Below are 72,089 nucleotides of genomic sequence, written 5' to 3' on the forward strand. Positions count from 1 at the left end.
TACGAAGCACTGATCTCATTATTAATCATCAGAAGTGCCCAATTTGATTTCATTTGATCACAGATGTCTTTAGTAGATTTCAGGGTATATTTGTAACAAAGAGATCAATTGGCTGACAATTAATTATATTCAACAGTGAAATGTGGCCAATGGAAGACTTGAATAAAGGACAACAGTACAGCTCTCATGCCAGTGTGACTGTGATGATGAACCAAATCTTCATCTCCCTGAGGAAAAATATCAGAAACATAACAGTGGTGCAGAGACACTTCACTGAATTTTTCCAGCAGGTCACTAAATAAGAAAAGAGGCAAAAAGCTAGCAGTGGGGGGAAGACTGGCAGTATCTGGATTTGCTATAATACATTATCCAGACTATCTGTTTTCCATTGATAAATATAAGTATACTCATATACTGGAAAAATGCATGAAACAAATTGCTTACAGGATATGTTATATGTCATATTTAAGAGCTGAATATTTCAAAGTAGTTGTTATAATCGTTTCCACAAATCTTAAGGAAAACTTGATTTAAAAAGCAAGAAAGGGAGAATTTCAAGAAGACAGCAGAATACAATAGATCAAGTTCACCTCTGCTTCAAGGAACCACTAGAAAAGTAACAGGAAAACAACCAGAACAGCGATTCCAGAGTATACGTGACCTGGGAGGGTCTTCTACACCACATAGGGAGACCCTGGTTAAAAAAGCTGAAGAATTGATATGCAGAGAACCAGAGGCCATCCAGCTAGTGCAAACAGCTAATGTACCCCTTTCCAAACAGAGGCCTGGAGCCCTCAGGAGTGAACGGATAGGGAGATGGGGACTAGGAAGTAAGTCAAGCTGCATTCCTTGAAAGTGCAACCCTCACATGCGACACCCCACCCCAGATCCATGACTCCCCCCACACCCCACGCACCTGAACCCCATCATCTGTCCCCCACCACACTCCAAGCAACCCCCTTGCACACCATCACCCCCACTTGCCCATCCAGTGCATGCATGCAAGGCTGTCCCGGCCCCACTGACCTTTCCTGTGCAAGCACGCAGTCTCGCCCCACCCCTCCAGAGACTCCTGTACCACACCCAACTCCTTCACCCCACTTCCTCCTCCCTGCCCCCACAGGAGCTCACCTTCATACCCAGGGCACACCCGCACAAAGCCCATACAGTCACCCAACCCTGCCCCACCACCCAGGAGCTCTGCACACGTGCATATCAGCATTTGGGCACGTCCCCTCCCTGATTCGGGAATAAGCATGCACTCACACATGCCACAGCACCTCAGTTCAGGGTAAACACTGACCTGTTCTTCTCACCCACACCCGCCAATGCAGGCATAATCCGCCCCTTTGTCCCTGGACTTTGTGCACGTGCACGCCAAGGCCCTGGCCCCATACACTCACCCTGCTATCACACCCATTCCCCTTGCACACCAGGGCCCTACACTCCAGACCCATGCACATGCACAGCCACATTTTCCACACCAGGCACCCATGTATCCATGCACTGATCTCTTGATTCCTGAATCCCACCTCCCCTGCCACACACATGGTCATACCCTTTCTCCTGGCACAACTGCCCTTCTCCCAAACCTGGCAGGTACTCTCGTGCACATCTGTGCCACATAGCCACGCCTTGCACATGTGTGCAACCCAGCCACACCACAACATCACACCTGCACACCTGTGCCAGGGCCCCGCCCAACACTGACACACATCCTGCAACCTCTGAGACCTGTGCCCCACCCCTATACACTTGCTCATCTGCATCCACATCACTTGGACCTCTCCCCTTGCTCAAGACCCACACCCTGCCTCCATGTGTCCCAAATTGTGTCCTGTACCCTACACCCTGATACCCATGGCCCACATGCTCCACGCACCCACCCACATCCTGCCCATGTACCAGCCTCAGCAGATCTGCTCAGCACCCCCACCCTCCTCTCACCATACTGCACACTGCTCTTGCACTCCAAGACCTGTTCGAGCTGCACCTTGACCCCACAGCTCCTGCACCATACCTCCACAACCCTGCTACCTACATCCCAAGCTCACAAGCACCAATATAGCATCCTTTGCCTGTGCATATGCCTGCACCATGCATATACATGTGCTGCAACCTGTCACCACACTGTTGTGCCCCTCCCCATGCCCCACATCCTGTTCCACACTCATTCCACAAATACAAAGCTTTAGACTAATGAAGGAAGTCAACTTCCAAAGTAACTCTATCAAGATATTTTCATGCCATGAAGACAAAAGATCACTAACCATATGAAGATGTGGATAGATATAGCCCAGCCTAATGACCAAATTAAAACAGCAGAGGAGACACAGACTTTGGAACAACTAATCAAAGATGCTAAAATAACTCTACTAAATAAAATAACAGGGATGTTTTGGTTGTGTGTACCTTCCTGCAAGATCATTAATAACTTGTTTTCTTCTCCCAAACAAAAGAAACTGGGATGGCTAATGACATAAAGTAGATTAAGAAGACACTACAAAAGCATAGAGAGGAATTTGAAAGAATAAATTTAAAAATAGCAGATACCACAGAGATTATGGATGCTGTAGACCAAATAAAATTAGTAGAGACACACAACAGCAGATTTGAAAAGGCAGAAATAAGAATAGGTGAACTAGAGGACAGAACAACTGATTTTGAACACTCAAAACACCAAACGGCAAAAAAGATGGAAAATTTTGAATTGGATCTCAGGGAGGGAAATAATGGACAAAACAAAACACGCAAATATGAGAATCATCGGTGTCCGAGAAGGAGGAGAGAGGAGTAAAGGGTTAGGAAGATTAGTGGAGGATATAATGTGGGAAAACTCCCCAACCTTTATATGACATAAATATGCAAATCAGAGAAGCCCAAATGAACTCCAAATAGAATAAATTCAAATAGGCCCACTCCAAGACACATACTATTCAGTCTGTCAAATGTTGAAGAGAAGCAGAAAATCCTGAAAGGGGCAAGAGAAAAACAATCTATTAGGTACAAGAGAAACCACATAAGACTGAGTCAGGCTATTAAACTAGCACTATGAAAATGAGAAGGCAGTGGTATGATATATTTAAGATCCTGAAAGAGAAAGACGTATAGTCAAGAATTCTGCACCCAGGCAAATTGTCCTTCAAAACTGACGGAGAGATTAAAATTTTCACAAACAAAGGCTGAGAGAATTTGTCAACAAGAGACTGACTCTACACAAAATACTAAAGTGAGTTCTGTCAGCTGAAAAAAAAAGAGACAGGGAAAGGGAGGTCTGGAGGATGGCACAGAATTGAAGCATACCAGTAAGGGTAACGTGCCTAATGTCTGAAAGGATTATGTTTCCTAGAAAAGCCATGTTTTAATCCTGATCCATCTTGTGGAGGAAGCCATTTCTTTTAATCCCTATTCAGCACTATAGGCTGGAAACCTGATTAGATTATCTCCAGGGAGCTGTCGTTCTAGACATTCCAGATGAGTCTTGATTAGTTTACTGGAATCCTTTAAAAGAGGAAACATTTTGGAAAAAGCTTCAGTGCCATGAGAGCTGAGAGCCCACGCAGCAAGACAGCTTTGGAGATGTAGAAGGAACACATCCCCAGGGGAAAGTCATGAAACAAGAAGCCTAGAGAGAATGCTAGCAGATATTGCTGTCAGACACAGATGAGACAGAGGTCACATGTTCACTGCAGAGATATAGCAAAGTTTTCTCTGTGGGAAAAGGTACCTGATGTCCTGAAAAGGCTAAAGTGTTGCAAGCTGCTTGAGTCTGGGGCAGAAGGAGGCCTTGGGAAACGTGTAACTTTTTGACCCATCCAGTCACAAGGAAGCAGATGATTCACCTCGTGCTTCCTCCTCCCCTGTTCTTTAATTACATTTTTGACTTTCTTTACCTCACCCTATAAAATAAACCATGCTGAACCTTTAGGGGTCTTTGAGTCTCCATCTAAGCTCAGATTCCCACCTGGTCCAAGCTTTAACTGTATCTCTGTCTGTTGTGTTTCTTTCTCAGTTTCCCATCACCTCACTTCAGCCCTGACACTGAGCTGCACTGTTACAGGAGGTTGCACCCGAACAGGGACCTGAATATGGAGGACTCTACCCTGAGATGAGGGAATGCTCCTGTGGTGTCACATGATTTGGAACTAAGGTAAGGGGGAGCACATAAAAGTATAGCCAGGTGTAATAATCATGGGACATTCTGGTTCAAAGGAACAAGAATTATATGTGAGTATTTAAAGACTATGCTTAAGGCTAGGGGAGGAGATGTTAGGGAAAGCCAGCTTAATACCTTTTTAGAATTTGTTCAAGAAACTTGCCCTTGGTTTCCCAAGGAAGGAACAGTCAATCTGGAGACTGGGTCAAGGTGGGAAAATGGCTAAGAGACCACTACACAGCAGAGGGTCCAGAAAAAATACCCATTTATACCTTTTCTATGTTGTCCTTAATTCAGGAAGGTATTGATTCTGACACACATAGTGGCCAGCTCCTGAAAACTGGGACAGCAGAGTCAAGTTGTGAGAAAAATTTAAAGGAAGTTATACAGGGATATGACAGTCTTAAATTATCCTCAAAGAGCTCTACTTCCATAAAACCTACCACCACCACCCCAACCACCACCCCTAGTTCTGAGAAACCAACCCTGCATAAATCATCAGATGGGGGTAATGAAATAAAATTACAGGAAGGAGCAAGAACAGAAATATATAATTCTGACCCTGAAGAGAAGGAAGAGAACTATCTAAATTCAGTTTTACAAGACATTCATTTGAGTACTGCTGCTGGTGAGGCTCCTAGTAGTAGGAAAGTGACCTCTGAGTCTAAAACCCCTTCCTATGCATCACTTTCTTCCCTATAAAAGGATTCTTGGGGCTCAAGCTGTGGGTGAAGATACCATTGAGTTTTGGGTTTCTCCTGTCGTGGAGAGACTAGACCTTAACAATCCCACTAATTCTTTGCTTTATCATGAGCTAGTCCTTTTTAAAACTTTGAGAAACTTGTATGGTGTCACTTCCCCTTTTGTGCTTGGTCTGTTGGAAACCCTCAGAACTTCTCCCATGGCTCCACATGACTGGCTGACCATAGCTAAAACCTATCTTAATTCTGGGGATTATTTGCTGTGGAAAACTAGTTTTCATAAGCTTTGTGTGGAGCAAGCTGCGCATAATCAATGGCATCAAGTTCCCATAAGGGCAGGAATGCTTACGGGAACAGGTCCATTTCAACATGTACAATAGCTTTGTTTCACCTTGCAGGCTTATCAACAGATTGCTGTAGCTGCCAGGAGGGCTTGATGTGAATTACCCAATAAGGGAGAAAAGATTTTAGACATCACTGCAGTCAGGCAGGGTCCCGATGAGCCATTTTAGGACTTTGTAGCTTGATTGTTTACTGCGGTTGGGCACATAGTGGGGGATGTTGAAACAGGAAAATTAAGGGTAAAGCAATTGGTCTTTGAAAATGCTAATAAGTCCTGTAAGGAGGCTTTAAAACCCTATAGAAAAAAGGCCAATACTCAAGAAATGATTCACATTTGTGCAGACATCGGGCCAGCCTATATTCAGGGATTAGCCATGGCTGCTGCCCTCAGAGAAGTGTTTCAAAGCTGAAAAAAGAAGGGTGGAAACTGTTTCAAATGTGGTAAAGCAGGACACTTTGCAAAACACTATAAAACTGTCAGCAAAAACCTGTCAAAAATGTCGCAGTGACCTCAAGACCCTAGAGTGCCAGGCACATGTCCCTGATGCCATTGTGGTAAACACTGGGCCAATGAGTGTCAGTCTCAAATTGATATCAATGGTGAGACTTTAGGACACCATCAGGGAAACTATCTTGGAGGCCAGCCCTGGCCCTGCCAAGTAAAAGGGATTACTGCTCTCAGTCTAACCACACCCCAAATCAGCAATTCATTCAGAACCTCTTCCTAGCAACCCCAAGGAGTGCAGGATTGGACCTCAGTCCCACCTCCAGATATATACTAACTCCAGAAATGGGACTGCAAGCCATCCCTACAGGAGTATATGGGCCTCTCCCCAGAGGGACAGTGGGTCTAATACTAGGGAGAAGTAGCATGTCTCTTAAAGGGTTTCAAATTTTACCCGGGGTTATAGATGAAGATTATACAGGGGAAATAAAGGTTATAGCCCTCACAACTCATACTATTGTTCAAATTTTGCCAGAAAACAAAATAGCACAACTTCTTATTTTCTCTAACATCAAGGTTGGAAAAGTGTTAATGTCTGAGCTTTGAGGAAATAAAGGGTTTGGGTCATCCAATGTGGCTTACTGTTCAGAAGGGTAAGCAAGAGTTGGACTTACAAATCAATGGAAAATCATTTAAGGGTATTATTGATACCAGAGCTGAGGTATCTCTCATCACCTCTCAACTCTGGCCAAATGTCTGGCTTTGCCAAAATTCAAGCTCAGAGCTTCAGGGTATTGGGGGTGCTACAGCCTCTGCAAAGTGCTCAAGCCCTTCAATGGGAAGATAAAGAAGGAAACATAGGCTATTTCACCCCCTATATTCTTTCAAATATCCCTGTTAATTTGTGGGGAAGAGATATTCTGGAGCACATGGAAACAATTTTAGTTAGTCCTAGCAATTTTGTCACTCATTAAGTGTTTCACAAAATTTTACACCTAATAAATGACTAGGGAAACACCAGCAAGGGTGATCAGGCATCAAGGTAGAAATGGCTTAGGTTACCAGTCTCAGGATTTATAATGAGGGTGTTGGTCAAACCTCCCACCCAGTTGTGTGCATCTCCAATTACTTGGCTATCAGATGACCCTGTCTGGGTGGACCAATGACCCCTAACAGGAGAAGAATTGTTTGCAGCCAATTAGTCAAACAGCAGCCGAATGCTATGCATATTGAGCCTACTAATAGTCCATGGAATACACCTATTTTTGTTATATAGTGTATAACAAAAATATAAAAAACTTTTATAAAAAAACAAATCAGGAAAACGGCATCTATAATCAGACTTTAGAGCCATTCATAAAACTGTGGAACTTATGTGTCCTTTGCAACCAGGTTTGCCGTCTTCGACAGCTATCTCTTTAACTCATCATTTATTTGTCATGGATTTGAAGGACTGTTTTTTCACTATTCCTTTACATCTTAGTGATTGTAAAAGATTAGCATTTAGTCCTCCCTCCCTAAATAAGGCTTCTGTAGAAAAGTATTGCTGGAAAATTTTACCTCAAAGCATGGCAAATAGCCTGACACTCTGTCAAGAGTTCATGGCCAAAGCTGTACAACCTTTCCATCAACATCTTCCTGATGCATATATCATTCATTATATGGATGACATCTTAACCAGCCATGCTGATAAATGCAAATTAATTGACGTTTCAAGTGAGCTAAAAATTTCTCTCACCATTCACAGACTTCAAATAATGCCCAAGAAAATCCAGAAAGTCTCTCCTTTTTCATATCTAAGACATATTAAAGAAAACAGAAAATTCCATCCCCAAAAACTGGAAATTAGAATAGACTGTTTAACAACCTTAAATGATTTCCAAAAATTATTAAGTGACATTAATTGGCTCATACAGAGCCTACAATTAGCCACAGGAGACCTTGCCCCTTTGTTTAAAACCTTACAAGGCGATCCTTCACCTACCTCTCCCTGACAGCTGTCGGGGGAAGGATGCCAAGCTCTTCACAAGGTTGAAACCACTATGCAGGAAGCACAACTTACTCATTTTAATCCTGACCAAAACCTCCATCTTATCATACTAGCCACAGCCTATACACTGATTGGTGTGCTGTAGCAGGAAAATGGAATCTTGGAATGGATACACTTGCCACATTCTCCCTTCAAGGTGCTTACTCCATGTATCATGACCTAGTGCTCAGATAATTAGCAAGGATAGGACATGGTTATTACAACTTGTAGGCCTTGAACCTCAGGATATCATAGTTCCCTTTACCATTAAACAACAAAATTGGCTATGGCAATTTTCTAGTTCTTGGCAGTTAGCATTAGCCAACTTTACTGGTCAACTCAATACCCATTACCCAGGTAAAAAAATTTTGCACTTTGCCATGCAAATGGCATTTGTTTTCCCTCAAGTCATTTGTGGTAGTTAGATTCAGTTGTCAACTTGGCCAGGTGAAAGCACCTAGTTCTGTTGCTGTGGACATGAGCCAATGGTAGGTGAATCTCATCTGTTGCTAATTACATCTGCAGTTGGCTAGGAGGCGTGTCTGCTGCAATGAGTGACATTTAACTTAATTGGCTTGTGCTTAAATGAGAGAACGCAATGTAGCACAGTCTAGCAGCTCAGCATTCCTCATCTCAGTACTTGCAGCTCAGCCCAGGCCTTTGGAGAAGTCACCCCGGGGAAAGTTGTTGGAACCCAGGGGCCTGGAGAGAAGACCAGCAGAGAACATCCTGTGCCTTCCACGTAAGAAAAGAGCCTCAGTGGAAAGTTAGCTGCCTTTCCTCTGAAGAACCAACAAAATAAATCCCCTTTTATTAAAAGCCAATCCGTCCCTGGTGTGTTGCATTCCAGCAGCTAGCAAACCAGAACAGAGTTGGTACCAGAGAGTGGGGTGCTGCTGCGGTTTGCAAATGCCAGATCTGTTGGAACTGTGTTTTGGATGGCTAAGGGGAAGACTATGGAGGAACTGTGAAGAGATTGATGGAGAAGTCCTGGAGGGCTTGAAGAGACTGTTGGTGTAAATGGAACCACCGCCAATCTTGACAAAGGAGGACACAAAAGGGAGGGATTGGAGTTTGCAGAGTGAGAACCGTGGAAGTTCGGGTCTGAAGCCAAGAAACCTCGGCCAGGAGAGTGGACCCACCTGTATGTGTGGAGAGGGTGAGTTTACCCTGAAGGGCGAGGATGAGTCTTCCCTCTCATTGCAGTGGAATAGTTGTGCAGCCTCAGGCCTTGGAAAAGGCGTAGCACGCTCCTTGGGGGACTGGGAGAGCCTGGCTGCCACCATGTGGAGGGGTTGAGCGTGTGCCCCAGAAATGGCAGAGAGCCCAGGGGTGGCCCTGATGCCTGGAGAGAGTGGAGCCCAGAGGTGGTCTCCTCGATGTTCCCCGAGGTTGATTTGGAAAGAGGCCGGCCACTGCATAGGCCCTTGGAAGGTGTGGGACTGCTGCTTTCTACAGCCGAAGGATAAATGACTTTCAGACTTGGAAATCCAATGGTGTTTGCCTGCAGATCTTCCTTCCAATTTCTCCCTATGGAAATGACAATCTATATCCTGTGAATATCCTCCTTTGCATTTTGGCACTAGACAACTTATTTTGAGATTCACAGGTCCACAGCCAGAAGAGAATATTTTGCACCTGTTTAAGGTGATGTGCGTAGTTGCCAAGTTGACAAGGGGTGGACATGTGGTAGTTAGATTCAGTTGTCAACTTGGCCAGGTGAAAGCACCTAGTTCTGTTGCTGTGGACATGAGCCAATGGTAGGTGAATCTCATCTGTTGCTAATTACATCTGCAGTTGGCTAGGAGGCGTGTCTGCTGCAATGAGTGACATTTAACTTAATTGGCTTGTGCTTAAATGAGAGAACGCAATGTAGCACAGTCTAGCAGCTCAGCATTCCTCATCTCAGCACTTGCAGCTCAGCCCAGGCCTTTGGAGAAGTCACCCCGGGGAAAGTTGTTGGAACCCAGGGGCCTGGAGAGAAGACCAGCAGAGAACATCCTGTGCCTTCCACGTAAGAAAAGAGCCTCAGTGGAAAGTTAGCTGCCTTTCCTCTGAAGAACCAACAAAATAAATCCCCTTTTATTAAAAGCCAATCCGTCTCTGGTGTGTTACATTCCAGCAGCTAGCAAACCAGAACATCATTGTTCATACTTTGCCCAAGGTCTGTACCTTGTTTACTGATGGTTCAGGTGCAGGAAGGATAGGATATTATTCCTCCACCATGTCAAAGGTAATTCAAACGTCATTTCAGTCAGCACAATGAGCAGAAATTCAAGCCATTATTTTAACTCTTACTAACTTTGCCAATGAAAACCTAAATATTTACAGTGACAGCAATTATATTGCTGGTATGATGAAAATTATAGTAACTGCTGTCATTGGACACAGCAGTAATGAAGAATTATTTCATCTATTCTTTAAACTTCAGTCACTAATTAGGGCCCATAAGCATCATTGCTTTATCGGTCACATATGTGCCCATTCTAACTTTTCTAACTTACCCACTCCTTTAGCTTTTGGCAATGTGATGGCTTATCACTTGGTAGCAGTTGTCACATTTTCTACTCCCTACTTAGAGGCTGTTGTAGATCATAGCCTCCATCATCAAAATGTCAAGGCACTAAGAAAACAGTTTAAACTTACTAGCGAACAAGCCAGACAAATTGTTAAGCAATGTGGTCAGTGCAGCATTCATCACCCAGTTCTTAATATAGGTGTCAATCCAAGAGGCTTAACTGCTAATCACCTGTGGCAGATGGATGTTACATCCTGGCTTTTGGACATCTGCATTGGGTCCATGTTTCTATTGATACTTTCTTGGGTTTCATTTTTGCCTCGGCACAAACTGGAGAAAGTGCCAAGCATAAAATCATCATTGCCTCACTGCTTTTGCTGCCATAGGGAAACCTAAAAAAATTAAAATCAATAATGAGCCTGGTTATGTATCAGCAAAATTTTGAGCATTTGCTCATCAATTACATATTGAACTTAAAAAGGTATTCCCTATAACCCCCAAGGTCAGGCAATCATTGAACAAGCATATTCAACACTCAAAACACAAATTTTAAAACTTAAAAGGGGGAATAGACTATGCTCCTACACCATATAATCTACTGAATCATTCCTTATTTACTTAAAATTTTTGAACTGTGATGAGGAGGGTACTACTGCCATAGAAAGGCATTTTCAGAACTGATCTTCTGGTCCTAAAGGACATGCCTTGTGGAAGGATTCAGTTACTGGACAATGGAAGGGCCCTGATCCTATTCTAATTTGGGGTAGAGGTCATGCTTGTGTTTTTCCAGAGAATTCATCTAAGCTGGTGAGGGTCCCCAATAGATTTGTGAGGCAACATGAACCCAGAGGAGCATCTCATCCTATTATTCAAGAAATTGAGGATCATCCCCAAAATAATCATGACTAACAAGGTGGGACCCCTGAAACCAACCATCTCCATTCCAGCAGAACAGAGCTTTGCCAAGACTCGACACCCGATGACTAAAACAAAGAGGGGCACAGCATAGCCTACTTGGGGTCAGTTGAAGAAATTAACATCAGATTCTCAGGAAGTCACGTGTAGAGAAAGCGTGGGGAAAAAAGTTGGATGTCTCCTTCTCGCCATGATGGCCCTGGTAACTACTCAGGTAAGTATGGTAAGTGGCCACCCAGAGCAAAACCAAACTTATTAGACTTATTTTCCTAATGCTCTCATAGCACACATAGTTACCTGGGAAGGAGAATCAGTACCAATATTTACTAATGATACCTGCCTTGTTGGGGGATATACTGATGATCATATTACTCCTGAGTATAAGATATTCAGGTTTTAGTTTCCAAATACCTATCTGTATTTCCATAAATACAAATAAAGCTAATTGTTTTGAATCACAACCTCAATTTTAAACTATAATTTTATCCAATGTGTCTTCTTGGATAGATGAAATGTTAAAATTTCAAGGATTTAATGACATTGGCCTTGAGCCCCTTAATTCCAGCCAACCTAGGCCATCTTTTCTGGTATGCCATCCTCATAAGCTCAGTTGGGTTCCAGGGATCTATCCACCTTGGAGACAGTGTATATATCCATGACCCATGAGATATGGGATAACAAGTAACAGAAGTATTTTTGATTGGTCCCATAATATCAGTGACACCAGTAACAAAGAGGAAATGGACGATTTATTACAACCATCCTCACAAGTGAAGGACATTATCAAAAGGAAATTTGGAAGCTTGTTATGGCCACATCTTTCATTAACCGAACTAGCCATAGTCTTGCAGACTTAGGAGATGTGGGGGCTGAAAGTACTGGACTCGAGCATGTGTTCAACACCCTTATATGCTACTCGTTGGGAATATTAACATCAACAAAGCTGAAAATCATTATTCTACCAAATGTACCAAATGTGATCTTACCAATTGTATAAATTGAACAATTCAAGCGTCTGGGTCCCAAATTGTTGTACTTCACCAGTCCTCCTTTGTTATGATCCCCACCAATATCTCCAAACCTTGGTTTAGTGATAGAGGTTTTCAGGTATTAAAGGAAATCCATAACCAGCTTGCTTGAGGTCATCAAGCATTGGGATTAATTATTTTTGGAGTAGTTACTCTTATCACATTAGCCACCTTAACCACTTCTGCAGTTGCTCTTTCTCAAAGTGTACAAAATGCCCATTTTGTTAATAACCTAGCTCAAAACCCTTCTGTTGTCTTGCAAGAGCAAGAAAGAATAATCTTAAATTAGAAGTCAAGCTTAATGCTTTAGAGGTAACAGAAGGGTTTTGTTTAGCAATAGGCATTGGCAATGAAGTAGAAAGTTTAAAATCCAGACAAAAGTTGCTATGCCATGCTAATTATCAGTACATATACATGGTATCGGCTCTGTATTATCAGTCATTATGGAACTGTCCTCAAGTTCAAAAGCATTTGCAGGGGGCTTAGAGCTGCCATAATATCAGTTTAGATTTAAAACAATTACATGAAGAAATTCTAAGCATGCAAAGAAGTCACCGATGAAGTTGTTGATCCCACTATGGTGGCACGGGATATCTTGAGTGAATTACAAGCCTTTAATCCTCTAAATATTTTAAAATACTAAGTTTGATATTTAATGGCCATAATCCTTCTGCTACTACTCCTGTTTCTTACCATTTCAGTCAGAATCTGGATCTTCTGAAACCAAATCTGAACCCTCCAATTAAACACGTTTAAGCTGCATTTAAAAATAAAAAAGGGGGAGATGTCAGGCATGGATGAGACAGAGGTCACATGCTTGCTGCATAGATATAGCAAAGCTGTCACTGTGGAAAAAGGCACCTGATGTCCTGAAAAGACTAAAGTGTTGCAAAGCTGCTTGAGTCTGGGACAGAAAGAGGCCTTGGGTATTGTGCAACTTTTTGACTCATCCAGTCACAAGGAAGCAGATGGGTCAGCTTGTGCTTCCTCCTCCCCCATTCTTTAGTTACATTTTTTACTTTCTTTACCTCACAGCCATATAAGTAAACATCTGAACCTCTTAGGGTTTTTGAGCCTACATCCAAGCTCAGAGTCCCACCTGGTCCCAGCTTTAACTATATCTCTGACTCTTGTGTTTCTTTCTCAATTCCCCATTGCCTCCCTTCAGTCCAGACACTGAGCTACACTGGTCATGGCATATTACCATATTCGCGCTGTGCCTTTCCAGTTGACACAGAAACCCTGAATTTCATCAGCCTTCTTGAACCAAGATATCTTTCCCTGGATGCCTTAGATTGGACAGCTCTGTAGCTGTGCTTTAATTTGGACATTTTCACAGCCTTAGAACTGTAAACTTGCAACATAATCAATTCCCCCTTGTACTTGCAAGAGTTCTTTGCCTTGAAGCTGTACAACCTGACCCTGGCCGACTGTGACCAGAGCAAGAAGCTGGTCATCAAACAGGCAGGAAAGATTGAGTTACTCAAGTATGAGTATAAACACAGGAAAAGGATGATCTCCACTCAGCAGCTGATGATTGAGGCAAAGCCAGGAATTATCAGTGCCATTTTTATGACAAAGCTTTTATGAACCAAGCTTTTCTAGAAAGTCATATTCAATATCACCATTCTGAAAATTCTCACTTCGAGTATAAGAAAAAGGTGCAAACTGATACACTCCAGAATGAGATCAGCATGTTGAAGAAATAACTGCAGCTCACCAAGTCTCATTTAGAGGGCACACAGCATGCACACACAATCACATTCTCTAAGGAGTATGAAATGCAAAAAAGAAAAGAGGAAGAATATCTGAGGTTGTTTGATAGATGAAAAGGAGAAACTAGTTGATGAGATGGAAAAAGTCAAGGAGACGTTTATGAAGAAGTTTAAAGAATTAACTTCCAAGAATTCAGCATTAGAATATCAATTGTCAAAAATATAGAAGTCCAATTTGAGATCAAGTCGAACATGGGCACATTAAAAGATACACATGAGTTTAAAGACCATCCTCAGTATGCCTGTGATTTCCAAAATGTGATGCAAGTTTTAAATAGTCAGGAAAGAAGTGGATGGCTCAAGTTCAAGCCCTTCATCAAGAGCACAAGAATGAAAAGGGTCAGCTCCTTTCACATATAGAGAATCTTTGAGTCTCAATGATAGACAATCTAAATACAAATAATGTTTTCTACAAGAAAAAAGAATAGAAGAATGTTCTAGTTTGCTAGTTGTCAGAAACAGAATGGCTTTTAAAAAATTTATTAAGTTGCTGGTTTACAGTTATAAGGCTGTGAAAATGTCCCAATTAAAGCAAGTCTATAGAAATGTCCAAAGTAAGGCACCAACAAGAGGTTACTTTCACTCAGAAGGGCTGATGAAGTCCAGGGTTTCTCTCTCAATTGGAAAGGCAAATGTGGTGACATCTATCTCTCCAGGCTCCTTGTTTCATTAAGCTCCCCCAAGGGCATATTCCTTCTTCATATCCAAGGTCTCTGGCTGCATGGGCTCTGTGGTTCTCACGACTCTCTCATGGCTCTCAAAAAGGGACTCTCTCCAAAATGTTTCCTCTTTTAAAAGATTCCAGTAAACTAATCAAGACCTACCTGCAATGGGTGGAGTCATATCTCCCTCTAATCAAAAGTTAATATCCAAAGTCAGATGAGTCACATCTCCTTGGGAACAATAAAAAGCTCCCAGCCAGCAATATTGAATGAGGATTAAAGGACATGGCTTTTCTGGGGTCCACCACAGATTCAAACTGGCACGAAAAGCTAGGACAGAGACTCCAGGAATACAATGAGCTAATTATTACTCAGAGGCAGCAGATTAAAGAATTTACCAGTAAACTACTGAACAGTATCAGTGACCCCAAAGGAAATTCTTTAACTGGCAAGCTTTTGAACCTAAGTCAGCTGCCCCAGCTGTACCTATGAGTGCTCCAGCACCACAGACTTTGGGTGCTAAATAAAATCTATCAATAACACATGAACAAGCATTCATGTCACACATAGTGAAACTAATAGAAGAACATTCAGAGGAAGAAAAACTAAGGGAAAATGAACAGAAATTAATCATCAAGATACATTTAAGAAAAACTCTAAAGAATGATCTTTCCCTCACTAAGAAGTAAGAACTGCCTTGGAGCAGAGTGTGGTGGAAAAACTGTAAACCTTGGGGATTAATGCAGATATATGTTGTATCACAAGTGATCACTTCAATAGAATGCTAAGAAATGTGGAATTAGCAAGACATGAGGGAGAAAGACAAATACCTAATATTCAGCAAATTTGAGAATTCCTTGAACATCAGGCATGCTGTAAAATTGAGAAGAGAACATTATGTCTTCATGTAAGTATCATGTTTCTCAAATGGATACCCTTTCAACTGGAGAAATACCCCAAATTATACAACATTATTCCAAAAGCAGACATTTGATTAGACACAGAGACCTGTTTTTACTGATAGAACATCTGTTCAAAAAATTAGGAAAAATATCCTAGGAGATCATATTCACAGAAAGCCTTCCACTTGTATGACCCCTCCCTTTAATTCAGAGGAGGAATTAGATGATGATGACTTCATATAGGCATATATATCCCCAGACTTACTTCTTCTACAATAATCTAAAAGCAACAAGGGTAGCTTTGAGACGAATACTTCCAAAAGTGACACTGACTAGACTAAGGGCAGTGAAACTGAGGAGTCTAGTATTTCTCCCAAGTCTGCAGGAACTTCTGTTAAAATACTAACCAAAAAAGTTTTAAAAACAGTTTCAAATCACTGAAAAATTAATAAACCAGTTGGTGGTATTAATGTTGCTGAGGTATTCATCAAAAAAGAAGAAATGCCAGAAGAACTAAGGTGTGCAGATGTGAATGAGTATGATTGTGACATATCATCCTTAGAGGATGAAAAATCTTTGAGGAAAAAAACTGGGAAAGAATAGAAGGAAACTCCATTAGTAAATCAAATTCTACTCACATTCCAAGTGTCTGGGTTGCATCTAATCCTAGAGGGCCAAAGAGAGAAGGGCTTCAAGAAAATGAATCAAGCACATTAAAAAGAAGCCTAGTAACTGTGACTGATTGGAGTGACTCATCAGATGTATAATTGCAAATGTCAGATGATTCTTCCAGAAGCCAACTGTATTTCAATGTCAGTGCATTTTAGTAACCTGCCTACATGATTCTAATGTTCATGCCTTATTAATTATCTCCCACAGTAACAAGGAAGCTGATTCAAAGAACAAAGTTATCTTTAATGGCATCTAATGCAGTATTAAAAAAAACAATTGGCAATAGTATTTTGGAGCATATAAAGGTGTTTGAGTCTTCTACTGATTAAAAATAACATGTCATCAAAAGTCATATTTTTTCTTCAAAATGGTACTCTTGTATTAAGTGTATTTTTTAATAGTTTTTAAGTGAGAGTTTGTTTTTTTAGCTTACAGCAGGTTTTGGTTTGAATTATTAAAAATATTTACTTATGTAAATTATCACATATTGAAGTTTGTAAAATTCTGTTAGTATTTTAAAGATGGAATTAGTGGATTCAGTGAAACCTTAAGAGTAGAATGGCTATTTTTCATATGTAAGAAAGTTTGTAATTATAATATAGCTAGGCCCATTGTAAGTACATTTTCCTGAAGTAACTCATTATATGCAACACTGAGTCATTGTAAACATGTTGCTATTAAAACAATTATTTTAGAACATAAACACTATTGCTGCAGTATAACTTTTTACTTTGGATATTTTATGAATTCAGTAGAGCTATTTTAAATGCCAATTTATCAGAAAATTAATAGAAAAGATTGAGTCATTATTGGATTCAAATGTTTGTGTAGATCTTTCTTCTTCTTCTTCTTCTTCTTCTTCTTCTTCTTCTTCTTCTTCTTCTTCTTCTCCTCCTCCTCCTCCTCCTCCTCCTCCTCCTCCCCCTCCTCCTCCTCCCCTCCTCCTCCTCCTCCTCCTCCTCCTCCTCCCCTCCTCCTCCTCCTCCTCCTCCTCCTCCTCCCCCTCCTCCTCCTCCTCCTCCTCCTCCTCCTCCTCCTCCTCCTCCTCCTCCTTCTCCTTCTTCTTCTCCTTCTTCTTCTTCTTTTTTGGCTTGTGCAGGCACCGGAATTGGACCTGGGTCTCCGGCATGCAGGCAAGAACTCTGCCTGCTGAGCCACCATGGCCTGCCCTATGTAGAGCTTTTTTAAAAAAATTTTAAATACCAAACCCATGATTACAAAATACCTCAAAGGTAATTTAATTATATTCTTTAACAATGACATTGTAAAAGTTCAGAAAATTCACATGAACTCTTGAATTGTTTTTGTTTTTGTTTCTTGCATTTTTTATACTTTGTTGTACTATCTATAGTCTGTTTCCAGAAAAGTAATGATTTAACTAAATGTTTTGTTGGGTTTTGGACTTCTATCAACCTCTCAAGTAAAGCCCTTCATTACATCCAAAAAAAAAAATCAGTGGTGTTTCTATACAGAAGTAATGAGCAATCTGAGGAGGAAATCGAGAAAAAAAATCCATTTACAATAGCAACCAAAACCATCAAATATTTAGGAATAAATTTAACTAAGGATACAAAGACTTATACAAAGAAAACTATAAGAAATTGCTAAAAGAAATCATGGAAGACCTAAGTAAATGGAAGGGCATATGAAGGTGTGGATTGGAAGACTAAATGCAGTTAAGATGTCAATTGCACCCAGATAGATTTCTAGATTCAATGTGATATCAATTAAAATGCCAACAACTTACTTTGCAGAAATAGAAAAACCAATAACCAAATTTATTTGGAAGGGCAGTGTGCCCCAAATTGCTAAAAATATATTGAGAAAGAAAAATGAAGTTGAAGATCTCACAGTACCTGACCTTAAAGCATTTTACAAAGCTATAGTGGTCAAAACAACTTGATACTGGTTTAAAGTTAGATATACTGACCAATGGAATCAAATTGAGTATTCAGAAACAGACCCTTTCATCTATGAACAAGTGATCTTTAATAAGGCAGTCAAGCCAACCCACCTGGGACAGAGCAGCCTCTTCAATAAATGGTTTTTAGAGAACTGGATATCCATATGTAAAATAATGAATGAGGTACCGTATCTCACATCCTCTACAAATATCAACTCAAAATGGATCAAAGGCCTAAACATTAGTGTTAAAACCATAAAACTTGTAGAAGAACATCTAGGGAAATATCTTATAAATCTTGTGATAAGAAGTGGTTTCCTAGACCTTATAACAGCTGTAACTGTTATTTCTAAATTCTGAGGAATCGAACTATTTGTATATAACCTGGTCATTCCCTGAAAATTCGGGTATTTTTGTGACATCTGAGAGTCAGAGCGCTGGAGCTATGAAAGTCAGAATTACCCCTTTTAACATCTATTTAAAAAGCTGAAAAAGTTATCAGACTTTTTCATTCATTCATATGAATGAAGCTGTTCTGGATAGGACTGAGGTAAATCAGAATTTTGGGTAAAGAATATATGGCCCATATTTCCACACTTCAGCTTCTGTGGGAGACCAAAGGGAGAGATGTTTATTTGGTGCAAAATTTATATTTTAGGTAGCACATCATCTAATTTAACTTGTATGGTCAGTTTACTTGATAATTACATGGACCTTTTAATAGAGCATGAGATCTTTTGGGTTTGTACAGGTTAGTGTGATGCCCCGATATACCCCAGAGTTATTTGGGCAGACAATAAAAAAAGTATTTGTGAAGTCCCCTTGTGGGACTTGGGGGAAAGGAGGAAATATTCAACTTCCCCACCTGGGGAATTCCTGATTTTCTTGCAAACAGAATGAGTTCATTCTGACTTCAATATGTCAAATTTTATTTACAATATTTCATAGCAAACAATTCTTTGTCAACATTCTGTGATTCTAGAGAACTGTTTATACAATTCCAGTTAATGAGACATTGACTAAGAGAGCCATTTTAATAAGCATAATTACTTTGAAAGATTAACCATACATATAGGAAGTGAGAAAGATTACGATTTGAAATAGATCTAGATTTAAAATACAACAGTTTGGGAGTGAACACTGATAATAAAAAAAATGCATGTGAAATTGTGTGTGTGTGTGTGTGCATGTGTGTGCTTTGAACTCTTGAGTGAACTGAATAATGGAGAAAAAAGATCACAGAATACCCAAACAAGCATAGTAGGGTACAAAATGAATTAAAGTAATTTATGCATAATTTTTTTGAGGTTTCAATACTTTATTCACATTTTATTTTGAGATGTTAATTACAGCATTTGAAAGGGATGATCTAATGCCACACAAAATGGAAGACTATCAAATGTATCCATTAAACTGCTGGAAAATTGGGTGGTGAGAATACAACAGAAGTCCAATTTAGATTCCAAGTGCTGTCACCATTATGATTGAGTCACAGAGACTCTTCCCAGCTTGCAGTCAGACCTTCTGGAAGCTATTTAGTAGTGATGCAAGAGCACAAAACCACAACATGAGAGGGAATTAAGTCCTAAAATTATTGGCTTTATCACATCTACCCTCTCCACCCCAAAATAGCACAAAAGAAACAGCTACCATGCCCTGCAGACTACTTTTTGTGTAAAAGAGGTGGTGAACTGGGGTGGAAACAGGTCATAAAGATCTCTCTGAAAAAGTCCTTGGAGATGATTTTGTATATACCATTAAGCAATGAGCCTCTCCACAACTGGGGTTAGGAAACCTAAGTTCAATTTTCAGGAAATCATAAGTTCATTTATTCAATAGGAATTTAGAAAGTGCCTACACATTATAGCTTCCACTTGCAGCCATTTCTAGATTAAAAAGAAACCTGACATCTTTAGAGGGACCACTAAATTCCGCCCAAAGTCATGATATTTAGCAATACTTGCATTTCCAATAAACAACATTAAAGTGGTACACTAAATTCTGAAGGTAGTGATGCTGCAAATAGCTTAAATTAAATGATTGTACAGTATTCATATATACTTTAAATTCCAGTTCTAGACTAAGCTTGTGGCCACCAGCATTGATGTTCCTGCCATCCAGCAGAGCTTACAGTGTCAGTTTGATATCTGGCTTTACCTGAGTGTATCCTAGACCTATCAGGCTGGAGTTGTTCACTTCAGCTGAGAAGCATGTGTTAAAGCTCCTCTGATACTTGGCTGCTATTCCAAAATGAGTGTTTTTATTTCCTGCCACCCATGTGAGATTTATTGCAATCTCCAAATTCGCGTTCACGTTCAGCTAAATGGAGCCACCAAACTCTGTTCCATCATTCACCTTAGTGTGAAGCTGGAATTTATCAGTCTTATAGCTAACTGCAAAATTGCTCTGTGTCACTCGGGACTTTGCAGACTCAGAGTTCATCTGGTAGTCAGCCAGCCAGCCCTCATAACCCAGCACCAGAGCACCATGGATTGAAGGCTCGGATTGAAGGCTTGATTTTAGCATTTTTCCCCAGTATTAGGGGAGATGGATGAATCAAAGGTCAGCTTCAGTCCACCTGAAAATCCCTTCCCAGGGGCTCAATGGAAAAACATGATTATTCTGAATTTTTCAGAGCTCTGAAGGAAGAGGACTTTACAGGTGCTGAATTGAAGAAAGAAATAATATCAGGTAGGAAACCTGCATACTGCAATGAATGGTCCTTTCCCCTTCCCCTCAGTCTCATACACAGTATGGGTGGGGCACAGAAACAGCAGCTGTGATTCACTGGGGACACAATATAAATTATCTCACAGCTGTGAGACAGACCCCCACTGTTTGGAAACCCTGAGAACAGAAGGATGCTTCAAGACCCAGGTAAGCAAGGAACTAAAGAGTCTGAAAAAACGTTGAGGGAGACTATTTCCAACCCTGGGTCAAAAGCCCTCTCCCCATCCTTGAAAAAAGCCATCTTGCTGTCTAACTCCTGCCTGGTGGTTGGCCAAGTTCTGGGACATCTGAGAGTTTACCCCACATTGAGCCAGATTTTTCCAGCAAAGCAAGGTTATTGGAAATCTGCAATTCCAGCCCTTCACAGTGTTAGGAAGCCTCTGAGTATGATTAAATTATCGGATAAGAGCTATCTACTGGACAGAACATAAAGTGCAATGGAATTGATGAGTTTTGCAGATACTCTCCAGAATATATACTATCGGTAAAGGTATAGAATCATATGGGACTCTGCCTCTGTGTTGGCTGAGAAAAGCAAACAACCCAACTGTTAAAACAGTAACTTAAAGCAAAACCAGTCTTGCATACCAGCAAAAGACAGGTAATCATGGGAACCCAGCAGAAGCATTTGTCCCACAAAGACCTCACTGTGCTGAACTGCAAACACTCCATCCCTAAGGCAGACTGTGGGGAACATCCATTATTTGATGGTGACTGGGGACAAAGCCAACAAGAACCAGAAAAACAAGAGCTGAAAAAATCTGACCTGTTAAATGGAAGCTATGCTAGAGGATTAGAATAAGTAAAACTGAATGCCAAAGACCAGATAGAAAACAAAGCCAACCAATGAGAAAACCTTAGGTAAAAGAGTGGAAACAACCTCCAGAGTAAACTAATAAAAAAAAAAATCAGATGCCTGGGCAGTATAAAAAAATTGTGTCCCACACTAGGAAAACAAAGTTTTTCCCCAGTCAATAGAACAAGCACTTCAAATGTGATACAGGAGTTGAAGCAACTAATTTCAAACAAACACGCTAAATTTAAAAATCAAATCAATGAGTTGAGGGAAGATGTAGCAAAAGATAATGAAGTATAGAAAGAAGTCATTGGATGACCATAAAGAACAACTTGAAAGCTTGAAAAAAAATGGCAGAATTTATGGGAAAGAAAGGCACAATAGCAGTGATGAAAAACACAAAAGAAACAATAGCAGTGTTGATCAGGCAGAAGATAGGATTAGTGAACTAGAGGACAGGACATCTGAAATCCTACACACAAAAGAACAGATAGGGAAAAGAAGGTAAATATATGAGCAGGGTCACAGGGAGTTAAATGGCAACATGAAGCAGATGAATATTCATTTTATGGGTGTCCCAGAAGGGAAAGGGGGCAGAGAGAATAATGGGGAAATGATGATTGAAAATTTCCCATCTCTTATGAAAGACATAAAATTATAGACCCAAGAAGTGCAGTGTACCCCAAACAGAATAGCTCCAAATAGACCTACTCCAGGACAGTTACTAATCAGACTGTCAAGGGTCAATGAAAGTCTTTTTGTCTTTGTCTAATGACAAAGAGAATTCTGAAAGCAGCAAGAAAAAAGGGATCCATTACACACAAGGGAACCTCAATAAGACTGTGCTGATTTCTCAGCAGAAACCATTGAGGCAAGGAGGCAGTGGTATGATATATTTAAGATTGAAAGAGAATAACTCCCAACAAAGAATTCTATATCCAACTGCCCTTCATAAATGAGAGAGAGTTCAAAATATTTTCAGACCCCAAGACACTGAAAGAATATGTGAACTAGAGACCTGCTGAACAAGAAATGCTAGCAGAAACACTGCATGTGAATGGGGAAAGAAATGAGAGAGAGGTCCAGATAAGAATGTAGAAATGAAGACTATCAGTATGGGTGGAAAGAAAAAAGTTATATCAGAATAAAGCCATAATGCATGCAACAACATGGATGAACCCTGAGGACATTATACTAAAGGAAATTAACTAGAAACAAAAGGACAAGTACTATATGGTCTCACTATTATGAACTAGCATTAATGAACAAATATTGAGAGTTAAAGGTGAGAACACAGGTTATTAGGGTTATAAAGAGGGTAGAGATGGGGCATTTCATGCTGAAGGAGTACAGAATGTTCAAAAGATTGATTGTAAACATCCAAAATCAATACACAGTACTAGCTGATGGTAGCTCAGTATTCTAAACACACTGAAACAAAGCTGAGTGTGAAGACAGTTGAAAAATGAAGTCTAGGGTCATGTATGATATGAAAAGGAATGATAGAAGACAAAGCCTGGGACTGTGTAATTTAGCAAAATTATGATGAGTAAATGTACAAATATAATAAAAACGTTTGTGCATGAGTGTGCTGGTTTGAAATGATGTATGTACCCTAGAAAAGCCATGTTTTAATCCTAATCCCATTTTGTAAAGGCAGCCATTTCTTCTAATCCTTATTCAGTACCATATGTTTGAAGTTGTAATTAGATCATTTCCCTGGAGATGTGATTAAATCAAGAGTGGTTGCCAAACTGAATTAGGTAGAGGCATGTCTCCACCCATTTGGGTGGGTCTTGATTTGTTTCTGAAGTTCTATAAAAGAGGAAACATTTTGGAGAATGAGAGATTCAGAGAGAGCAGAGAATGCTGTAGCACCACGAAGCAGAGTCCACCAAGCAGCAACCTTTGGAGATGAAGAAGAAAAATGATTCCCAAGGAGCTTCATGAAACAGGAAGCCAGGAGAGGAAGCTAGCAGATGATGCTGTGTTTGCCACGTGCCCTTCCAGTGCTTGATTGGGTTACATGTCCAGGGAGATTATCTAATTACAAATTCAAACATACAGTATTGAATAGAGATTATTCTGCCTTTATGAAATGGGATTTTGATTAAAACATGGCTTTTCTAGGGGACACACATACTTTCAAACTTGCACAACAACAAAGCAATAAATTTCCAAGTTCATTTTAACAAGTAGTTATAGAACAGATTTTAACATTTGGTGTGGGTTACAGTTCCACAATTTTTTCATTTTTTTCTTCTAGCTCTTCCAAGACACTAGAGACTAATAGAAATATCAATATAATGATTCAGTAGTCATACTCATTTATCAAATCCTGTCTTCTCTGTTATACTCCTCCTTCTCTTTAAATAGCATGTATACATAAACACAATAAATTTAAAAGTACATCACAACAATATGGTGTAGAACAGATTTCAGAGTTTGGTGTGGGTCACAGTTCCATAATTTTAGATTTTTATTTCTGGCTTTTCTAAGGCACTGGAGACTAAAAGAACTCATATAATGATTGAGCAATCATAATTATTTGTTAAACCTGACCTCTGTACAACTCCACTATCTCCTTTTATCTTTCTCCTACACCTCAGGGATATTTGGGCTATGCCTGTTCTAAATTTTTCGTGTTAGAAGGGGCTGTCAATATTATGGGATAGCGGAATGGAACTAGCTGATGTTCTGGAAAGGCTGGCTCCTCTTCATTTCAGGACTTAACTGGTCTGGGGACCCATTTGGAAGTTGCAGGTTTTGGAGAATTACCCTAGTGCATGGAACCTTTGTAGAATCTTATATAGTGCCTTAGGTATTCTTTAGGATTGGCAGGAATGATTTTGGTTGGGGTTTGGCAAGTTATGATAGGTAGCAATGTCGAAATACAGCATGCATAAGAGTGACCTCTAGTGTAACCTCAATTCTATTTGAACTCTCTCACCCACTGATACCTTATTTGTTACACTTCTTTTCCCCCTTTTGGTCAAGAAGATATTGTTGATTCTACAGTGCCAGGGTCAGGCTCATCCTGGGGGTCATCTCTCATGCCACCAGGGCGACTTTCATCCCTGGATGTTATGTCCCATGTAGTGGGAGGGCAATGGTTTCACTTGCAGAGTTGGGCTTAGAGAGAGAAAGGCCACATCTGAGCAAAAAAAAGAGGTTCTCTGGAGGTGATTACCTAGAGGTAGGCTAAGCTTTTCTGTGACATACACAAGCTTCACAAGAGTAAGCCTCAAGATCAAGGGCTTGGCCTATTGATTTGGGTGTCCCTAAAGCTTGGCATGGTATCTAAGGTTTCTCTTGTAGTAAAGCTTAACAGTTCCATAAGTGTTCTCCCATCCCTCAAGGGACTTTGCTCTCCTTTTAATTTTATTTCCTCCTCTTCTTTGCAGAAGAAATGGAAATATCCTCATATAGCTTGTGGTGGTGAATGCCTGGCACGCTGCTTTTTAAATTTCTCCTCCACCACCCTGGGCAGAGGGACCAGGAGGACATTGCAGAGGCGGCATTAGCTCGAGAGGGCAGAGCCTCGTGTAGTGTGCTGGACCTCAGCTGCACGTTCTTAACGTTGGTTCAAGCAGAGTGGATCAGAGATGGTCCAAACCTCATGACTCTCTACCTCAGAAAGATGCCCAGACTGAGGAACCTAGAGGGAACATCATCAAGATGGTTCCCCCAGCTGCTGGAGCTGGATTGTCAAGAATCCCCAGCAGTCATCTCCATAGTCAACACGCACATTTTTCAAGACACTTTTTGACTGCGAGACCTTCTATTCCAGAACTACAACTTTAATTGCTTCCCTCCTTGAACACCAAATTCCTCCCAGGTCCTATCCATCAGCTTCTATGGCAATCCCCTCACTTGTAGCTGTGAGTTGTCCTGGCTCTTCTTGGATGGAAAAAGAACTGTCTTAAACAGAGCCTCTGATAATGTGCACTCCAGCCACAGGGCTCCACTACCTTCTCAGTCGTTCTTGCTCTCCTCCAGCTTCCAGGGTGTGTGCTAGTCAGGCCAAAGCACCACGGGCCTTGCCTCCCACCCAGCCTCCTCCTACCACTCCACTCACACACCACCAGCACAACCACCTCTCCCAGAGGCCCTTCCATCCTGCCCAGCACAGCTCCATCCACTCAGCCTGCAGGAGGCTGACACAGCATCACTAAGGTCTCCTCCCTTGCTGTGGATTCCTCACACAAGCTGTACGGCCACATGGCAGTAGCACGGAGGGGGCCGCATACCCTATCACTAACTCTACAGCAGGGTCTGACCTCTCCGCAGTCCACCCAAAGCACAGCCACAGTTGGAACAAAGTGTGGGGAAGGACATGCTGCCTCCACCCCACTCGCCAGCTAACCACTTGGTCTCTTCCTGCCCTCAGATAAGACAATGAGCAACCTTGGTCCATCCGGAGGACACAGTCACCCCCAGAGGATTCCCAGCCCAGTTCTTCCGATCCTCCTGTTAGACCACTAAGGTGAGGAAGAGGGGAAGAAGGAGGGGGAGGGGGGGAGGGGGAGAGGAGGGGAAGGGAGGAGGAGGAGGAGCGCTTCTCCAGGAGGTCCCTTGTGATTACCATCCGTGTAAGCACCTCCAGACTCCGAGTCTAGAGCTATCGCCTGGCACCATATACCGCATGTGCGTCCTGGCAAGCCAATCTTGTGGGCTTGAGTTCACCATGTACCGGCTAGAGGAGCGCTTGCACCATGTTCACCTCCAAGGCCGGCTTAGGACTCATACCAGTGAGGATGGGCACGTTCAGTGGCCTGCTGCTCGCTGGCACCCTGGTGCTGTCTGCTGTCTCCACAGGAGACTCTTGAAATTGGAATTTATCTGAGGAACTGGATGCCTGTGTGCAGAAAGAAAGATTGGAGTGGTCAAAAATGTCTCCATCAGCTGCGAAGACCTCTAATTCCAGTGAAGCCAGCACTGCCCAGGCACGCAGAACATGCGCTAAGTCTGTCTGTCCAAGGAATAAGGACTGCTTTCCCTTGTCTAATTTCCCAGAGACGTGACAGTCAATGCCAGCCCATTTCCATCTTCCATGAAGTCGGGACATTCTTATGTGTTGTTAAGCTTTCTCTTTTCTTTTCTTTTTTGAAGAAAAGAGTTAGTGCTTCTCAGTATCCCTTAGAATTGCATGTGGAAGTAGAAGGGATAAACCATAGAAAAATCACATAATCCAGCCTTTTAGGCCATACTAGAAATGACTGAAGATCATATCTTTTCAAGGAAGTTCCTTCAACATTGAAGGCAACTCTAAGGTACCAGGAGCCATCTGTGACCCAAGGAAACTACTACAGAGAATTTTTACGCTCAAAATTGGGCACTAAGATGGGGAATAGTATGTAGTTATGTTTCCTGAGACCTTCTGAAATTCTTAACTGCATCTTAGCATATGACCAAAAAAAAAAAAGTGGAACTTCCAGCTTTCCAATTTAAACCACAGTCTTCTGTGGTTTAAAAACAGGAAAAGTCTGCTTTTTCAAAAATCAGTTTAAACTCACATTGCAACCCTTGCCCAGAGTGCACAGCCATTCAAATGGCTTGGAAGCTACCCACCACCCTTCAGAATGGCCAACAGAGGACCTGCTTATGGTCTGAGCCAGGAGGTACAGTAGAAGATGGAGAAACATGTGATATGGACCTGGAGCAGATCCTGATCCAGTGGATCACCACCCCATGCCAAAAGGATGTGAGCCAGCCCCAGCCTGGATATGAGAACTTCCAGAATTGGCCCAAGTATGGCATGGTACTGTGCAAGCTTATTAATGGACTGCATCCCAGAGGCCAATCCTCCACCATGGCCTTCAAGCAGATGGAGCAGATTTCTCAGTTCCTGCAAGCAGCCAAGCATAACAGCATCAACACTACCGACATCTTCCAAACTGTGGACCTCTGGAAAGGGAAGAACACTGGTACAGCAAAAATTGCTGAGCCTGGGTGGGCTAGTTGTAGCCTAGGATGATGAGCTCTTCTCTGGAGATCCCAACTAGTTTTCAAAGAAAACGAAGAACCCCCAGAACTTCTTGGACAACAAGTTGCAAGAGGACAGGAAGATGATTGAGTTACACATGGGCACCAACTATGGTGGGTCTCAGGTGGGCATGATCATCTATGGTGTGCCACACCAGATCCTCTGATTCTGCCACCATACTGCTCTTGCCTCCCTGTGAATGGCTAATGTGTGTGTGTGTGTCTTCATGTGTCTGTGTATTTTAGCAGGCATATTCTCTGACATCCCTGGAGTCCTCAAATTCCGCTCTGCTGGGGGTGGGAGGCCTGACTCATCCTATAATCTCTAGGGGTCCCTACTGGTGGCCTCTCTCCTATGCTTACTAAGACATTCCCTTCTCCAAACCCACCCAAACTGGACCAACTGGCCTCTTCTTTTTCACTGAGACCAAAGTTTCAAGGCCTCACCTACTACACAATTTCTCTTCTCTTTCTCACCAGCCTTTCTTCCCTGGCCTCTGTGCCCTTAATCCATTCCTTGGCTGGGTTTAGGGATGCTGCCTTCAGGACTTCTGATTCCAATGGCCTTCCTTCCACCTCCCACCCCCCCCCCAAAGCTGTAGCTGCAAGGACTTAATTTGTAAGGAGGGGCCTGTGGCAGGTGCCACCCAGCCACAGCTGGACTGTACTCACCTTACATCTGGAGCAGGCTTCCCCAGTGGAGGTCCTCTTGGCTTCTTATTTTCCATTCCCCTTGCTGTGGCTAAGTGGGATAGTGATGAGGGGACATTGAAGAGAGGGCTGCTCTCCAGGGTCTGGAGCTTGAGGAATGGAAGCTTCGCTGGTTTAAATAAAGAAGCCCAGTCTTAAAAAAAAAAAGTTTACTGTATTTCAGATAAGACTAAGTGGAGCAATGAATTATGAATCTCTTTGTTAAGAAGCATAATGAGTCCACTTTGAAGAATCCTTTTTTTTCCTAATTAGAGAAAAGATATGGGCAAAAGAGAATCTCAGAGCTCTAAGTAGAGGCCAAAGCATTTCTCTGCTTCCAATTGTATCAGATGACCTTATTGATTTGAGCTTGAGCATCGGGTGTGTCTTACTATACTTTTTTTCACTTTTATAAACAAATTTTGGGAAGGGGGTGGTGATGATTGTTTGGCATCATCACTAGGTTCTTACTTCTAGATTTTCATTTTCTATGTTAGCATTTATTTCCACTGCAACAAAAATTATTTGATACCCATATTCCTTTCTTTACATGTTAAACTGCACAAAAACCATGTTGCAGAAATTGAGTATATCTAAATTTGACCTGAATAATTAATTGTACTATATTTTTCTAGGTTTTTGAAGTTTTAAAAAGCCATCTCCAAATTCTAAGGTGGATCTCTAGTTTCATCACTTAAGTAACCAAGAGGATTGGACTGAGAGATTTAAAAGATCTCTCCTAGTTCCCAATTTAAGATTTCTGCTTAAAAATGCAAAGCAATACTCAAAAATGTGACTAACTAGTGTAAAGTCTTCAGACATGTAACTAAACTACCCCAGTGCATTTTTTTTTACCAACTGCTATTAGTATTTATTGAGTCTATTATGTGAAGCACGGAAATACATTTTCATCATGTATTGAGTGTTTATGAATGAATATATACTCAAACATGTATAATTTAATACAATTTCAATAAGCTTATAAAGAAAGAATTTGTGTTTTAATACAGTCCAGTATCCAAAACCTAAGGAGATTTGGACCATCTTTCCAAGGATTGAGATAAAAAAAAGTGTACTTTCCAGGGCCAGATTAAGACTTGATTACTAAGGAGTTTTTAGACCCAACCCATAAGTCACTCCCAAAAGCATCAACATTAAACCATAAATTACTGTTTCAAAGCTGACAGTTCTAATTCTTGCCATAACTACTCTACTGTTTTTTAAAGTTCTCCCTTTTTTACATATCATGTTTACATGCTCACACCTTGCTTGTACCCCAAGGCATGTTCAGTGTACCTCTTGGGAGGTCTAGCAGTGAGACATCTACCTCCTGCCTTACTGCCTCCCAAACTTTGAGATTGTATAGGTGGTTCCAGGATGGGGAGAACAGCCAGTCAAATGCACTCCTCTCTTCCCCTCTCCTCCCTCACATGTCTCAGTGGCAGGATCCTGGCAGTGTCCTGGCAGTGTCCTGGCTATAGGCTTCAGTAATGTTCCAAGCCAAGGTCCACACAGTTGCTAGTCTTCTAATAAGACAGCGGGGATTGTTGGGCAACAGAGGGACCTACTCATCCAAGAATGTCACTGCAAAGAGGTATGAGTTTTGCTTTTAACTTCCCTTTTTAACATAGCTCAATAGGTTGTGTTTGGCTCATCTCACCATACATTTGCCTATTACATTTAGGCTAAACCTGGAACAATGGGACAATGAGTAGCAGTGGGATTTCACTGTTAAAAGGAAGTGTCCAGAACTGGCTTTCTCTTCCTCTTTCCCATCCTGCACTCTGTGTATCCCCTACTTCGGAAATAAGATGCTAGAGTGAGAACAAGCGTTTTTAAGTCACAAGGTCCCGAGCCAATTATTTTTTCAAACACATTGAATGGACTTTGTGAATCAGAAAATTTTGTCAGCAACTGAGGATCATAGTATACCACAGGGAACGATCTAAGTTGAATATACTCTTTACTTAAACCTTTATTTTTCTTTACTGAATCACTGTCTCATAAAAATATTTTACATTAATCCCCAAATATACAAATATGTTCCTCTAAACCGATGCAAATGTACTAAGAAACGATGATCATGCATCTATGTGATGATGTTAAGAATTACTGAGTGCATATGTAGAACGGTATGATTTCTAAATGTTGTGTTAATTTCTTTTTTTTTCTTTCCGTTAATAAAAAAATAAAAAATTAAAATATATATATATACAAATATGCTGTAATAATTTACCATCCAAAGAAGCAGAACATAATTAGAGAAGCCATATCTGGCAGTGATTCTGAGCCCTAGGTTTGTAACCAGATATGGACTCATGTTCTAAGTCTGCCAAGAATTAGCTGGGTGATCTTGGCAAGCTATTTAATTTCTCTAAGCCTCACTTTCCTGTTTGCCAAATGGGAATAATATTTATAACGCCACTATGGGAATTAAGTGAGCTCAAGTTTGAGAGAAGAGGACCTCACAGTCACAGGCATGCTGCTGATGTTAAAAAAAAAAAACGGAAAAGAAAAAGCTTTTAGTACTCCTGATAGGGATGCAAAGACAAGAAAGATCATGCTGCTGCCTTACATACTATGGAAAGATGAAGGTGGCACTATAACATTTTCTTTTAGTTATTTTGTTGAACTTTTGGGAATTGTGCTGGTTTGAAAGGATGTATGTCCCCTAGAAAAGCCATGTTTAAATCCTAAACCCATTTTGTAAAGGCAGCCATTTCTTCTAATCCCTATTCAGGATGATATGTTTGAAACTGTAATTAGATCATTTCTCTGGAGATGTGATTTAGTCAAGAGTGGTTGTAAAACTGGATTAGCTGAAGGCGTGTTTCCACCCATTTGGGTGGGTCTTGATTAGTTTCTGAAGTCCTATAAAAGAGGAAACATTTCAGAGAATGAGAGAGATTCAGAAAGAGCAGAGAAGAACAACATAGCCACAAGAAGTAGAGAGAACTACCCAGCGACCTTTGGAGATAAAGAAGGAAAATGCCTCTTGGGGAGCTTCATGAAACAGGAAGCCAGGAGAGAAAGTTAGTAGATGATGCCATGATCCCCATGTGCCCTTCCAGAGAGAGAGAAACCCTGACTGTGTTTGCCATGTGCCTCTCACTTGAGAGAGAAACCCTGAACTTCATCGGCCTTCTTGAACCAAGGTATCTTTCCCTGGATGCCTTTAATTGGACATCTCTATAGACTTGTTTTAAGTGGGACATTTTCTCGGCCTTAGAACTGTAAACTAGCAACTTAATAAATTCTCCTTTTTAAAAGCCACTTTGATTCTGGTATATTGCATTCTGGCAGCTAGCAAACTAGAACAGGGATGATCTCCTTTTCTAATACAAATATATCCAAAGACACTTCAGAGTCTCTTTTTGGAGTGAAGATTGAATACATACAGATACACATGTATATATGAATATGTCCCAAAGAGATTAAATCTCTTTTAAAGATCTCTAAAACCATTTTTTAAATTTAACTTCCTAAAATGTCATAAGTCAGATTTATTTAGAGCACAATAGAGAGGTCAGGCTTTTCCAGACAGGAAAATCAATGGGAATTGTTGAACAAATTCCTTGCTCTCACGGTCTCTACTCCCAATGTGATTGAGTACCAAGAACAATCAGCTTCTTTGACACAGCATCACCTTTGGATACTTCAACATTAACAGGTCAGAAGAGCATAAGGTGATTTCTTTTAATTTTATATCTCTAAATATATTTTATTAAAATACATGTTTTACAAGTAAATATTTCAGACAGCCCAAATCGATGGTAGTAGCAAGATGACAAAGTGTTGCTGCCTTCTGCAGAGAAGACACGTCATCAGCTCATACAGAAAACCCCAAAACCCCTTCCCAATGTCAACTAGGTGCCTTAAGATCCCGGAGACGCCAAGGACTCTGCAGGGTCAGTCTTCAGAGCAGCCGCGGAAGCACACGTGATCCTTAACACTTAACAAAGCCATCGCCAAACCAGCGAGTGACGTGAGCTACGTCTACGGTAAAATAGAACAGGCGGTCGTGGGAGGGCTTCCAGCCACACAGCGACCGAGGATCAGCTGACAGCACGGTTTCGATGGCACGCTTTGCTTCCTCGGCTGATTAGAAATTAAGTCCGACAGAGGTCTAGTGCACCCTCTGAAGTGAGGCACAAGACGCCCATCTCTGCGAGAGGAGTGAACCGAGCAGCTAATGTGGCGACGGGGGCCGCCCTTGCCCAGGTAGACCCCTCTCTACGTCGCCAGCCGCGGGGGTTTGGGGAGCCTGCGGCCACAGGCTGTCTATGCGCCGCTTATTCCCAGCTCTTCATCTCTACGCCAGCCCCTTCCTCCGAAACGCTTTCCTCCGGGAGGTCTGGTCCGTGCGGCCTTTCTGCCACCCTGGGATTCTCATGGCTTCCAGAATCTAAACCAATGTCGTAGGCCCTCTACCCGTGCTGCGGCGAGTAGCGCCCATCGGGCTCCATGTACTTTCCCTCTAGAGTTCTGTCTTCAGGACACTTAGGTTTCTCCTTTGGCTGCTGCAAGTCTGTGGCCGGTCACAGTTCCCAGGTAGGCCATTAGACCCAGTACAGGTGTCAGTTTACGCTGGTCATCCTGCGAATGAGTCTCCAGGGGCTCTCTCGGAATCTGTGGAGAGTCGTAATCCACTATGTAGGGCTTTATGTCAAGTACCATCTCAAATCCAAAGAGGTGCACAGTGGCCCCTTTTTTAACCAGGGTCAGTCCTATTGCACTGGGGCAATGAGGGCTCCTGTGGAAAAGAAAAACAAAAACAGACAAGACAGTCTTTGTACCATTCAGCCTAGGAGGTTGCACTTTCACCTTATGGCTCAAACAACCATTTTTTGTGTGTGTGAAAAACAACCAAAATCTAGACCTGAGAAAACTGTTCTAAGACCATTAAGGAATGCTCAGGATTGTTAAAGATGCTCTTTCTAATTCTCAAACAAGCCTGTCAATGTCTACAGATGGACAGTTGCCTTGGGGTACCATTTTTGGCCAAAACATCATTCCAAGTAGCCAATTGGGTCGGTTAAAAGATTCCCTACAAGCCAGGTGTTGACGTTTAGTTCAGGTCCTTTCATCTCTTGTCCAGACTATTAAATTACTCTTGTTCTTTCTCATTGGTCTCCCCACTGCAGGCCTCTCCAGTTTCTAAAACTACTCCACTCCTCCACACTCCTAGAGTTCCTTGGAATATGCTACTCTATAGCTTTAAACTTCCCATATCTCCCCAGTTAATAGAGTACATATTTCTTGGCCAGGAATTCAATGTTCTCCACAATCAGTTAAATCAATGGGTTCCCACCTCCCTGTTCTACCAACACTTCAGACTTATTGCTCACCAAATCCATGCTCTTGTAGACCTTCCAGCCCTAACTTCTGGTCTTTCCTGTTGGAAAGACTAATATACCTGTAAATCTACAATGTGCAACAATTTTTTTTAATGAGCAAACTGTTGACCAGCTATTACACTTCTAGAATACTTAACCTAAATTAAATATTTGAAACTTAATCAAAGATTTTAGTTTGAGGTACTTTCATTTACAACAAGGAAAAATGCCAGTAACTCAAAAGCACATCAATACGGAAGTGGTTAAATAAATTAAAACAATTTATAAAACAAAACAGCAGGCAACCACTTGAAATGAAAATTCCTCATTGCCACTGATTTTTATGAAATATAAGCTTTCAAAAAGTTTATAAAACAGTGTGTCACATATTGCCTCATTTTTCTAGTGTGTATGCACTGAAACAACTTTGGAAAATGGACACCAATATATTGTGGTTTTGTCTGGATGACAGCAGGCTGTTTTAATTTTCTTACTCTTGCATCATCTAATTTCTAAGATTAATATATTCTCCGTATTAAAAAAAGGTGTAAATAAAGAGAAACTCAAGGTGGTCTTTCTAGGTCCGGTTTAAAAATATTTCTTCCCCCAGCACATTTCCCCTGCTCCCTCATTCCTTCAGCACAAAATGCCTTTCATGCGAAATTTACTAATTCCTAGTGGGTGCAACACAATCTGTACATATTCCATCTCCCTGCCTGTGGCTGCTTCAGCCAAAAGCCCAAACTCAGAAAAGCCCCACACGGGATTTTACAGTCTTTTTTAACCTTAGGTTTCTCAGTTGGGTTCAGGTGTGGAGTTGGGAGATACTACCCATGAAATAGAGCCAGTGGCTGGAGGATCCTTAGGGCTGCAGTTTCACAGAAACCAGGGGAATTGGCTTACATAAGGAGCCATGGCCTTAATCCTGAATTTCATTTTAAACTGAAGTAGTAGTCTCAGGCTTCAACTGTGATTTAAAATAAGATTAGATATTTACACAAAAACTATGTTTATACAACTTTCTCTAAGACTTGTAATGCACATCACCCAAAAAAGATGCTCCACCAAATGCTGAATGTCTATCATTGTGAAAATGTACTGTTCCCATATCACCTCTGCTGCCACCGTACCATTTCTACACATTGCTGTTCTGGGACCTGACTCACATTTTAATTTTCTAGGACAAAAGAACTTGGGAACCTATTAAGTACTCTTAATTCAGCTCTTTGAATAGATTTCATATGAACATGTGGTTGCTTATCTATTTCTCACTTTTGAAATCACTCTTTACTCAACTTGAAATTTGTTGCCTTCATGACTTTGTTTAAGTACTTTCCACTATAGGAGTATGAGCCAATTTTCCAGTGTCCTAATTCACCTTTTACGAAGAATACTGTTCTAGTGTGTAAGCTGCTGGAATGTGATATTCCAGAAATGGAACAGCTTTTAAAAAGGAGAATCTATTAAGTTGCAAGTTTACCATTCTAAGGCTGTGAAAATGTCCAGATGAAGGCACCAACAAGAGGCTACCTTCACTCAAGAAAGGCCAATGAAGTTCAGGGTTTTTCTCTCAGCTAGGAGGGCACATGATGACATCTACTAGCTTTCTCTCCTGGCTTCTTGTTTCATGAAGCTCCCCCAGAGGCATTTTCCTTCTTCATCTCTGAAAGTATCTGGCTGTGTGTACTCTATTGGTTCTGGTTGCTCTCTCTGCTCTGGTGGCTCTTTCCAAAATGGTTCCCTCTTAAAGGGCCCCAATAAGCAATGCTAACTTAAATGGGTGTAGACACATCTCCACTGAAACCATCTAATCAAAAGTAACCACCCACAATTTGGTGGGTCATATCTCCATAGAAACAGTTAAAAATATCCCATCCAGCAATATCGAATGAGAATTAAAGGACATGGCCTTTCTAAGGTACACAACAGATTCAAACTGGCACAAATATCTATCCTTCTTAAACCCTCACTGGGTTCTAAGTCTACCTCATTTGCCCATCCCTTGCTGTAAGGCTCTGATTTATGCAATTTATCCCCTCTTGCTGGCGGAGATAAAGCCCTGAGAAATGATAATGACATCTTACTAACCTGTTTTACAAAATATCTAAGCCCAAGAAATTTGCGGATTATATTAGATGAACATTAAGAAATTGATATATAGAGAGATAGATTTTGTAAAATACATGCTCACTATTCCTTGAAAAAACACAATCACAAATGTGATCAATGAAGTCACCCCCAGACATTAATAATGAGAAATTTATTTTCCTTCATAATTTTTTAGACTTTTTGAAAGTTCATAAATGCTTATGCCTTTAGTGCTAGATTTTCTTTCTTCACTAAAGATTTTTTTAAAAATCCATCATATTCATTGGTAGAAACATCTTTTAAGCAAATGAATATGAGTGTATTGTTTTACATACTATACAAATAAATGCTTAAATAAAACAACTAAAGCTAAACATATTTGAGTTGTATTAAGCTGCTAAATTAATAGTAATTTGTTTCAATGTCAATGGAAAACTAACACATGGAACAACATCTCTATAAACTAAAGTTGTCTGTTCCAGTAAGACACTTCCATCATAATTGCTTAAGACAATATGTTGTTTACATAAATTTGTTGAAAATAAAGTGATCAAAATTCAAGTTTATAAATACAGAAAATTTTCCCATTCTCCAAAATCACTGATTTACAAAAAACTTATTTTGTCAAATTTAAACACAATTTATTCATTTACTTAAAGATAAGTTGTAGGTTTACAGAAAAATCATGAAGAAAACATGGAATTACTATATACCTATCTCACACATGGCAATTTTTCCTATTCTTATCAGTATGCATTGGCTTGGTATCTTTGTAAAAATCAATGAAACAATATTATTGTAATTATGCTATTAACTACAGGATGTGTTGTACAATTCTGTTCTTTTTTTTTTGATTTTATCTACTAGCATATTGTAATGGTTAAGTTCTGGTGTCAGCTTGGCCAAGTGATAAGGCCTGTTGTCTGGTAGGCCTGACCACTGTGGCAAAGATATTCCATGACTGGTTGATAAACTGGAAGGCTGATGTATTAAATCATCAGTCAGCTGATTGCATCTGTGGCCGATAACAGCTGTGATCAACTAAGGCATGTCTCCAACCAATGGGATCATCCAATCAGTTGAAGGCTTTTAAGGAAGAAGAGAAAGTTTTTCACTGCTTCTTCAGCCAGTGAGTCTCTTCTGTGGCATTTGTCCAGACTCTTCATTAGAGCAGCCAGCTACACAGCCTGCCCTATGGATTTTGGATTCTTCCATTCCCATGGCTGTATGAGACACCTTTATAAATCTTATATTTACAGATATTTCCTGTTGGTAGTTTCTCTAGGGAACACTGACTAATACAGCTTGGTACCAGGAGTGGTTCTTGAGAAGCAGAATCTTAAAAATGGGTTTTTACACTTGCTTTTCTACAATGATTATACTCAAAGACACTAATGACTCTATTTCCAATAATCAATTTGGCAATGACAGTACATGGAGTGAGTTGGCAAGAGAAGCTCAAAATATCACCATTAGATTCTTCTAATTGTATGCTTATACAAGGCAAGGCTATGTGTGGGAATGTTTTTGACACCTTTACAGAGCTTTGTGGAATTAAGAGGTATAATGACATTGGATGGTTGTTAGATATACTGCATACAGTGATAAGGGAAAGGAATGAGCTGAAGGCTTCTAATTTGCATCTTAAGGGCCATATGAATGATGCAAAAATTTCCATGTGTGCCCTGAAGGGAAGTCTTATTTCTTGTGGTCACAGACTTGAGATCTCTGAAAACCAGAGATCCTCATTGTACGAGGATTTACAATATAACTAAAAGCTCAATGTTGCAGAGTGTCTGCTGTTAAAGTAAGGGCTTTGGTTGGAAAAGAATGGGACCCTGAAACATGGGGTGGTGATATGTCTTGATAATGATGGCAATGGGGGGACAGGATCCCTGAAATCTGCTGAGCCTTTGCTAGATAGACCTATAATGGACAGTCTTGAGGAAAGAGCTTCCTGACCTCAAGCCTGGCCTCCAGCCTCCAGTCTCCCAAGAGGAATCTGCCATCCAACCTCCACATAACAAGATTAACCCTCAATGTTGCTAACCCTGTAACTACCTTCTCTGGGGAAACAGCCCTCAATTCTCTGTCTGGAGTGACTAATCCTGTTTTACCAGATGAATTTACAATGGAATGATCTCAGGAAGTTGGCTTACCATCCTCTGCAGATAGCTATTGTATTTTTGAGAAACAACTTTTAGCCTGGTACTGGGTCTTAGAGAGTGAATGTTTAACCATGGGCCACCAAGTTACCATGAGACCTGAGTTGCCTATCATGAGCTGGGTGTTGTCTGATCCACCAAGGCATAAAGGTGGGTGTGCTCAGCAGCACTCTATCATAAAATGGAAATATTATATAAGAGACAGGGCTTGAGCAAATTCTGAAGGCACAAGGAAGTTACATGAGGAAGTAGACCAAATGCCTAGGGCCCCCACTCCTGCCACATTACCTTCTCTTTCCAAGTCTAGAGCTGTGGCCTCTTGGGGAGTTCCTTGCAGTTAGTTAACTGAGGAAGAGAAAGGTCAGGCCTCATTTACAGATGATTCTGCAAGATATGCTGGGACCCCTGGAAATGAACAGCTGCAGCACTACAACCCCTTTTCGGAATGTCCTTAAAGGATAGTGGTGAGGGGAAATCCTCCCAGTGGGTGGAACTTTGAGCAGTAGACCTGGTTGTTCATTTTGCTTGGAAAAAGAAATAGAGGTACATTTGCATACTGACTTATGGGCTGTTGCTAATTGTTTGGCTAGATGGTCAGGGACTTGGAAAGAACAGGGTTGGAAAATTGGTGACAATGAGGTCTGAGGAAGAGGTATGTGGATAGACCTTTCTAAGTGGGCAAAGAACTTGAAGGTATTTGTGTCCAATGTGAATGGTCCCAGATGGTGACTTCAGCAGAGGAAGGTTTTAATAATCAAGTGGATAAGATGACCTGTTCTGTGGAAACCAGCATCTTCTTTCCTCAGCCACTTCTGCCAATGGCCTATGAGCTCATGAACAAAATGTCCATGGTGGTAGGGATGGAAGCTATAGATGGGCTTAGTGACATGGACTTCCACTCACCAAGGCCAATGGCCACTGATGAGTGCCCAATCTTCCAGCAGCAGAGACCCATGTGGCACCATTCTCTGAGGTGATCAGCCTGCTACCTGGTGGCAGGTTGATTACATTGGACCACTTCCATCATGGAAGGGGCAGTGATTTGTTCTAACTGGTATAGATGCATACTCCAGATATGAGCTTGCCTTCCTTTCACACAATGCTTCTTCCAAAACTACCATCCATGGAATTGCAGAATGCCTTATGCACCATAATGATATTCCACACAGCATTGATTCTGATCAAGAAACCCACTTCATGGCAAATGAAGTATGGGAATGGGCACCTGCTTTTAGAATTTTCTGGCCTTATCATGTTTCCCATCTTCCAGATGCAGCTGAGTTGACAGAATGGTGGAATGGTCTTTTGAAGACTCAATTACAGTGCCACCTAGGTGGCAATACCTGGCAGGGCTGGTGAAATGTTCTCCAGGAGACTGTGTATGTTCTGAATCAGCGTCCACTCTATGGTGCTGTTTCTTCCATAACCAGGATACATGGGTCCAGGAATCAAGGGGTGGAAATTGGAGTGGCCCCACTCATTATCACCCCAGTGAGCCACTAGAAAATCTTTGCTGCTTGCCCCTGCAACCTTGAGCTCTTCTGGTCTATAGATCTTAGTTCAAACAGAAGGAGTGCTCCTACCAGGAGACACACAATGAGTGCATTGAACTGGAAATTAAGACTGCCACTTGTCCAATTTGGGCTTCTCATGCCTGTGAATTAACAGGCACAAACAGGGATCACTGTTCTTTCTGGGGTGACTGATCCTGACTATCAAGGGGAGATAGGACTGCAACTACACAATGGAGATAAAGAAGAGTTTTCCTGGAATACAGGAAATCCCATAGGACATCTCTTAGTACTACCATGCCCTATGATTAAAGTCAATGGCAACCTGCCACACCCAATCCAGGTAGGACTACTAATGGCCCAGAATCTTCACTAATAAAAGTTTAGGTCACTCCACCAAGTAAAGAACCACAACCAGCTGAAGTGTTTGCTGAGGGTAAAGGGAATGTGGAATGTGTAATAGAAGAATGTAGAGATAAATAAGAACTATACCCACATGACCAGTTACAGAAATGAAGACTGTAATTGTATAAACATTTCCTCCCTGTTTTGTCATGAGTATGTTTGCATTTTTACATAAGCAAATATCTTGTTTCTTCTTATCATGTGACATAAGCTGTATTGTTCCCATTAGAGTATTTAAGTCATAGGATATGAAGTTCTTTTATTTAAAAAAATCTTTTTTTGGATATGAAGTTTAAGAGAGAATGTTATGTAAGGACTTGCACCCCATTCTGAAGTGTGCATTTCTGGTTGTATGCCTTACAGTTGAGTATTGTTAGGTGAAACATATGTCTTTATTGTGTTCTTTTTGGAAATTAAACATATTTCAAGGTAGTGTGCATAGCTGCCAATTTGACAATGGGTGGACTCTGATGCTTAGGGTTCAGTGTCAACTTGGCCTAGAGATTATGCCCAGCTGTCTGGTCAGGCAAGTACTAGCTTAAATGCTAATGCAAGGACATTTTGTGGCTGCTTAATAAACAGGAAGTCTGTTTTATTAAATCATCCATTAGTTTATTGCATCTCTGGATGATTACATCTATGAAAACTAAGGCTATGTCTTCCACAAAGAGAGAATCTAATCAGCTGGATTTAATCCAATCATTTGAAGACTTTTAAAGGCAGAAGAGAGAATGTTCATTTCTGCTTCAACCAGCCAGCCTCTCCTGGGAAGTTCATCAAGAACCTTCATCAGAGCTGCAAGGTCACAGCCTGCCATATGGATTTTGGACCCTTGCATTCCCATTGTTGCATGAGATATTTTATAAATCTCATATTTACAGATATCTCCTGTTGTTTCTGTTTCTCTAGAGAACCCTGATTAGCTTAGTGCCATGAGTGGTTCTTGAGAAACAGAATATTAAAAATGGGTTTTACAATTTGTTTCTACTTAGATTAGATTCAAAGGCACTAATAACATTATTTCCAGTAATGAAGATGGCACTGATAGTCCATGGTATGGGTTGGCAATGGAGATAAGCAAAATATCACCATTTGATTCTCCAAATTATACTCTTATATGAGGCAATGCTCTGGGTGACTGTGTTTTCGGCACATTAACAGGATTTTGTAGCGTTAAAAGATATAATGATGTTGCCTGTTCTTAGATATGCTGGATACAGTTATAAGAGAAATGGATGAGTTGAAGGCCTCAAATTTGCAACTTAAGTGCTGTTTGAAAAATATAAAAGTTTCTGTGTGTTCCCTGAAAGAAAATCTTACTTCCTCTGGTTGCAGGCTTGAGGTCGCTGAAAACCAGACCCAGAGTATCATTGTATGAGTGGCAGATTTGCATGTAAATTAAATTCTCAACTTTGTAGCATATCTGCTATTAAATAAGGGCTTTAGTTGGAAAAGAATGGGATACTGAAACTTAGGATGGGGACATATGAGTTAATGATGAAGGCAGTGGGGGCATGGAAACCCTTGATTCTGCTGAGTCTTTTCTAGATAAATAGTTAATGGTCAGTCCTGAGGAAACAGCAACCCCACATCTTGCCTGCCCTAAGAAAACAGCTACCCAATGTTCAGGCAGCTCTGAGAAAACAGCTTCTGGATTTCCAGCCTGCCCTAAGGAAACAAGTTTCCGGCCTCCAGTCTACCCTGAGGAGCCTGTCCACCAACTCTGCCTAAAGGAATTAATCCTTCAGTGCCTGCTAAACCTTCCCTGGGGAGATAGCTCTCGCTCCTCTATTTCTTTTCATGACCCACCTCTACCACTCCTCTTCCCTTCAAGACCTATAACTAGATTAAAGTCCCAACAGGCACTGAAAGGTGAGGAACAAATTGTCACCCATTAGGAAGTATACCATACTCCAAAAGAACTCCATGAGTTTTCAAATTTATATAAACAGAAATCAGTAATTTTTGGGAATGGATATTAAGGGTGTGTGGTAATAGTGGAAAGGATATAAATTGGATCAGGCTGAATTTATTGATATGGGCCCACTAAGCAGGGATACTACAATTAATGTTGTAGCTCAAGAGGTTAGAAGGGGCATTAACAGTTTGTTTGGGTGATTGGCTGAAACATGGATCAAAAGGTGGCTGACATTACCTAAGGTTGAAATGCCAGAACTGCCCTGTTATAGTGTAGATGAGGGGATCCAAAGGCTTAGAGATACTGGGATGTTAGAGTGAATTGATTATGAAAGACCTGCTCACATACCCCAGGAATGTATAGAGGACACTTCTTTTTACAGGACTTTGAAGAATAAATTTGTGAGATTAGCTCCATTGTCCCTCAAGACCTTTATAGTTGCCTTTCTGTGTATGATAGATACTACTATGTGAATTGCTGTCACTGAGCTGGAATCTTTAACACAATGAGGATGACTGGATACCAAGTTGGCAGAAAGCACGTGGCAACAGTTAATTGATATAGACAAGGTGGGCATCACTACCATAATGGACAGCAGACTTAAAGCAGCAGTCAAAATAATCTGAATCACAGAGACTTATGACGTTTGCTAGTAGATCATGGGGCACCTAGAAGTAAAATAGATGAGCAGTCTACTAAATTCTTATCTGAGTTGCATAAACAGAAGAATTTTAGGTCAAATGAACAAAAGTCTAACTTGAATTATAAAAACTGAGAGCCATGGCCCCTTATTCAATCCCAAGACTTGAGACAGTTTACAGACAAAAGTCCCTTGAATGAGGGGAAGGCAAGGTACCCTTGGTGAAAGACCCCATTACACTGACAAAAATTTATACTTTCAACCTTCTTCTCAGCCTTCTCCATGGGGACCTATGTTCTTTTTCTAGGGTAACTCCATTGAGGAAAAGGAAATGATCAGATGTTTTGCAGATTACTACATAGTAGCTGAGAAGTGATGCTAATTCCGGGACACCCAAAACATCACTCTTATCCACCAGTCAGAGAAGGGGCTAATGGAAGTCAGGTGATTGGTGGAATTTTAGCTCAGGTCCATCTCGCAGTGGGTCCAGTGGGTCCATGGACCCATTTTGTGGTCATTTCCCAAGTTCCAGAATACATCATTGCACTCTACATACTCAGCAAGCAGCAGAATCCCCACAGTGGTTCTGTGATGCATGGAATGAGGGTTATTATGGTAGGAAAGGCCAAGTATAAGACATTAGAACTACCCTTACCTTGAAAAATATTATCAGATGAATACCAGTTTCCTGGAGGGGTTGTGGAGATTAGTGCCACTCTTAACGTCTTGGAGGTTGCAGGGATGTGATTCCCACCATATACTCATTCCTGTGCAGAAAACAGATGGATCTTAGATGATGACAATGGAATTTCATAAATTTAATTGGTGGCGATTCCAATTGCAGCTGTTGTTCCAAATGTAGTATCATTACTTGAGCAAATCAACACGCTGCTTGATACCTGATATGCTGCTATTGATCTGGAAAATGCTTTTCCCCCAATGGCTGTTAGTAAGGGCCACCAGAAACAGTTTACTTTCAGCTGGAAAGGCCAGCAGTATACCTTCACTGTCCTACATCAGGAGTTTATCAACTCTCCAGCACTGTCATAATCTTGTCCACAGGGAACTTGATCATTTCTCCCTCCCACAAGACATCACACTAGTCCATTATATTTATGGTATCATGCTGATTGGACCTAGTGAGCAAGAAGTAGCAACTACACTAGACTTATTGGTAAGGCATTTGCATGTCAGAGGATGGGAGATAAATCCAACAAAAAATGCAGTAGCCCAGGTGAGCCATGGTGGTTCAGCAGGCAGACTTCTTGCCTGCCATGCCAGAGACCCAGGTTCGATTCCCAGTGCCTGCCCATGCAAAAAAAATGTGATAGCCTTCCAACTCAGTGAAATTTCAAGGTACTCGGTGATGTGGGGCCTGTTAAGATATCCCTTCTAAGGTGAAAGAAGCTGCTGCATCTGTCCCCTCCTATAAACTCTAGTTGGCCTCTAGATTTTAGAGACAACATATTCTTCATTTGCATGTGCTACTCCAGCCTATTTACCAAGTGGCCAGACAAGCTGATGTTTTGAGTGGGGACCAGAACAAGAGGAAGCTTTGCAACAGATCTAGGCTGGTGTGCAAGTTGCTCTGCCACTTGGACCATATGACCCAACAGATCCAATGGTGCTGGAAGTATCAGCAGCAATAGAGTCTGGAGCCTTTGGCAGGCCCCTATAGGAGAATTGCCAGTTCAGGCTCTAAGGATTTTGGAGTAAAACCTTACTGTCCACAGGAGATAATGACTCTCCTTTTGAGAAACAGCTTTTGGCCTGCTCCTGGGCCTTAGTAGTGACTGAATACTTAACTATGGTCCACCAAGTCACCATGAGATCTGAGTTGCCTTTCATGATCTGGGTGTTGTCTGACCCACCAAGCCATGAAATTAAGCATGTACAGCAGCACTCCATTATAAAAATGGGAATTATATATATGTGATAGGGCTCAAGAGGATCCTGTAGGCACAAATAAGTTATATGAGGAAGTGGCCCAAATGACCATGGCCCCCACTTTCTCCACTTTAGATACTACTTCTCAGCCCAGAGGTATGGCTTCTTGAGTAGTTCCTTACAATCAATTGACTGAGGAAGAGAAACCCCAGGTTGGTTCACAGATAGTTATGCACAGTATTCAGGTACCACCTGAGAGTGGACAGCTGCAGCATTACAATACCTTTCTGGAATGTCCCTGAAGGACAGTGGTGAGGGGAATTATTCCCAGTAGGTGGAACTCCTAGCAGTGCACCTGGTTGTTCATTTTGCTTGGAAGAAGACCTGGCAGAGGTATATTCCTATACTGATTCATTGGCTATTGTTAGTGGTTTGGCTGGATAGTTGGGGAGTTGGAAAGATCATGATTGAAAAATTAGTGACAAAGAAGTCTGGGGAAGAGGTATGTGAATAGACCCTTCTGAGTGGGCAAAATAAAAAACCATGAAGATATTTGTGTCCCATGTGGATGCTCACCAGAGGTAACTTTAGAAGAAGAACATTTTAATAATCCAGTGGATCAAATGACATGTTTTGTGGAAAACAGTGATCCTCTTTCCCCAGCCACTCCTGTCATTGTCCAATGGACTCATGAACAAAATGTTCTTGTTGGTAGGGATTGAGATTATGCATGGGCTCAGCAACATGGATTTACACCCACAAAGGCCAACTGGGCTATGGCCACTGATGGGTGTCTAATCTGCCAGCAGCAGAGACCCCCACTCAGTCTTTGAATATATCACATTCCCCAAGGTGATCAGCCTGCTTCTTGGTGGCAGGTTGACTACATTGGACCACTTCCATCATGGAAGGAAGGTGACTTGTTCTAACTGGAATAGACACATACTCTGTGTGCTGGTTTGAAAGGATGTATGCCCCTAGAAAAGCCATGTTTTAATCTAAATCCCATTTCATAAAGGCAGAATAGTCCCTATTCAATACTGTATGTTTGACACTGTTATCAGATTATCTCCCTGGAGATGTGATTTAATCAGGAGTGGCTGTTAAACTGGATTAGGTGATGACATGTCTCTACCCATTTGGGTGGATCTTGATGAGTTTCTGGAGTCCTATAAAAGAGGAAACATTTTGGAGGATGAAGGAGATTCAGAGAGGGAGAGAGCAGAGAATGCTGCAGCACCACGAAGCAGTAAGTTCACTAGCCAGCGACCTTTGGAGATGAAGAAGGAAAATGTCTCCCATGAAACAGGAAGCCAGGAGAACAAGCGAGCAGATGATGCTGTGTTTGCCATGTGCCTTTCCAGATGAGAGAAACTCTGACTATATTTTCCATGTGCCTTTCTACTTGAGAGAGAAACCCTGAATTTCATTGCCCTTCTTTCCCTGGATGCCTTTGATTGGACATTTCTATAGACTTGTTTTAATTGAGATGTTTTCTCAGCCTTAAACTGTAAACTAACAATTTATTGAATTCCCCTTTTAAAAAGCCATTCTGTTTCTGGTATATTGCATTACAGCAGCTAGCAAACTAGAACACTCCAGATATGGGTTTGCCTTCCCTGCACACAATGCTTCTTCCAAATCTACCATCCATGGAATTGCAAATTGCCTTATCCACCATAATGTCATTCCACACAACATTGATTCTGATCAAGAAACCCACTTCATGACAAACGAAATGTGGGAATGGGCACTTGCTTTTAGAATTCTCTGGTCTTGCCATGTTCCCCATCTTCCAGATGCAGCTGAGTTGAAGAATGGTGGAATGGCCTTTTGAAGATTCAATTGCAGTACCAGCTAGGTGACAATACCTTGCGGGGCTGTTGAAATGTTCTCCAGGAGACATGTTCTGAATCAGCGTCCACTCTATGGTGCTGTTTCTCCCATAACTAGGATACATGGATCCAGGAATCAAGGGTGGAAATTGGAGTGGCCACACTCATTATCACCCCTAGTGAGCCACTAGAAAAACTTTGCTGCCTGTCCCTGCAACTTTAAGCTCTTCTGGTCTACAGGTCTTAGTTCAAAACGGAGGAATGCTCCTACCAAGAGATGCAACAATGATCCCATTGAACTGGAAGTTAGGAATGCCCCCTGTCTCTGTCTGGTTTGGGCTTCTCATGGCTCTGAATCAACAGGAAAGGAAGTGGATTACTGTACTGGCTGGGGTGATTGATCCTGACTATCAAGAGGAAGTAGGACTGCAGCTACACATTGGTGGTAAAAAAAAGAGTTCTGGAATACAGGATATGCTCTACAGTGTCTCTTAGTACTACCAGACCCTGTGGTTAGTCAACAAACCAATCCAGGAAGGAGTACTAAGGGCTCAGAAACTTCAGTAATTAGGTTTGGGTCATCCCACCATGAAAAGAACCATGGCCAGCTGAAATTATGTTGCAGGTAGAGGGAACATGGAATTGGTAGTGGAAGAAAGTATTGATAAATATAAACTATGATCATGTGACCAGTTCAGAAATGAAGACTTTGATGTTATGAATATTTCTTCCTTGCTTTATTACGAGTGTGATTGTATTTGTATATAAAGCAAATATTTTTCTTTTCCTCTCTATCATATCCCCTTTATCTTATGACATAGGTTGTTGTATTCATATTATAATATTTAAGTTATAGGATATCAAGTTTAAGAGTGAATACTACCCAAAAACTTACATCCTATTCTGGAGATATTTAGTATATTCCTGGTTGCACACAGGACAATTTACTATTGTTAAGTGAAACATATGTTTGTTATTGTGTTCTATTTAGAGTTTAAGTATGGTTTAGGTGATGTGTATAGTTGCCAAGTTGGCAAGGAGTGTACCGTGATGGCTAGGTTCTTGTGTCATCTTGGCCAGGTGAGGGTGCCCAGTTATTAGTTGTCTGGTCAGGCAAGCACTGGACTGAGCATTAATGCAAGGACATTTTGTGGTTGTTTAATAAACCAAAAGTCTGGTTTATTAAAATCAGCAATCAGTTTATTGCATCTGTGGGTGATTATATCTATGATCACTTAAGGGTATGTCTTTCACAATTAGAATCAGTTAAAGACTTTTAAAGGAAGAAGAGTGAACATTCACTTCTGCTTCAGCCAGCCAGCCAGCCTCTCTGGAAAGTTAATCAAGGACCTTCACTGGAGATGCCAGCTCATGGCCTGCCCTATGAATTTTTGGACTCTTGCATTCCCACAGTTGCATGAGACATTTTTATAAATCTTATATTTTCATGTGTCTCGCATTGGTTCTATTTCTCAAGAGAACCCTGACTAATACACATCCTACAATTTCTCCTTTCAACCACATAAATTTATCCTTCAGTGGAATTAATTAATTCACGTTATGCTACCCTCACCACCATGCACATCTTTTCTATCACCCCAGAGAGAAACCATGTTCACATTAAGCATTAACTCCATATTTCCTACATCCACCAACATATCCTATCAGGTTTATTTCACTCAACCTGATATCTTCAGAGTTCATCCATGCTATAGGTTCCAGCAGAACTTCATTCTTTTTATGCAAGAATAATACTCCATTTTATGGATATACTACATTTTGTTTATCTATTCCACCATTTATGAGCATTTGAATTGCTTCCACGTTTTGGGATGTAAAATAATACCACTATGAACATTGGAGTGCAAATATCAGTTTGATACCCTGCTTTCAATTCATTTGGGTATATGCTTTCAATTCATTGGGTATATTCCATTTTTTTCTGATAATTCTACACTTAATTTCTGAGAAAGACTAAACTGATTTACATAAGACTTGCACCATGTTACATTCCCAGCAACACTGAAAGAGTTCCTATTTCTCCACATCCTTGTGAGCATTTGTTGTATTTTTAAAATAGTAATTCTACTGGGCATAAAATGGTATTTTATTGTGGTTTTTATATATTTTTCTAATGTCTTATGATACTGAACATCTTTTCATGTGCTTATTGACAATTTGTATATCTTCTTTGGGAAAATGTCTATTCCTATTCTTTTTACATTTTTTTAAATTGGGTTGTTTGTCTTTTTGTGGTTGGATTGTAGATCTTCATATATTCTTCCATTCTGTATGTTGCATTTTTACCTTCATTTTGAAGTCCTTTGGTGTACAAAAGTTTTAACTCTGATGAAGACTCAATTATCTGTAATTTTTTATTGCTCATGGTTTTGTTGTGAAGTCTATGAAAACACCACCTAACACAATGTCCTAAAGATACTTCCCTAAGATTTCTTCGGGCAGCAAGCTGCTGTTCTCTTTTCCTGATGGCCACTACAATGCAAGGGCAATGCAACAAGACAGGTAAAGTCTATGGGTGCAACAGATGATTCTTTTCTCTATCACTGCTCACCAAAGACTTTTAAAGAAGTTGGTGAAAATTCAGTAGACTTGCAGAGGAGTCTAGGGTAAAAATGTTAAGAAATCTAAGTATTATATTTTTGTTGTTGTTGTTCTTATAGTTAGGTGTTTAAACCTGTGTTAATTTTTGTACATGGAGTATTGTAGGGGTTTACTTTTATTCTTTTGCAAATGTATATTCAGTTTTAATTGCAACATTTGTTTAAAAGACAATTATTTCCTCAATGAGTGGACTTGGCAACTTTGTGAAAAATTAATTGGTCATAGATATGAAGGTTTATTTCTCAACTCTCAGTACTATTCCATTGGTCTATATGTCTGTCCTGGTTCATGCTTTTTTGACTATGGTAACTTTGTAATAAGCTTTAAAATTGGGAGGTGGGTATCCAACAATTTGGCTTTGGATACATGGGGTCCCTTAACCCTTCCATATAAATTTAATGACTGGCTTGTCCATTTCTGCAAAGAAGGCTGCATTGAATCTGTAAATGGATTTGGGTAGCATTGGCATCTTAATAATATTTAGTCTTTCAATCCATGAGCACATAATATGCTTCCCTTTATATAGGTCTTTATATGGTGCTTTATACAGTGCTTTGTAGTTTTCCATTTGTGAAACTTTTCCATGCTTCTTTAAATTGATTCTTAGATGTTTGATTATTTTAGTAGCTATTGCCAATGAAATTTTGTTCTTGATTTCCTCTTCAGATCTTTCATTAGTAATATATAGAAACGCTACTGATTTTTGTATGTTGGTCTGGTATCCTGTCTCTTTGCTGAAATTGTTAAAAAGTTCTTGTGGCTTTGTGGTGGATTTTTCAGGATTTTTAATATAAAGCCTGCAAACAGGAAAGATTTCTTCCTTTCCAATTTGGATGCCTTATATCTTTTTTCTTGTATAATTGCTCTGGCTTGAAGTCCAGGACACCGTGGGCACACTTGTCTTGCGCATGATCTTGGAGAGAAAGCTTTCAGTAATAACCATCGGATATAATATTAGTGGTGTTTTTTCATATATACACTTGATAATGTTGAAAACATTTTCTTCTATTTCTAGTTTTCTCAGTGTTTCTATAAAGAAGGGTGTTGCATTGTGTCAAATGCCTTTTCTGCATCATTTGAGATCATCATGTGCTTTTTTCCTCTTCATTCTATTAAGGTGGTATATTATCTTAATTGGTTTTCTAAGGTTGAGCCACCCTTGTATACCTGGGATAAGTCCCAGTCAATCATGGTGTATAGTTCTGTCAATGTTATTGGGCTCAGTTGGTATTGTGTTGAGATTTTTTGTATCTATATTCATTAGGGATATTGTACAGAACTTTTCTTGTCTTGTGGTACCTTTATCTGGCTTTAGTTTTAGGGTGATGATGTCATAGAATGAGTTAAGAAGTCTCCACTCCACTTCAAATTTTTTGAAAGCATTTGAAAGCAGGATTGGTTTTAATTCCCTCAGAATATCTGGCAAAATTCACCAGTGAAGTCATCTGACCCTTGGCATTTCTTTGTTAGGAAATTTTTATTACAATTCAATTTCTTTACTTCTTACTGCTCTCTTGAGCTCTTCCATTTATTCTTGTATCAGTGTAGGTAGTTTGTATGTTTCTAGGAATTTGTGCATTTCATTCATGTTATCTAGATTTCTGGCATACATTTGTTTATAGTATCCACTTATAATCCTTTTTATCCTGTGGGGTGAATGTTACTCTGTACCACCCTATTATTAACATCATGCATTAGTGTGATATAATTGCCACCATTGGTAAAAGAATGTTTTTATAATTGTACTATTACTTATAATCCATGATTTACCTGAGGGCTTATTGTTTGTGTTATACAGTCATAGAGGTTTTTTAACTAATTTTTATTCTTGTAATATATATGCAACTTAAAATTTCCCCTGTGAACCACATTCAAGTATATAATTCGGCACTGTAAATGAAAGTCATGATGTTGTCCTACCATCACTACTATCCTTTACCAAAACTTTTTTATCACTCTAAGTATTTAGGCATTAATTTCTCATTCCCTACCCAATCCCAGCTCCTGTTAACTATATTGTACTTTCTGACTATGTGTTTGCTGATTCAAATTATTTAATATCAATGGGATAGGACAATATTTGTGCTTTTTTTTGTCTGGCTTATTTCACTCAACATGATGTCTCCGAGGTTCATCTATATTGTCACATCTATCAGAATGCCATTCCTTTTTATGGTTGAATAATATTCCATTCCACAAAGATACCCCATTTTCTTAATCCATTCATCAATTGATAAAAAATTGTTTTGTTTCCATATTATGGCAATTGTGAATAATGCTGCTATAAAGATAAGAGTGAAAATATCTGTTCAAGCCCTTATTCTCCATTCTTTTGGGTATATACTTACAGGTGGGATTGTGGGCCATATGGTAACTGCCATCTTACGTTCTGCAGCAGCTGTCCCATTTTACATTCCCACTAACAATGAATGAGTTTTTCCATGTCTCCTCATCCTCCAACACTTGTAGCTTTCCATTTCTTTTATAGTAGACACTCTAGTGGATGTGAAATGCTGTCACATAGTGGTTATTCTGATTTGCATTTCCATAATGGCTAATGATTTTGCACATCTTTTCATGTGCTTTTTGTACATTTGTATGTCTTCTTTGGGAAAATGCCTTTTCAAGCCATTTGCCAATTTTAAAATTGGGTTGTCTTTTTGTTTTTGAATTGTAGGATTTCTTTATATATTCTGGACATTAAACTTTACCATATATGTAGATTCCAAACATTTTCTCTATTATGTAGGTTGTCTTTTTACTTTCTTGATGAAGTCCTTTGATGTGAAAAATTTTTAATTTTTCCACTGTTGCTTCTCCTTTAGGTATAAAATCTAAGAAGCCATTACCTAACACAAGGGTCTGAAGACACTTCGTTATGTTTTATTCTAGGAGTTTTATTGTTCTGGCTTTTATATGTAGGTCTTTGATCCATTTTGAGTTGACTTTGTATATAGTGTGAGGAAGGGGTCCACCTTTATGCTTTTGTATATGGACATCCAGTTTTCTTAGCATTATTTGTTAAAGGGACTATTCTTTCCTGTGTGAGGGGGCTTTGCGTTATTGTAAACAATCACTTGGCTATCAACATGAGGGTTGATTTCTGAACTCTCAGTTCCATTCTATTAGTCTATAAGTAAGTCCTTGAGTCAGAACTGTGTTGTTTTGATTACTGTGGCTTTGTAATAAGTTGTGAGGTAATAAGTTGTGAGAAGTGTGGGTCCTCTAACTTTGTCCTTCTTTTTCAAAATGGCTCATCGATTTGGGACCATTTACCCTCCCAAATAAATTTCATGATTGGTTCTTCCATTTATTCAATGAATGATGCTATCATTTTTATTGGGATTGCATTGCATCTGTTGGAGAGAATCGACATCTTAACAATATTTTATCTTCCAATCCATGAACAGAGAATACCCTTCCATTTATTTAGATATTCTTGGATTTCTTTTAGCAATGTTTTATAGTTTTCTGTGTCCAAGCCATTAAATCCTTGGTTAGTGTGATGCTTTGGAGCTGTATCTACACAAAAAGGCATGTTCTTAAACTGAATACATTTCTGTGGGTGTGGACCTATTGTAAATAAGACCTTGTGAGGAGACTACTGCAGTTAAGGTATGACTCATCTCATTCAGGATGGGTCTTGATCCTCTTCCTGGAATCCTTTATAAAAGGAATGAATACTGAGAAAGAAAGTCATAGATGCAAGAAGTTGAAAGCAATGAAACCAGGAAGAGAAATGATAAACCAACCAGCAGATGCTGCTATATGCCTTGACATGTGGCAGAGAATTCATTCATCTTCAGAAAGAAAACATCACCTTGCCGATGCCTTGATTTGGACATTCTCAAAGCCTCAGACTGCAAGCTAATAAACTCCCATTGTTAAAAAACAACACATTTTATGATATCTGTTCTCAGCAGCCTAGAAACTAAAACAGCTAGATTCATTCCTAGGTGTTTAAATATTTAGTTTAAATAAATGAAATTTTGTTCTTGGTCTTTTCTTCAAATTGATCATCATTAGTATATACAAACACTTCTTATTTTTATATGTTGATTTTGTACCCTGCCACTATGCTGAACTCATTATTATTTGCAGGAGAGTTGTACATTTTTTCAGGACTTTTTGTACATAGAACAATGTCATCTGAAAATAGGGCAAGTTTTACTTCTTCATTTCCAATTTCGGTGTCTTTTATTTCTTTCCCTTGCCTAATTCTCCAGATAGAACTTCCAGTACAATGTTGGATAACAGTGGTGATAGAGGGCATCTTTGTATTGTTTCTGATTTTAGAGGGAAATCTTTCAGTCTTTCACCATTGAGTATGATATTAGCTGCCAGTTTCTAATGCATGCCCTTTATAACGAAGAAGTTTTTTCTGTTTCTAATTATCTAAGTGTTTTGTGCTTGATTTTCTTAAATGTCTTTGCTGCATCATTTGCGATGATGATGTGGTTCTTTCCCTCCTCATTCTACAAATGTGGTGTTATATTGATTGATTGTCTTATTTTGAACCACTCTTGCACACCTGAGATAATATACACTTGAATCTGATATATATTTATTTTACTGAGCTATTAAATTCAGCTTGCTAATTTTTCATTGAGAATTGTGGTATCTATATTATTAGGGGATATTTTACTGTAATATTTTTTTCTTGTATCTTTTACTGACTTTAGTATGAGCATGATGATGGCCCCATAGAATGAATTAGTGAGGCATCCCTCTTCAAATTTTTGGAAGATTTGAGCAAGATTGGTGTTCTGGTTTGCTAGCTGCTGGAATGCAATATACCAGAAACAGAATGACTTTTAACAAGGGGAATTTAATGAATTGCTAGTTTACAGTTCTAAGGCTGAGAAAATGTCCCAGTCAAAACAAGTCTATAGAAAAGTTCAATTTAAGACATCTGGGGAAAGATACCTTGGTTCAAGAAGGCCGACGACTTTCAATATTTCTCTCTCAGCTGAAAGGGCACATGGCGATCATGGCGGCATCTGCTGGCTTTCTCGGGGCTCTACCAAAAAAGGGACTGTCTCCAAAATGTTTCCTCTTTTAAAGGATTCCAGCAAGCAATTCCACCTTCAGTGGGTAGAGACACACCTCCATGGAAATCATCTAATCAAAAGTTACCACCGACAATTGGGTGGGTCACATCTTCACAGAAACAATCAAAATGCTCCCACCCAGCAATATTGAATGAGGATCAAAGGGCATGGCTTTTCTGGGGTCCACCACAGATTCAGACTGGCACAATTGGTGTCAACCGTTTTTTAAGAATGCCTGTCAAAATTCACCGATGGAGCCATCTGATCTTAAGCCTTCCTTTGTTGGGAGGTTCTAATTCAACCTCTGGCAAAATTCGCCCATGTAGCCATCTGATCCTAGGCTTTTCTTTGTTGGGAGGTTCTAATTCAATCTCTCTCTTCATTATTGGTATTTTTTTTTTGAGATTTTTTATTTATTCTTGAGTCAGTGTAGTTTTGTGTTTTTAGAATTTATGTATTTCATCTATGTTAATTTATTAAATTGCTGGTTTATAGTTTTTCTTTGTGTAATCTTATAGTCTTTTCAAAATTTCTGTAGAATCAGTAGTAATGTCTCTCTTTTCATTTCTGATTTCAATTACTTTCATCCTCTCTTTGTTTTGTCAGTCAAGCTAAAGGTTTGTAGATTTTATTGATCTTTTCAAAGAACAAACCTTTGGGTTTATTGATTCTCTATTATTTCTATTCTCTAGTTCATTTACTTCTCATCTAATGTTTCTTGTTTCTTTCCATCTGTTCACTTTGGGTTTAGTTTACTTTCTTTTTTATAGATATTCCTGTTTTGAGGTTATGTCCCTGACTTGAGATCTTTTTTCTTTTTAAATGTAAGCATTTAGAGCTATAAATTTCCTTCTCAGCACTGCCTTTTCTGCATCCCATAAGTTTGATATATTGTGTTGTCATTTTCATTCATCTCAATATATTCCATAATTTCTCTTGTAATTTCTTTTTTGGCCACTGGTTGTTTAAGACTATATTTTTAAATTTCCACATATTTGTGATTTTTTTTCAGTTCTCTCTCTATTATTGATTTCTAGCTTCATACAATGCATGATTTTAATGTTTTTGAATTTTTCTTGGAATTTTTTTGCCTACTATGTATAATGTTTACTGAAGAAAGACCTAAGTGCATTTGAGAAAATAGTGTATTCTCTTAACATTGGGTGAATTGTTCTACATAAATATGTTATGTCTAATTCGCTTATGGTATCATTCAAGTGTTGTATTCCCTTATTGATCTTCTTTCTAGATGTGTTGTCCATTATTGAAATGCTCTGTTGAAGTCTCCTACTAGTATGTATAGAACCATCTACCTCTTCCTTCAAAACTGTCAGTATTTTCTGTGTACATTTTGTATATATTATGCAACATAAAGATATGTTGATAATTTTATGTCTTCTTGTTGAATTGATCCTTTTATCAATAAGCAGTGACCTTCTTTGCCCCTTGTAACAATTTTTTTTTTTTAGTGGGGGTGGGTACGTTGTCCAGGAATTGAACTCAGGTCTTCTGAATGGAAAGCAAACATTCTACCACTGAACCATCTATGCACCCTGTAATAGTTTTTTTTTAAGTTTATTTTTTTCTCATATTAGTATAGCAACTCCAGCTCTTTTTTTGTTACTATATCATGGTATTTTTGCATCTTCATTTTCAGCCTACCTGTATTTTTTAACTTAAAGTGAGTTTCTGGTAAATAGAAAATATTTAGATCTTGCTTTTTATCCACTCATCCAACTTCTGCCTCTTGACTGGGAAGTTTAAATAATTTATATTTAAGGTAAATACTGATAATATAGGAATTTCTTATGCCATTTTACTATTTGGCCTTTTTAAGTCTTAAAAGGTTTTAGTGGTGTGACAGTGGCTCAGTGGCAGATTTCTCATCTGCTATGCCAGAGACCCAGGTTCGATTCCTGGTGCCTGCCCATGCAAAAAAAAAAAAAAAAAGGTTTTTAGTCCACCAATTTTTCCATTAGTGTCTACTTTCATATATATTTGATTTTTCTCTTGGTACCATTTTGACTCTCTTCTCATTTATTTCTGCATATATTTTCAGATATTTTCTTTGTGGTCACCCTGGGATTTAAATTTTGCATCCTAATTCTCTAACGTTCACATTTGATTCAATACCAACTTACCTTTAATAGCATACAAGTACATCCTCCTATAACCATCCGACCCCCATCTATTTTCTTACTTGTTTTATTTAAATAATTTTACATAGCATACCCAAAACTACAGATTCATCAAAAATTTTTATGCATTTGCATATTAGAACCTCTAAGAAGCAAAAAGGGGAGTTACAATAAAACACAATGCAACAGTACTGCTACTTATGATTAACCATATGGTTATATTTACCAGAGATATTTATTAATTTAAACCATTCTATCTACTGCCTAGTGTCTTTTCTTTTAAGTTTGAAGAATTCCCTTTTGCATTCCTGGTAGAGAAGGTCTACCTTCTTTAGAAGTCCTTTAGAGAAGATGATGAAGTAGAGTGGTGATGAAGCCCTTTAGCTTTTCCTTATTTGATCATATCTTAATCTCTCCCCTCCCAGGCCAGTAACAGAAGATAGTCTGTCTTTACATAAAATTGCACTTGATATTATTATTTTCTTTCAGTATTTAAATATTTTGTCCTACTGAGTTCTTGTCTCTGTGGTTTCTGATGAAAAATCAGAACCTTTATGCCTCTTTCTTTCTTCTTTTTCTGGGATTCCCAAATTGCATATATTGGAATGCTTGGGGTGTCCCAAATGTCTTGTAGAGTCTAGTTATTTTCTTTCCTTCTTTCTTCTATCTGCTCCTAAGCCTGAATAATCTCATTTGTCATAAGTTCAAGTTCACTCATTCTTTCTTGTGCCCACTCCAATCTTCTATTCAAACTCTCTGGGAATTTCTCATTCCAGTTATTGTGGTGCTCAATTCAAGTATTTGATTGATTCCTTTTTAAAAATTCTATTTCTTTATTGATATTCCCATATTGTTCATTTTTTAATTCCATGATAGCCTATTTTTCTTTTTATCTTCTTGTGCATATTAAGGCTCATCTTTTTTCTTTCTTTCATTTTTCTTTATTTTTTTTGAACCTCATCTGTTTAACATTTTGTCATACATATTCACAGACAGGAATTATTTTTGATATTTGTCCTTGGATTTTTGTCCTCTCCTTTTGAGTGGGCCATTATTTTCTAATTTTTTTGCTTTGTTTTTTGATCTTCTTGTAATCTCTGTTACAATCAGAAAGCTCTCTGTTACTTAAATTTGCATCCAGCTATTGATATGATAGAGATTTCCTTGTGTGCCAGGAGCTATAAAAAACAAACAAAACAATGCCAGAAACACCTCTTACAGTCTTTGCAAATTACCCTTTCATTGACTAGTGCTCTGCTGTAGAGTTTATTCTTTCTATGTAGAAGATCAGCCCATGGTGAAAGTGTATGCTGGGTTTGCTTTGACTTTTCTGAACATGCATCTTGTCCTAAGCTTGTGCTTGCTGTGGTCTTAGGAATTCCTTCATTTATAGGAATTTGAATCTCCTCTCTACTCTCTATGATACAGACTTTTTCAGTTTGTAAGCTGCCAGAATGCCATATACCAGAAGTGGAACAGCTTTTAAAAAGGTAACTTAAGAAGTTACAAGTTTACAGTCCTAAGCCTGTGAAAATGTCCAAACTAAGGCATCCAGGAAAAGATACCTTAATTCAAGAAACTCCAATGCATCTGGAACGCCTCTTTTAGCTGGTAAGACACACTGACCCTTGCTCCTGGGCTCTGTTGCTTTCAGTCTCTTTTCCTGTGGGGATTCTTCACTTTTATTCTACAGGGATGGCTTTCATCTCTTGGCTTCCCTTGGCTCTCCCCAAGTTCTGGCTTGCTTAACATCTCATGGCAACATCTTCTGGGCTCCAAGCATCTTCCAACATCTGTGCCTCTGTTCTCCAAGCATCAGCATCTGTGTCAGGTCTTCTCTGAAGTTTCTGTCATCTTTGTCACTTTGTAGGCTCTGAATTTCTTCAAAATGTTTCCTCTTTTAAAAGACTCCAGTAAACTAATCAAGACTCACCTTGAATGGGTGGAGTTACATCTTTAATCAAAAGGCCACATCCACTGTTGAGCATGCCACATCTCCATGGAGATAATTTAATCAAAATTTCTTCCCTACAGTATTGAATTTGGGTTAAAAGAAATGACTGCTTCCACAAGATTGACTCAGGATTAAAACACGGCTTTTCTGGCATACATAATATTTTCAAACTGGCATATAGACTTTCTGTACTTCCTGGGTGATATATTGTACTTCTTAAAACAGTTATTCTCCACACAGCCTGCCTTAATATAATTGATTTTTACACTTCCTTAGCTATTTATAAGCTGCTTCTGCCTGCAGGGCAAGTTCCTGGTTCACTCTTTAATGCCTCCACCACATAGATTAGAAACTGATAAAGAGGCACCCCAGTATGTATATAAGGATTCTCTGAACTCCTTCTGGACAGTTTCAGACATCCACAATGGCAGCACAGGCTGACTCCACACTACACCAGGGAAGGGGAAGAATAGGCCAGGGAGATCACAAAAAGCATTTCATACCATCTTTAAAGCTGCATTTTCTTGATTTAGTGCAAACCCAATCACTGCAACTGCTTAAGTATTTCCCAGAGTTTTGTGGAAGATAGCTTTGTCAGTTTTAGCTAGTTGTTCAAGGATTCTGTGGGGCAGTGACACCATGAAGCATCTTACATTGACATTTGTCTAACTGAAAGCCTCAGAAAGCAAGTTTAAATATATTTTAAGGAAATTTTAGTTTTGAAAATACTATTTTTTTTAAATTTTAATTTTAGTTAGGAAGTTTAGTTGACCAGTTTCCATTTTGTTTCAATGTAACTATGTAAGTAATTCTATTTGTTGACTTTTAGGATGGTTTACTCTTGTAACAAGTAATATTTCTTTTAGAAACATAAGCTTTGTACCCCAAATTTAATTTGAAACTTAGGTAGAAAATGCAATAAAAAAAAATTGGAAAAGTTACCTATCATCAAAATGTAGTGTGACTTCAAGATACCAGAATCTCACTTTCATCTTCTTTTTTGCATACACTTATGTTACCTAAATTGTTCTTTGTTCCTTTTCATAAGCTAATAAAACTTTAAGGATTCTGTTCTTAATAAATACTGATGCTTTACTTAGTAGCTGGTCCCTAGTTTGGCAATACAGTGTAGATTCTGCTTAATATAATTTCTTTTCTAGTTTGCTAGCTGCCAGAATGCAATATACCAGAGATGGATTGGCTTTCAATAAAAAGGGACTTATTTAGTTAAAAATGTATAGTCCTTCAGAGGAAAAGCAGCTAACTTTCAACTGAGGTTCTTTCTTACACAGGACGGCACAGGGCAATCTCTGCTGGCCTTCTTCCCAGACCTTTGGGTTCCAACAACTTTCCCCAGGGTGATTCCTTTCTGCATTTCCAAAGGCCTGGGCTGAGCTGCAAGTGCTGAAGTGAGGTATGCTGAGCTGCTTGGACTGTGCTATGTTGAGCTCTCTCATTTAAGCATCCAGCCAATTAAATCAAGCATCATTCATTGCAGCAGGTACGCCTCCTAGCCAACTGCAGTTGTAATCAGTGACAGTTGAGCTTCACATGCCATTGGCTCATCTCCACAACAGTGGAACTAGGCACCTTCACCTGGCCAAGTTGACACCTGAACCTAACCACCACAACTTCTTCTTTGCTTAAGCATTTACATGGCTATTAGTGCTTTGATGTCAATTAAAAAGTGCACAAATTATAAATACAGAAGACAGAGTAACCTATCATACCTAACAAAGACCCCCAATATTTTTCATACTGATACTATATGTAAATTTCAGCTTTGTGTTCCCTGTAAGTTGATCAAAATTTCTGGAAAAAAATGACTAAAGCTGTTTGTGTCTTTATATGTATTTATTACTTGAAGTAATAAAGCTTGTTTTCATTTTAAAAAAGTAACCAGATAAACAAAATTAGAAGAACAATTACCTGCCAGTTGAAAGAATGGGATCCAGAAATTCACACAGAAAATACCTCCTGTAACCAACAGTAATGATTCCCCATTGTAGTGAAATTTCTTTGAAAATGTCCAGTTGTTAAAGAAACCAGAAATTTGCCAAAATATAGTAAATGTACCAAGCCTGCACAAGTATCAAAATACTCTGAGAGATCAGCGACGGGATTTAAACTTCAAAAACATAATGCAGAACATTTGTTCACGAATGGAATCATCCACATATGTGGCTGAATAGGTCATATGCAAAAACTCAAAATTATATTTCACAAAGTATAGTCAGAGAAATATTATTCCATCTTTATCTTGTCCATATCATCCACACAATTGTGATAGCATGTTTTCATTTGTTACTGGTTTATCCTTCCTGCATTTCTATTTGGACATATAAGCATATGACTGTTCATGTACACACACACACACACACACACACACACACATACACACGCACATAATCTTATCTCCTCCTTTTCCTTCACAAAAATATGGTATGCATTTTAACTTGATTTTTTACTTTAAAGTGTATCCTTAAAAGTCTCCATACCTATTATTCAGATACCTCACTATTTTTCACAGCTGCATAGTATTCATATGTAGATGGGGAGTATTGAACTAGCTTCCTAAAGATGGACATTTTGATTTCTTCCAATGTCTCTAGTTTACAATAGTACTGCTATAAATAATGCTATGTACATGGTTGTGGTATTGACTGAGGTGTAGATTCAGACAAAATTCCTAAATAACTAATTACAGGGTAAATGATAAATGCAGAGCAGGGCAAGATGGTGGCATAGTGAGGTGTGGAATTTAGTTTGTCCTCCAAAGCAGCTAGTAAATAGCCAGGAATGGTACAGAACAACTGCTGGGGGAACAACATTAGTGAACACACAGTGTACCCCAGCCTGAACCAGATGGAATGACTGATATTCCACACAGAATGGTAAGTCTCTGAAGCTGTGGAGGCCAGTGCCTCTCCCCCATGGGCATGAAAAGCTGGTTCCCTGAAGGGAAAGGAAATAAACTTTACTAACAGCAATGGCTTAGGTCAACCAGGCTCCAATTGTGGAATTAATTAACAAATTCTGACTACTGAAAATAAGTCTCCAGCACAGGTAAACCTGGAATAAGCACTAACGGTACTAAGAGTTTTTTGCCTTAGCAAAGAGGGGACAGGGCTGATGGGGGAAAAAACAGGCTTTGTAAGTAGGACAGCACAAAATACTTGGAAAAGTGCTGGACCCTAAGAAAAGGTGGCATATAGAGCATGGAGATACATAGAGACACATATCAACTTAAGCCTTTGATTGACAAACCTGAAAAGCCAGGTCTGGCTCTGAAAAGTTTTTTTTCCTACTCTGTAACAGATCATTAAATAGAACTGGAAGCACTCTCAGGCTTCAGCACTGACAAAACCAGGGGTGGAATAAAGCTTGTCTGAGAGACAAAGTAACTAGTCAGGTGAAAGGAGTTAATTCCCTAAAGGGTGTATTTTTCCCAAGAGAAAAGTGTGGCCTCGCTCAAATGGAATCCCTCCCTCAAGGAATTCAGGGACTGGATTCCCCAGGGACTGGAAAACTCTAGCAATTAAAGTCATTCTACAACCTCATCTATGTCTCAATCATGCTCCTGGCAGGGAGAATCTGCTGATATTAAAAGCATTACATCACTTTAAGCTGGTAGAAGCTACAGGCAGACAAGAGCCACATGCTGGGCAGGATAGGAAAAGCAAAGAGTCTACAGGCTTCATAGGAAGTGTGTAAACCTGCTGGGTCTCATGCTCAGGGAAACTGGTGCTGGCTATTCTTTCCTCTTGAGACATGGGCCTGTCTGATCTGGGAAAATCTGACTTGGATCTATAATATCTGAGGAGACCCTCCTCACAAACATGAAGGTTAAACAACCACTCAAACAAGGAAGAAATTACAGGAGAAATCAGAAAATATCTCAAAGCAAATTAAAATGAAAACAACATATCAAAATTTATGAGATGCAGCAAAGGCAGTGCTAAGGGAAATTCATTGCCTTCAATGTCTATATTTAAAAATGAGAGAAAGAGAAATTAACTGTCCCCTTGGAAGAACTAGAGAAGTACAGTAAGCTAACTCCGAAGCAAACAAAGGAAAATAAACAATGAAGATTTGAGGAGAAATTGATGAAATTGAGAACATGAAACAATCAACAAAATTAAAAGAACACAAGTTTGTTCTTTGAGAAAATCAATAAAATCAATAAGCCCTTAGCTAGGTGAGAGAGAGAGAGACAGACAGAGAGAGAGAGAGAGAGAAAGAGAGAGAGAGAGAGAGACGCAAATAAATAAAATCCAAAGTGGAAGAGAAGACAACAACTAACCCACCAGAAATAAAAGAGGTAATGAGAAGATATTATAAGCAACTATATGCTAGTAAACTAAACAACATACATGGAATGGAAAACTTCCTAGAAGACATGAACAGCCAACATTGACTCAAGAAGAAATAGATGACCTCAACAAACCAACACAAGTAAAGGGATTGAATCAGTTTTCAAGAAACTTCCCAAAAGAAAATTCCAGGACCAGATGGCTTCACATGTGAATTCTACCAAGTATTCAGAAAGAATTAGTACCAATCTTGCTCAAACTCTTTAAAAAATTGAAGAGAAGGGAAAGCTACCTCACTCATTCTATGAAGCCAACATTGCCCTCATACCAAAACTAGACAAAGATACTACAAGAAAAGAAATTATCAGACCAATCTCTCTGATGAATTTAGATGCAAGAATCCTCAACAAAATACTTGCAAATCATATTCAGTAGCATATTAAAAGAATTATACACCATGACCAGGTGGGATTTATTCCAGGTGTGCAATGATGGTTCAACATTAAAAAATCAATTAATGTAATGCACCATATCAACAAATCAAAGTGGAAAAAATGCATGATCATCCTGATTGATACAGAAAAGGCACTTGACATAATTGAACAAAGTTTCTTTTTTTAAACTTCTTGTTGTAATATATAACATATATACAAAGCAAAGAAAGAAAAAAGCAAAAGTTTTCACAGCACTCTTCAACAAGTAGTTACAGGACAGCTCCCAGAGTTTATCATAGGCTACCATACCATCATCTCGGATTTTTCCTTCTAGCTGATCCAGAATATAGGAAGCTAGAAGCAATCTTTTTTTTTTTTTACCATCACAATTGACTTTTTCTCTTTTTTTGTGAAAAATAACATATATACAAAAAAGTAATAAATTTCAAAGCACAGCACAACAATTAGATGTAGAACAGATTTCAGAGTTTGGTATGGTTACAATTCCACAATTTTAGGTTTACTTCTAGCAGTTCTAAGACACTAGAGACTAAAAGAAATATCAATTTAATGATTCAGCAATCATATTCATTTTTTAAACCCTATGTTCTCTGTATAACTCCACCATCACCTTTGATATTTCTATCCCACTTTTTAGGCTATGGCCATTCTAACTTTTTCATGTTGGAAGGGGCTGTTAATAATATGAGGTAGGGAGATGGAACTAGCTGATGCTCTAGGGAGGCTGGACCCTCTAGGCTTCAGGACTTATCTGCCCCAGGGACCCATCTGGAGGTTGTAGATTTCTTGAAAGTTACCTCAGTGCTTGCAACATTTGTAGAATCTTACATATTGCCCTAGGTATTTCTTAGGATTGGCTGAAATGGTTTTGGTTGGGGTTTGGCAAGTTATGATGGGTAGCAATGTCTAACCAAAGCTTATGTAAAAGTGACCTCCAGAGTAGCCTCTCAACTCTATTTGAACTCTTGCAGCCACTGATACTTTATTAGTTATATTCCTTTTCCACTTTTTGGTCAAGATGGAATTGCTAGGGCTGGACTCATCCCAGGGAGTCATCTCCCATGCTGCCAGGGAGACATTCACCCCAGGATGTCATGTCACATCAACAATGTTTTTTAATGAAAGCAGTTCAAAGGATAGGAATAGAAGGGAAATTCCTCAACGTGATAAAGGGGATATATGATAAACCCACAGCTAACATCCTCAATACAGAAAGGCTGAAAGTTTTCCTTCTAAGATCAGGAACAATACAAGGGTGCCCACTGTCACCATTGTTATTCAATATTGTGCTGGAAGTTCTAGCCAGAGCAATTAAACAAGAAAAAGAAATACAAGGCATCCAAATTAGAAAGGAAGAAGTAAAACTCTCACTGTTTTCAGATGATAGGATACCATATGTGAAAAACCCTGAGAAATACACAGCAAAGCTATTAGAGCTAACAAACGGGTACAGCAAAGTGGCAGGGTAAAAGATTAACACCCAAAAATCAGTAGTATTGAGCTAGTAATGAGAAATCTGAGGAGAAAATCAAGAAAAAAATTCCATTTTCAATAGCAACAAAATGAATAAAATATTTAGGAATAAACTTAACCATGGATACAAAAGACCTATACACAGAAAACTATAAGAAATTACTAAAAGAAATCATGGAAGACCAAAATAAATGGAAGGACATACTATGTTCATTGATTGGAAGGCTAAATATAGTGAAGACGTTCATTCTGCCCTCATTGATTTGTAGATTAATTGCAATTCCAATGAAAATCCCTAAAGCTTACATTTCAGAAATAGAAAAAAATAATAACCAAGCTTATTTGGAAGGGCAGGATGCCCTGAATAGCTAAAGATATATTTAGAGAGAGAAATGAAGTGGGAGGACTCACACCATTCCAGATATTAAATGATATTATGAAACTACAGTGGTTAAAAGAGCATGGTGATGGCATAAAGGTAGATGTACTGACCAATGTAATTGAATAACGTGTTCAGAAATAGACCCACTCATCTACGGAAAATTGATCTTCGATATGGTGGTCAAGCCAACACACATAGGACAGAGCAGCTTCTTCAATAAATGGTTTTAGAGAACTGGATGTCCATATACAAAAAAAAAATGAAAGAGGATCCATATCTCACACCCTATTAAAAAAATAACTCAAAATAACTCAACATTAGAGCTAAGACCATAAAACTTTTAGAAGAAAATGTAGGGAAACAGCTTATGGTTTTCTAGCCCTTACACCCAAAGTATGAACATTGGAAAAAGAAATAGATAAATGGGAACTCCACAAAATTAAACCATTTTGTATTGAGAATGTTGATGGACTGTGGAGTTTGGTCCCTCTACATGATGCCCAATGAATGTAGGTGGCTGAAGAATGAAGTGATGAGAAGTTGATTGGCAAACAATGGTGTATGCCTTATGAATGAAGGTTGTGCTGCTATAAAAAGAAACAAAGTCCTGAGGCATGCAGTGATTTTTTTATGAACATGTGGGACATTTGATGGGACAAAATAAGCCAGAAACAAAAGAAAAAGAATGATATAGTCACCTTTAGAAAATGCTTATAAGAAAACAAGGGCCTAGATTGTAGGCTTTTAAAGCAGACACACTAAGTCTGGAGTGGTGATTATTATTTCTGGATTTTCAGAGGCTGCTTTATTATATATGTAACCTGATATAAGAATGAAGATAAGATAGAGATAAAAATGAAGCTGAACAGGTTGGGGTTAAAGTAATTCAGAACATAGGGGTAATAAAGATAATGTCTATGTTTTAGAACCACACATACTCTTTAAGACCAATGGAAGAGAGGTTTATTTGGTCTGGAACTGAAATTTTCTGGAGGGCATAATCTAATTTAACCTATCTGTATATTTATATACATAAATTATATTTATAACCTATCTGTATATTTATACAGATACATATGAATTTATTCAACTTAAACAAGTGAAACACAGGGAGCAAAGAGGTCCTTTAATCCTGTGTAGATTATTGTAATGCCTGGATACATCCAGGCATATATTAAGCAGATAATCAAAAAATATTGGCAAAGTCGCCTCAGGGATGGGAGAAAGAATATGGAACTTACCATCAGGGACACCCAAATCAGTAGACTACACCCTCAATCATGAGGTTTACTCTTGCAAACTTGTGTAGGTAGTGGAGAAGTTTAGACTACCTATAGGCATTCCTAAGAGTTACTTTTGGAGGATCTCTTCTGTTACTCAGAAGATATCTTCTGTTGCCTCATTCTCTCTAAACCCAACTCTGCAGGTGAAATCATTGCCCTCCCCCACATGTGGGACATGACATTCAGGGTGAAAGTCTCCCTGGCAGCATGGGAGAGGACTCGCAGAGATGAATCCAGACCTGGCATCATGAGATCAACAATTCCATACTAACCAAAAGAGGGGAAAGAAGTGTAATTCATAAAGTATCAGTGGCAGAGAGAGTTCAAATAGAGTCAAGAGGCTACTCTGGAGGTTGCTCTTACACAAGCTTCAGTTAGACCTTGCTACCCATCATAACCTGCCAACCCCCAACCAGTGCCATTCCAGCCAATCCTAAAGAACACCTAAGGTAATATATAATATTCCACAAGTGTTCCATGCTCTATAGTAACTTTCCAGAAGCCTACAACCTCCAGATAGGTCCCTGGTCCAGATAAGTCCTGAAACCTACCCCAGCCTCTCCAGAACATCAGATAGTTCCATCTCCTACCCCATATTAGTGACAGACCCTTCCAATATGAAAAATTTAGAATGACCATATCCCAACACCCCTAAATAAAGGGATGGAAAGATCAAAGGTGATGGTGCAGTTATACAGAGAAGATAGGAGTTAACAGATAAATATGAATACTCAATCATGGAATTGATATCTCTTTTAGTCTCCAGTATCTTAGAGCAGCTAGAAGCAAAAACCTAAAGTTGTGAAATTGTAACCCACATCAAACTCTGAAATATGTTCCACAACTAATTGTAGTGCTGTGCTTTGAAATCTATAGCTTTTTTGTACATGTGCTATTTTTCACAAAAAAGAAGGGGAAAAAGTTGATTGTGATGATAAAAATATTTAAGCCCTCTAGCCTCCTATACTCTGGAGCAGCTAGAAGGAAAAATCTGAGAGGATCATATGGTAGCCCACGACAAATTCTGGGATTACTCCTGTTACTTGTTGAAGCGTGCTTTAAAAACTATTGCTTTTTAACTTCTTTGCTTTGTAATGCTGTTATACAATGAAAAAGTTAAAAAATAATAATAAAGAAAAAAATTAAAGAATTTTGTGTATCAAAGAACATTGTCAAGAAAGTAAAAAGGCAGCCTATGCAATGGGAAACAATATTTGGAAACCACATATAAGATGTGTGTAATATAAAGAGATTCTTCAACTCAACAACAAAAATACAAACAATTCAAATTAAAAATGGGCAAAAGACATGAACAAACACTTATCAGAAGAGGAAATACAAATGGTAGAAGGCACATGAAAAGATCTTCAACTACATTGAATATTAGGGAAATGCAAATAAACACCACAATGAGATATCATCTGACACACACTAGAATGGCCATTATCAAAAAAATAGAAAACAAGTTAGAAAACCGAAGAGTTAGTGGAGAAACATTCACACTTATTCATTACTGGAGGGAATATAAAATGGTACAACTCCTCTGGAAGGCAGTTTAGTGGTTCCTCAGGAAACTAAGTATACTACTGACATATGATCCAGAAATCCATTTATGAGGGACCTGAAGAGAAGGACACAAATGGACATATAGATGCCAATTTTTATAGCAGCATTGTTTACAATTGCCAAGAGAAGGAAACAGTCCAAATGTCCATCAACACATATGTGGCTAAATAAGCTGTAGTGTGTACATACAATGGAATATTACACAGTTGTATGACAGAATAAAGTCATGAGACATGTAACATGGATGATCCTTGATGACTTTATGCTAAGTTAAATTAGCCAGAAACAAAAGGATAAATACTGTATGGTCTTAGTAATATGAACTAAATTTAATGAATTAACCTTGAGAGTTGAAGTTAAGAACTCAGGTTATCAGGAGATAGAAACAGGGTAGAGATTAATCATTTGGTGCTGAAGGAATAAAGATTGTGCAGCAGGACTGATTGTGAAAAAATCAGAAATGGATAGCATAATGCTCTCTGATTGTAGCACAATAATATAAGTACACTGAATGAAGCTCAATGTAAGTATGATTAAGGAACTGGGCTGGGGACACATTTGAAACCAGAAGGAAAGATAAAGGATAAAGGCTGAGATGGCATAATTTATGAATGCCTACATTGGGCAACAATGGTGATTAAATGTACAAATAAAAAATGTTTTTGCATGAGAGAAAATAAATGAATGTCAACAGTGCAAGGTGTTGAAAATGGATGGTATGGAGAAAAAATACAATCAAAGCAAGCTAGGGCCTATAGTCTACAGTAATATTATAATATGCTTCCATAAAATGTAACAAAGGCATTGTGTCAAAACAAAATTTTAAAAGGTGGGGAGGGATATGGACTGTTTTTGGAAGAAAAGGAAATGTATTCCTATAGATTATTGTGGTGAAAGCATATCTATATAGTTGTGTTGTGTTGTAGGATGTGTGAACAAAACTGTTTAAAAATGAACAGACAGAAACAGGTGCTACAGAAAATGTGGAGAAAGATGTACTGTCAGTTAGAAAGCTGAGATTTGCAGCCCCTGGGAGGGCAGTGTGGTGGTTCCACAGGAGGGTAGGGGTGAGGTTGCCATATGATCCTGAAACCCCATTGCTCAGTATATACCTGGAGGAACTGAGTGTGGGGACATGAATGGGCATTTGCACATTGGTGTCTATGGCTGCAGGGTTCACAATCCATAATGGATGGAGGTGGCCTAAGGAATGGAAAGAGGAACTATGGTGTGTATGGACTACTGAGTGGCCTCAGTTGTGAAGCATGCAACTAGGTGAATGAAATTTAAGGACTGTATGTTGAATTAAATGTCAGAAAGGAAAAATAAAATATTATCATGCCTAACTCATATGGACTAACTATACTATAAAAACTCAATGAACTGAAGTTGAGAGCATGGGTTATCAGGTTGGAACCTATTGTAAAGGGTCCTAGATTGTAAGCTTTTACAGCAGTCACATATATTCACAATTTGTAACTGCTTTTTCTAAATTCTGAGATACTGAGCTGTTTGTCTATAACCTGGTCATTCCCAGAAACTTTGGGTATTTCTGTGACACCTGAGACTCAGAATTGAGCTCTGAAGCTATGAAAGTAAGCAGCACCCCGTATAGGAATTGTTTAAAAAGTTGAAAAAGGGATCTGATTTCAAGTAGAGATATGGATGAAGCTGATCTGGATAGGACTGGGGTAGATCAGAATACAGGGTAAAGGATGATGATAGTTCTCTATTTTAAAACTTCAACTCCTGTGTGAGACCAAAGGCAGAGATGTTTATTAGGTGCAAAATTTATATTTTGGTTAGTGCATTACCTAATTTAATTGTATGGTCAGTTTAGTTGAATGGCGTTAAGTACATGGAATCTTGAATAGGATGTGAGACTTTACAGGTTTGTCCAGGCTAGTATGATGCCCCGATATATCCCAGAGTAATTTGGGCAGTGAATAAAGAAGTGTTTGCAAGGTCCCCTTGGGGCACTGGGGAGAAAGGAGGAAATATTCAACTTTCCCATTTGGAGAATTTCTGATATTCTTACAAGCAGTGGAGACAACCAAATCAACAGGCCAAGCCCTCAATCTTGGGGTTTGCAAAAAGGATATTCCTGCAAAGATTAGGCTAAACTAATTTTAAATTAAGCCTTCTTTGCCCCAGAGTACCTGTTTTTTGCTCACATGTTGTCTCTCTCTCTAACCGTATGCAGCAATTGAACTCACTGTCTTCCCCACTATGTGGGACATGACTCCCAGGGGTGTAAGTCTCCCTGGCAATATGGGACAGAACTCCTGGGATGAGCTGGGAGATAGCGTCAAGGGATTAAGAAAGCCTTGACCAATAAAGGGAGGAGAGAAATGAGATAAAATATAGTTTCAGTGGCTGAGAGATTTCAAACAGAATGGATGGTTTATCCTGGAGGTTATTCTTATGCATTATATAGGTAACCCTTTTTAGTTTATGAGTTGTTGGAGTGGCTAGAGGAAATTACCTGAAACTGTTGAGCTGTGTTCCAGGAGCCTTGATTCTTGAAGAAGATTGCATAAAGATATAACTTTTACAACATTACTGTGTGATTGTGAGAAACTTGTGTCTGATGCTCCTTTTATCCAGGGTATGAACAGATGAATAAGAAATATGGATAAAAAATAAATAATGGGGAATAATGGGTAAAATAAATTGGGTAGATGGAAATACTTGTGGTCAATGAGAGGGAATGGTAAGGGGTGCAGTATGTATTTTTCTTTTTATTTCTTTTTCTGGAGTGATGCAAATGTCTAAAATAATGATCATGGTGATGAATACACAACTATATGATGATACTGTGAGCCATTGATTTTATATCATGTATAGAATGTATGTGTATGAAGATATGTCAGTAAAAATATTTTTAAAAGATAAATGCATATGTATTATTTGTTGATAATGTCAAATTATCCCCCATGACAATTGTACTGTTTGTATTTCCACCAGTAATGTCTAAGAGTGCCTCTTCCCACATCCTCACCTTGCCAAACTTTTGAAATTTTGTCAATATGAGAGGTGAGAAATAAGTTCCCAGAATAGTGTTAATTTGCATTTCTTCTATTTTCCATAACATTAAACATTTTTAAATATAAGGACTATTTCACTTTTATCTTGCTATTCTGTTAAATTTTCTTATTAATTAACCGAAAAAAAGAAATTAACCCAACATTTAGAAGTCATACCATTCTACATATGCAATCAGTAATTCTTAACATCATCACATAGATGCATGATCATCGTTTCTTAGTACATTTGCATCGGTTTAGAGGAACTAGCAACACAACAGAAAAAGATATAGAATGTTAATATAGAAAAAAGAAATAAAAGTAATAATAATAGTAAAAACAAACAAACAAACAAACAAAAAACCTATAGCTCAGATGCAGCTTCATTCAGTGTTTTAACATGATTACTTTACAATTAGGTATTATTGTGCTGTCCATTTTTGAGTTTTTGTATCTAGTCCTGTTGCACAGTCTGTATCCCTTCAGCTCCAATTACCCATTATCTTACCCTGTTTCTAACTCCTGCTGGACTCTGTTACCAATGACATATTCCAAGTTTATTCTCGAATGTCCGTTCACATCAGTGGGACCATACAGTATTTGTCCTTTAGTTTTTGGCTGGACTCACTCAGCATAATGTTGTCTAGGTCCATCCATGTTATTACATGCTTCATAAGTTTATCCTGTCTTAAAGCTGCATAATATTCCATCGTATGTATATACCACAGTTTGTTTAGCCATTCTTCTGTTGATGGACATTTTGGTTGTTTCCATCTCTTTGCAATTGTAAATAACGCTGCTATAAACATTGGTGTGCAAATGTCCGTTTGTGTCTTTGGCCTTAAGTCCTTTGAGTAGATACCTAGCAATGGTATTGCTGGGTCATATGGCAATTCTATATTCAGCTTTTTGAGGAACTGCCAAACTGCCTTCCACAGTGGTTGCACCATTTGACATTCCCACCAACAATGGATAAGTGTACCTCTTTCTCCACATCCTCTCCAGCACTTGTCATTTTCTGTTTTGTTGATAATGGCCATTCTGGTGGGTGTGAGATGATATCTCATTGTGGTTTTGATTTGCATTTCTCTAATGGCCAGGGACATTGAGCATCTCTTCATGTGCCTTTTGGCCATTTGTATTTCCTCTTCTGGTAGGTGTCTGTTCAAGTCTTTTTCCCATTTTATAATTGGGTTGGAGGTCTTTTTGTTGTTGAGTTGAACAGTCTCTTTATAAATTCTGGATACTAGACCTTTATCTGATATGCCATTTCCAAATATTATCTCCCATTGTGTAGGCTGTCTTTCTACTTTCTTGATGAAGTTCTTTGATGCACAAAAGTGTTTAATTTTGAGGAGCTACCATTTATTTCTTTCTTTCTTCAGTGCTCTTGCTTTAGGTTTAAGGTCCATAAAACCACCTCCAATTGTAAGTTTCATAAGATATCTCCCTACATTTTCCTCTAACTGTTTTATGGTCTTAGACTTAATGTTTAGATCTTTGATCCATTTTGAGTTAACTTTTGTATAAGGTGTGAGATATGGGTCTTCTTTCATTCTTTTGCATATGGATATCCAGTTCTCTAGGCACCATTTATTGAAGAGACTGTTCTGTCCCAGGTGAGTTGGCTTGACTGCCTTATCAAAGATCAAATGTCCATAGATGATAGGGTCTATATCTGAGCACTCTATTCGATTCCATTGGTCGATATATCTATCTTTATGCCAATACCATGCTGTTTTGACCACTCTGGCTTCATAATATGCCTTAAAGTCAGGCAGCGCGAGACCCC

At 39.3% G+C, this 72,089-nt stretch overlaps 4 pseudogenes; 2 read left to right on the forward strand and 2 right to left on the reverse strand.

Annotated features, from left to right (window-relative positions):
- Nucleotides 1-12,927: 12,927 nt before the first annotated feature.
- Nucleotides 12,928-16,298, forward strand: LOC143645673 (cilium assembly protein DZIP1 pseudogene; annotated as a pseudogene).
- Nucleotides 16,299-19,998: 3,700 nt separating this feature from the next.
- LOC143645674 (non-selective voltage-gated ion channel VDAC1 pseudogene) lies at nt 19,999-26,642 on the reverse strand (annotated as a pseudogene).
- A 505-nt stretch (nt 26,643-27,147) lies between these two features.
- On the forward strand, nt 27,148-27,752 carry LOC143646086 (transgelin-2 pseudogene; annotated as a pseudogene).
- Nucleotides 27,753-32,124: 4,372 nt separating this feature from the next.
- LOC143645675 (tRNA (adenine(37)-N6)-methyltransferase pseudogene) lies at nt 32,125-33,336 on the reverse strand (annotated as a pseudogene).
- Nucleotides 33,337-72,089: the final 38,753 nt, after the last annotated feature.

The sequence above is a fragment of the Tamandua tetradactyla genome, chromosome 9, assembly GCF_023851605.1.
Source record: "Tamandua tetradactyla isolate mTamTet1 chromosome 9, mTamTet1.pri, whole genome shotgun sequence".
Classification (NCBI taxonomy): domain Eukaryota; kingdom Metazoa; phylum Chordata; class Mammalia; order Pilosa; family Myrmecophagidae; genus Tamandua; species Tamandua tetradactyla.